Here is a 72,089-nt window from a genome sequence, read left to right on the forward strand (position 1 = left end):
AAAATGTACCCAATTTTAGATTGTGAATATGTCGCAGTCAAGTAGCAAAATAAAAGTAATTTACTCGTAACTAAAATGTAATTCTCAATTTTTGATTATTTATCTGAATAATAAAGTATATTTTTATAATTTAAAAATTTTTAATTTGTTTCAAATTATTTAAAGAACTGGTTTAATTAACTTTTGTTATTGGTCTGAGTGGTCACTGATACATTAACAAATTACGGTTTACAGAATTTACTTAGAATAATTATTTATATGATTGGGGATTGATTAGGAATAATTGTAAAGGAGCGCTTCGTCTTTCAAAAAATTATCAAAGATCGAAAAAAACATTTATTCTTATATTACTTTTTTTTTTCCTGCAAAATATAAATTCAATACACAAAATTATAAAAAAAAAAAAAATATTTACACAATTTAATAAATGATTGTGTAATTTATAGTTCCATATCCCTTTTTGGTCCAGGTACGATACATAACCCTTTTTCACCTCCTTATAATTCCATTCCTAATTTATTCGTTTATTTTAGAGTATTTATCTATTTTAATTTTTAAAAAATAAAAAATTATCAAAAATACCTATAAAACTTACGAATGCAGATAAAAGTACTCATAAATTAAGAAAATTAATGATATATCCATTGAAAATGGATTCCGTATGACAAAAGTATTTAAATTCTAATTTTTTTTTATTTTTTAATAAAATTTTCAAACTACCTACTCCACCTTCAATCTCAACTCACCTTTTTAACTTTTCATAACCCAACCTACATTTAAAATCCTTGCCATGAAACCCGAAACTACTCCTACAACGTACAAAATGAACTTTTATGGTGGAAGTTCTGGATAGTAACGCAACACGAGACTGTAGCGCCAAGATTAACAAAAAAATCAATCAATACTAATGAAGAATCAGAGAAAGAAGCGTAAAGCAACAGTTTTTAATCATTTCAGTTGTTTTCTTCTTCTTTTTTTTTTCTTAATTTGGGGACTTTCTTTGTGTGAAGGGATGTGGTGAAAAAAAATGAAAAATAGTTCACCATACTGAATTTATCTGCCAGGAACCGGTCGAAGTCCTCTACCACCAATGATTTTGGCCTGGTCTATTGTAGGAATAGTTATGGACTCCATGGTAAGAGTTTTAAAGGTGCACGTTGGATTATGGAAGGTTGGAAAAATGAGTTGAGGTTGATTGTGGGGTAATTTGAAAATTTTATTAAAAACTTAACAAAAAAATTAACTTTGGATACTTTTGTCGTACGGAACCCATCTTTTATGGGTACAACGTTAATTTCCTTAATTTATGGACATTTTTGTCGGCGTTCGTAAACTTCATGGGTACTTTTGGTATTTTTCCTTTAAAAAATTTTGGACCAGACACTTTAGTACTCGACTAAAATTAATTATTCAATTGGTCTTTAACAATTAACTCCATTAGTCACTTAGGTCCTTTGTTCCGTCAACTCTAATGGAAGATAAAATAGTCCCTAAAAACTCTAACCGGAGACAAAATGGTCCCTGACCTCCTCTGTTCAGAAACGACAATATTCTTCCCCAATTTTCATCATATCTCGCATAACACTAATAGTCTAACACTGTAACTTCAAGGCTTCAAGCTACACAATGCACACTCTGCAACTTCAATGTTCACAAGAAGAAAAATTTTCAACTTGTTCTCAACCAATTCATACTCAGGAAACTAAAGACTATGTCTCTCAAGTACTTGTCGTCGTCAATGGATCCCATGAATCTAGACAGCAAGTATGATTTGTTAAGACCCGTCATCGTCGCTGCCATCTCCCTCCTCCTCTACCCTATCATTTCCATGACCACATTGTCCACCACTCGGATTGCTTCTTTTAGCTTCTTCTCCGAACCAATGTTCAGTAATTGCTTCAGTTTCCATATGTGCGGCAACGACGACATTGCTCATTGTACTAATAGCTTGGATGCGTGGTCAAAACTGTTTGCCAACTTGGACTCCGGAAAAGAAAGAATGAAGCACTCGGGGTCCATTTCAAATGAGAATTTGCATATGATATCGAAAGAGAATCTTCTTATGATGTCCTAATGTCCAACAATCTATATTGCTTGCCGGAGAGTGGAGAAAGGCGTGCCCTTGGAGTAGTTGTGGAACTTGGTCTTGAGGATGTGGTGGATATTGTCGGAGTTGGAGGTGATACTGTTATCGAGGACGTGGAGGTGGATGCTTCTGGTGGGTGAAATGAAGAGGAGGTGGGTGTACCAGCCACAAAGATTTAGGAAGTGTGTGGTCCATGACATGTTGAAGTAGGTGCGACACGCGTGGTAGTTACTGATACGTACTTCAAATGTTCGTGGTATGAAGAGTTCAAGTGTTATTTAGAAGATATTAATTTACATTTTTAAAATATTTTAATTTAATTTGATATATTTTGATTTTATTTATTTAATTACTAAATTAGGCTTTATGTTTATGGGTTTTAGAATTTTCTTTGTTTTAATCTAATAAGAGGTCTATAAATACCTCTTTAACTATTGTAGTCGTAATACAGAATTATTTAGAAGTTTGAAAATCCCTTTTACATTGTCTTCGACTTCTTTTCAAAATTTCAATTCACATAATCCATTTTAGGTACACCTCAAAACAATAATATATATCAAAAGATTAATGATATTTTATTATTCTATTTAATTTTTTTTATATTTAAATACTAAATAAAAATACATAAATGGTTCTAATATCATGAAATTTTAAATTTTAATTAAATTTATATTATTGTATATTACTGAACCTATACATATTAATTCTTCGATTATTAAAAAAAAATGTGATTCATGTAAAATTAATAATTTATATAGCGTCTAAAGGAATATAAGTACAAAATAACTATAAAAATGATAGTAACACGGCTCTTTAATTTTGATGAAAGTTAGTTGTTAAAATTTAATTTTTCTATTGATGTGAAAAGATAACGGGGGACAAATACTCTCAATTAATCAAATCAATAGACAATTATTGACCCTTGAGTAAGAAGCTAAGAATAAATCGAAGGATTGCATGTTTCAAGTTTCAAGTTTCTAACAATCTTTTTCTTAATTTTCCCTCTCTCTTGTATGTGTAAGCTTAAGGGGGTTTCATTTAATTTATGAGAGCAAAGGGAATATATATGGGGCCATCATGTTTGACTAAACAACCGCACCTGTTTTCTTTGCCTTAAGAGAGGGAAAATGCAGCGTTGAAGCAATACACACACTCTTTACTCTTCCTTTCACTCAGATCATAAATCCATTCAATTCTTGGATCCAGAGGGATAGGGTAATTTAATAATATTCTGGATAAATATTTTTTTTTTTGGTTTTTGAATATTTATTAAAAAAATAATTTTTAACAATTTAAAAATTTATAATTAATTTTTAATTATTCAAGTAATTGATATAAGTGATATTTATTATTAGTTTAAATTATAAATAACTTCTAATATATCAGCAGGTCAATATTTACAACGGTTATTTAAATTTATTATTTAAATGATGATTAGGTACTTATTAAAAAATTTTAAATTGTAAAGAATTATTTTGTCTTTCGAATAAATAATCAAAAATCGAAAAGGACAACTAGTCTAATATTATAGAAATTGATGTGCTATATGTATGAATCTTTCAAATAGTTAAAATACAGATCGAATATGAGTATTTTTAAAATATTTATTTAGAAATATCAAACTTTAGTTTAGAAATTTTCCATTTGTTTCAAAATATATATCACTTTAAAATATTGGTATATCACTTGAAATTTTGGTATGTAGTAAAGAATCGTATGAGGAAAATGCTTATTATGAAAAATAAGAAGATCTAATTAATAATGAATATTAAATTAAAATTAACATTAAGTGATTTACATTTTTTTTAAAGTGATTCATGTGACTATTTTTTTTATAAGAATTTTCAAATCATATATAATCCTATGGACCACTATAACCATAAGACAACATGATTTAAAACTTTGGCAAAGGAACACTAATTAAGACGACAACATAATTTAAAACTAGTAGTTTGTGTAGTAGTTCACCTCCGTGTTTTAGAACGACTAAAAATTAATAACTATTATTTAATTATGTAATTATAGTTTAGTTATTATAATTTTTTCTTTATTTAAATTTTACAAGTATTTAGATTAAACTATTTTTTTTATAATCATTTTGGAAAAAAAAAAAGGAAAACATCCTAGCTAATTACTGTAATTAGTAATAGTTAATGATACATCAAGTCTTGTGATTCAACGATCTTCCCCTATCTGCCCCTCCTAATTATTTCTTTTTGTATATATCCTTTTATTGATTAAACTAACAATACTTTTCTAGATTATTGATTTTATCTTTTTCTACGAGTATAAAATAGTCCCCTTACCAGGAAGTTTCATACATTAATTTCCTCTCATTCTCTTCTCTCTGAATTTAACTCAAAAAAGTTATCTTGTTGTACTTCTTTGTCCAAACACAAGTCAATATTAATGCTAAGAACTCATAAAAAAAAACACATTTTAATTATAAGATTGCTTCCGTTATGGCTTGTGGCCACAATAATAATGGTGATACTGACCAATCCAACCTACCTTACTATTAATCAAACGATTTAATTTTCTTATCTTATCTTCATTCTTGAGCTTCTCGTGTATATTTAGATGTAAATTAATTATTAATAACGTATACCCAAGAAATATGTCAATTAAGCTATCATCACAAAAAAAAAATTAAAATTAAATTATTATAGAAAAACATCTCTTAATCAACTATATAACAGATTAACTTTTTCCTGAATTTACTGCATGAATATGTAATAGGAAAAAACTATCTAAATAATATGGGAGATATAATAACTAATCTGACTTTATATATTATTAATTTTTTTTAAAAAATTCTAAACAGCATCTAACAATTAAAATAACAAGATATTTAATAAAAAAATTATCTTTTTTATTTTTTTATCTTTATTTTTGTGAAACTAGTTAATTATTTTGTTAATATTTTGTTATATTAATAAAATAAGTCTACTTGTAATATTAAATTGTTGATTTATCTGATAAAAATCAATTAGAATTGACAATTTTTTTTTGTTCGAAATTCTATTGCCTTTTAAAAATAATTGTTCGGATTGTTTATTTTTTGTTATTTTTTTAAATATATTAGCTAAATTTACTATGGAACACTAAAAAATATATTAGTAATTAATCTATTATATAAATATTTTTTGAAGAGAAATTATTCGCAAAGAAACTAATTAATCTTATAAAATTAAATATTAAAAATCAAAATAAATATATTTTTGTTGAAAGTTTTATTATTTTTCAAAAAAATTATCAAAAATAAAGACGAATATTTTTTTTTGTAAGTAATAAATTAAAAAAAAATGTTAAAAGACTAACAGAATTTGTGATGTATAACCATTAATTAATCATTATTAATATTTTTAATGGTATGAGATGACATCTAATAATATAAAATTATTTATTTTTTTTTAGTTAAGTACCGAACAAATTTCAATAAAAATACTCATCTCCTAAACTTTCTCTAAACTAAATTTAAAACCATAAGTGATGTGGAATTTGCCTAACACAGTATGAACTGGACAAGCACAAGTGTCAAACTTTACGGCACAAGGTTTTGTTGATATTAGAAAAATGAGTACCTGTCTCTTTGTTTCTATCTTTGAATACGAAGCAGTGTTACTCTTTTATAACAATATCATAACATGTGCCTAATAGTAGCTCTCAGGCTTAGACCGGCCGTGACGGTGAGATAATTAACAAGGTTGGCGGACCCTGCAAAGTCACCATTTCTAAATATACAAAATTTTTCATACGTTTCTCAAACGTCAGTATTTAACTGATTTCAACACTTGATTAATATATATTATATTTTTTTATAATTAAGATCAACCATTAAAAATTTTAAAATATTAATATTTTAAAAATATTTAAATATCTTTTCAAAATATATGCTTTGAGGCTCTGTTAAGAAAAGAAAAATATATGTATTGTTACATATTTACTAATATATTCAAATAAGTTTAAATTTCAGTTACGTATGTGTGGAAAATATATATTTATCTTCATTAATAATATAAATGTGTTCTCAATTAAGTGACTAACTACACATTTGCGAATGCCAACAATTTGATCGCGTAATATAGTAGTTAAGAATTAACATCATTCTCTTTTTAGTATTTTAGTAAAAAATATTATGTATCTATCAAATAATTAATCATTAAATTAGATATTATATTTTGTATAAAAATATACGTGTTATTTTATTAATTTTAATATATATTTAATGAATAAAATTTTATATTTAAATAAAATACTTAATCAAATTTAGCAAAATTATTATAATCGTTGCTCAAATTACGTATCTTTTCCTTTTTTATTTTCTTTTCCTTCTCCTCCTCTTTTTTTTTCTTTTTCTTCTTCCTATCTTTCTCCTTTTTCAAAATACTTAACTAAATTTAACTAAGTTATTATAACCACTTTTCAAATCACACATTTTTTCTTTTTTTTTTTTATTTTTTTTCTTTTTTCTCCTCCTACTTTTTCTCATTCTCTTATTCTTACTAATATTTCAGTTACTATTTTTTCTTTCCCTTCTTTCTTCTCTTTTTTTTTTCTTTCATTGTCGTCCTCATCACCACCATCACTACCTTTTTCTCCTCTTTTTTTTCTTTGTTTTTTTATTTGATTTCTTATTTTCTTTCGTTTTCATCCTCTTCCTTCTCCAACATCATCATCATCATGTTATCATTATATCGTCATCGTCATCATCGTTATCGTCATCTTTATCTTCTTTCTCGTTATCATCGTTATTATTATCGTTATCATTGAATTTTTGTCATATTAATGACATCTAATCCAAAATTAATTTGGATGTGTGCTTTGTTCATAATTCAGTCTTGTTTGTATGCTTGTTTTCAAATTGAGTTTGCGTGTCGCAATCATTAAGTAATTTTGGTATAAAAACTAAGAAATTTATGTGTATTTGTTAAGGAAGGGGTTTAACCCTTCCTTCTTCAAGGTGAGGGAGAATATTATCTACAACCCGACCAAAAACACACAATTTATCCGATTATTCCTGCACATTAACTTATTAATGAGATGTCGCAATACTAAAGTGTTAATCATTCCATAACTAGCTAATTGTGTTAGGCCATGACAAATTATTCTAGGTCTTGCAACTGCTTTTTCTTCTTTTTCATCATCATCTTCTTTTTTTTTCTTATTCATCTTCTCCTTCTTGTTTTACCTTCTCAAGTTTTTTCTTATTTTACTCTCTTAATAAGAATAAAAATAATGAACCTACATTCATTTAACTAAAAATAAATAAATAAATAAATAAAAAAAGAAGAAAAGAAATATAGTATTAAAGAAGATATTTTTGTACTTTTGTAGCAAATTAAAATTTTTGTGTAAAAACTAAAAAATTTATGTGTATTTGTTAAAAATTTTAATGTATTTTTATTTTGATAAGTTCTGCATAATTCAAAATGCTTTCTCTTCCTCCTCCTCATATTCTGCTGCTTCTTCTTCATCTTCTTCTTATTATTTCATTTTTTCATAATTCTTCTTGTTTCACTCTTTTAAGAGGAATTAAAAAAAAAAGAAAAATCAATGCTACAAAATTACTAAAAAGAAAAGAAGGAAAAGAAAAAACGCAGCAACAACAGTAGTAATAAAAGAACGACGATAAAAAAAAAAACACGTAAAAAATACATTTTTATGTTATATTAATAAATTTATATTATGTACAAAAATATTTATATGTTATATCAATAAATTTTTAGGCTATCTAACAAAAATTTATATATAGGAGAAGGGTGAAAAAAAAGAAATGTGTGAATGCATGTATGTGTGTATGTTTTTTGTTTTACTAGACTTATGTCTATTTAATTAAAAATTATTTGTGCGGACATTATCACCGCATAATATAGTTGTTTTTTAATTCAATTATCAAGGAAGAAAAAATATCCATATCTGGAAACAAGATTATAATATAATTCTTCAAATTAAATTAGTCAATTTCATGACAATAATAGAATCAATTGATCGATGAAAAAGAAATAATTTAATATCTAAATCTATAAAACTAAATTTTATATTTAATTAAACTATAGATCTTAATTTGAACGGTGCATTTATACACATTATATGTAGACAATAAAAGAAAAGGAAAACATTTCTAATAATAATAAAATTGTACTTAAGGATTCTGACGTTAAGTTGTCACCCTCCTCACAACTCTTGCTAATGAAACCCCCAATATGACACCTAATACTTTACTTTGTTTATGACCCCATAGTCAAGCCGGCCAATAACCTCTCTAAAATTTCCCCCTCTAATTTAATTAATTAAGTGGATCCAAGTTAATTGTATTTTGACAAGATATAATAATATAATTTAGTGAATAGATGTGTATGAACCAATTGCCGCCTAACACATAATGCACTGTTGAAACCTATGAAAAGTATGCACATGACAATATATGAGGATAAATAAATAACAAGGTTTGATAAAGTTATGGCATCTTTGAATATTTTTAATTTGTTTTTGTGTATGTATGTTAATTAAAGGTTAATTATTTTTTGGAATATATAAATTAATTAAAGCAACAATGGGTGTTGGTGTTTCAGTGGTTTTAGGGCTAACAAAGCATACATTAATGTGTGTGTCTAATTGAGGAATATATAAATTAATTAGTGTTTCAGTGAACTCTAATTCATTTTCAAAAGATAAGAAACTTTTTAAAGTAGTTATTGCTTGAAGCAGTTGAATTTAAAGTCGGAAAAGTCTCAAGAACCTGTAGATCAGATTCCAATAAATTTTAGCCAGTATTTAATTTTTAACATTATATTACATTTGGTTTTTTTTTTAGATTTATGTAACACTACTGTTTAAAGCTAGCCTAGCAAATGAACCAGGTAGTTGATAATTTATTATTTGATCTCTTAGCTAAAAACTTGGAAAATTAATATTTTTGAAAAAAAAATAACTTAAAAATGATAGTCATGATGAATCATTCTTTTGAAAATTGGATTCTTTTGTTGTTAGTGATCTAGATGCAGTAATTAAATTTTTTAAAGAGATCATTTTTAATTAGCTTTTATATGTTTTGATTAATATAGTAACAAAATATTTTATTTTTCTAATATTTTTCAAAGTTTAATTAGTATTCTTGAGATATTGACCAGATACTTTCTTAAAATTATAAATTTGTATCATATAGCCTTTTTTTAATTATTTATAGAAGAAGACATAACTATATAATACCTAGAAGGAGTCTAGGAAATTAAAGAAATTAATTAGTCTATTTTAACCTTTTGTAAGGTGTCTTAATCTTTTTAAAATGAAGAAGTTTGAAATTAAACTAAGTCATGTAAAAATATATAACTGAAGAATGCTAGGAACCAACAACTTTTATAATTTATAATTATCAATGATATTTTTAATAATATAAAATTTTATCTAAAAATATAAAATTATTTATTTTTTTTAATTAGTTACATGCTTATTAAAATTTAATAAAATTGCTGCTACTTAATTTTTTCCTATAATAAACAAAAGGATGATATTTCTTATTTTAGGGAGAGAGACACAACACAAGACAAATCTTCATATTGTAACAATATGTGCTGATTACATTACTAATATACCATTGATTGTGATTGTGATTGATAATTGATGAGCATTTGAAAAATGGAGAGTGAGTTCTCCAATCATGTGTCTCCAACACTAGAGTTGAGGAACTAATAATAAAAAAAATATCATGATCATCATGACTTGACTTAACTTTTGAATGGTGTATTTTGTTGCTGAAGATATCACACACTCTAAATTCATAAAATTGGTAATTGCATGGTGTCATGTGTTCATTGCAAGTCATTGTTCAATGCTTACTCATTTCCCACTTGAATGTGAAGTGGGCATGGTATCTATTTGGCTCCATGACCAGCCAATTAATTGTATATCTCACTCATTTTAGAAGCTCATCATTTTTTTATTGGCAACTTCTTTTTTGTCCTTAACAAATAAGATTTTATTTTTATTTACCAAGTGCCACGGATTTTTTTTTTCTTATTTAGGACCAAATCTGTTACTATCTATTTAACCAATTCGTGACTTAGAATCTAGCACTATACATCATCAAATAATCTTAGCCCTATCAAAAGAAGAGATTTTGGGAAGCTGATGTCAATTTTATTTTGATAAATTCTTATATGATTTTATCGTATATTTTTTATTAGATGAGTAATTATGTTACTTAGTTATAATTATCAATGTGTTTATCATAAAAAATCACGATAGAAAATTTTGAATTGAAAGATATAGTAAAAAGTTTGAAATTTTCTTTAACTTTATATATAGTTTTTTAAAAGGAAGTCACTCACATAAAGACGTCTAAAACGTTTTTTTTTAAAAGATATTTTTAGTAATTAAAATTTAATACATATAATTAATTAAATTGTGTTATTTTTGTCGAAATTAGGTCAAATCAATTAATTTGACCGAAAAAATAGTAAATCAAATCTTGAACTGATCTAAATTAATATTATTTTTTATAAAAAATGACTACAATATCTTTATTATAATAAATAATTAAAATACTCCTATTATATATATTAATTTTAAAAATCTTAAATTCTATTCTTTTACTTCTCTGCCGTTATAAAGTTAGGATTTAGAGTTTTCAAAATTAATATATATATATATATAAAATAGGAGTATATATTTTAGTCATTTTTTATAATAAAAGTATTGTAGTAATTTTCTATAAAAAATAATATTAACTTAGATCAATTCAAGATTTGATTCATTATTTTTTTGGTCAAATTAATTTGTTTGGCCTAATTTTGACAAAAATAACATGATTTAATTGATTATATATGTGTTAAATTTTAATTACTAAAAAATATTTTAAAAAAAAGACGTTTTAGACGTCTTTATCTAAGTGGCTCCCTTTTTAAAAATACTCTATGCACATAAAAAATTAACTATTAAATCAATTATTATATATGTTTGTATATATATATATATATATATATATATTAATTTATATATTTTTTAACTAAATAATTAATCATTAGAATAATTAAACATGCTACAATAAAATAATTAAAATTATAATAGACAAATAATCAAATTTATTTATAATAGTATAATAATTTTTTAATAAGATATCAATTATCAAATATATACTTCGATAGATAGCTAATTGATATTATTTTTTAATATATACGTAGTATGATTACAATTGTTTGGTTATATGACGACAGTAAAATTTGAGTAATACCTCATGCACATTAAATATATGGTTTAAAAAGTTTTGGCTCTTATAAAATATTTTTTTATTCTCATAATTTTTTTTAGTTTTATTTAATTTTTTTTTTAATTTTTTGGCTTAGATAGCTGTTGATGTGGCAATTCTACTTGTGATGTGATAATGTGTGCCACATCAGCATTTAACCTAGTATGTCATTATTTAAAAAAAATTAAAGCAAAAAACTAAAATAGAGACTTTTAAATTTTATTGGAATAAAACCGAAAGAAAAATTTATAGAAATGAAAATAAAAATATCTTATACAAATGGAAATTTATTTAGGTGTATGTAGATATTTTCACTTTTCTTTTTTGTTTTTGATATTTCCATTCTGATGAGAAGGAACTCGATGCATACATTGGCTAACTGTGTGATACAAGTAAAAAAGATAAAACGGTTTTTGTGTATCTTTGTTTATTGTTTTTTTGGAAAAAGTTATTAAAAAAATTTTTAATACTAAAATTATTAAGAAGGACCAAAATTTTTTTATAATATTTAAAAAGACGAACTAAATTTTTTTATAAAAAAATAAATATATCTTTAATTATTTTTTATTTATTTTTTATAATTTTTAAGTTGATAAATTTTATTTTTCTTAAAATTTTAGTAATTTTTATTAATTATTTATTTATTTTTATTTATTTTTTTATTTTTGTGATTTTTACCTAACGAAAAAAAAGGACAAAAAATCATAAAAGTAAAAAATAAATAAATAAATAATAATAATTACTAAAATTTTAGAAAAAAATAAAAAATATTAATATAAAAATTATAATAAATAAATAAATAAATAGTTAAGAATTAATATTTTAATAATTAAATTTTTCTAATGATTTTTTAGAGTAATTTTTTAAAATTAATTAACTAATTAATCCCAAGTGAATATATATTCATATATATCTATATAATGTTAAAGATGAAATAGCATATATTAAAGATTATAAAAAGTAAATAAAAAATAATTAAAGATATATTTATCTCCTTATAAAAAGATTTGGTTATTCTTTTTAAATATTATAAAAAGATTTGATCTTTCTTAATAATGTTGGTATTAAAATTTTTTTTTAATAATTAAATATTTTCTTTTAGAATAATTTTTTTTATATTTAAATATTTGATATATGTTTATTGTTTTATTTAAATATGACTAATTTTTTAAATATTGCAAAAACACAAAATAAATGATTCTTTCAAACAAACAAGTTTTATTTCTATATTTTAGTAAGTATCAAATTCAAAAGAAATAGTTAAAAGATATAGACTTTCATCTATCTAGGCCAACTTGCTTTGGTAATTTATTTCCATACCTATCACAATGAATAATGATAGCTAGAAAACGTTTCTTATTTTACATTTAATTAAACCTTCAATAATAAATTCATATAATTTATTAATTTTGCATAACAGAATAAGTTTGAAAAAGGGATCCCTCCACAATCCTAATATAATGATTATCCTTTAAAATTATTTAAACCAATTCATAAAAGCACTGAGTTTGTCTTATTAGCATTTGGTCCCCTTTGACAGACAAACCCTCTTTTTTTCAATACAAACAAGTAAATCAGAATTTGATTCCCCTTTTTTTAATTGCTTTTCAAGATTTTATTTAAAGTGTGGAAAGGAAAAAGGAAAAAAGGAAAGAAAAAAATAAAAAATCTAAACCACTCACTCAAGTGGACTGTGGATATGAGATTACATTATATTACCAATCAGCAACTTTGGATAATGAAATTAAACATTATTATTATTATTATTATTATTATTATTTTGGAATCCCACAACTACAAAGTGCTCCTGTACTTCACTTTAATTTGTTTTGGGAACCGAACTGATTCACATTCATGATCAAAGTGATTAAAAATTAATGAATGGATATTATGATATTAATTAGTGATTATGTGTGGAGTGGCTGAAGATATTGTGGATTAATTAATTAAATCTAATGGTGCATGGAAATTATTGACCGTTGAATCTAATATAGTAATGGTCACAAAGCATATATTGCACTTTGCTTTGGAATGCAAGATACCTTTAAAAAATTGAATAATAGAAACCCACTGTCTACAGTGCCATTAAATAGTCACCAATATGGATTGTTGGTGTTGCCAGCTTTTAAGTAATTTATCACACTCTCATATGGTTCTCTAACAAGCAAGCTAAATTAAATTGCACAAAATTACAACTTTTATTTTATTTTGGTCTAAATAATATTATTATTTTATTAAATTTTATTTATGTTATTAGTACTTTATCGCATCTTATAAAATATTTTAATTTTTTACAAAAATGTTTAACTTAAAGTGTTTTATGTATTTCATGGTTAATGATAAAATATTAAAAATAAATAAAAATTATTACATTAATAGTACATAATATATTATTATTATTATTATTAATCAACCAAATCATTATTGCTAATTTATATATATACTTATAATAATTGTTAAATGATATTTTGATTTAGTTGACTCAAGATTAGATCTTTTTAATATTAAAAGAATATATATTTTAAAAATAGAAGAAAAAAAATATTATTTAAACATTTTACAAAGAAAGAAAATGTCATTGTTTTTTCTCAAGAATATTATTACAAGTTAGGAATGCGTGTTGATCTTTCAACACAATAATATGGTCAACCGGAAAAAAACTTTAAATTAGTGTGTAAATATTAATATAACAATTTAAGCGGCATTAATTCAAAATTGTAAGTACTAAGTAAAATAAATTCATAAAAGCTGGAGTATGCTTTAATATTCTAATGATTTGGTCTTTAACTCTTCTGTGTACTAGTGACATAGTACGATGCACAATATATATATATATAAGATGTTTTAACAATATATATTTTCTTAACTATAATAATTAATACCTCCTCTTTTGAATTTCCATTCAATTAAAGTAGTTACTTTTTCGTTTAAATTTCGTAAGGCTCACTCTAAGTCTATAATGGTCAATATCAGTTTAGCAAAGCAAAACCTTCAATTAAATCTTCCAGGTATATAGCAACCTCAAACATGTTTTACCCTCCTCAAAAGTAATTTACAAAATTATGGTACACTTATTTACATTATTTAAAGTTTTTCATTAAAAAACTTATAAAGCAAGAAATAATATAGGTATACACGGTACACTCTTAGAGATAAAATATGTCAAAATTATATTCCTCTTTTAGAGAACAACAATACACAAAATCAAATTAAAGTAAAAGAAAATCTTGATTTTTTTTTTCTTGCTTGGAGAATTTTGCATTGCCTATGTATTTTTATTTATTGATAGATATTAGTCATCTAAATCTATTAATGGTGAAAATAATTATGGAGGTGGTGAGGGAATAATAAAAAATAATTTTTAACTATATATACATGCATACTGTAGACAATAATTTATAATAAAAATAATTAAAAAAATAGAACAACATACATCATTTAATTTGGATCCATGTAGTCAAATATACTTACAAGACCTAGTCACTAGTTTATAAATAACAAAACTTGATTATTACACATAATTTAATAAAAAAAAAGAAGAAGAATAGAAGACTTAAACTTTGAACTTTTGCACAAATAACATCATCTTTAATCTTACAATCTTATTTTATGGTTTTGCTAAGTCATTTTATTTATTTATTTATTTATCTTTGGTGAGGTGAGCAGGTTGAATACTTCACTTCTAAACATGGATTGATAACGGAGTATTAGGTGAAAGATGATTGGCACGTGAAAGACACGCGCTTAGTGAAAAGAGGACAATCTAGGAATGGGATGGATGGGGTTGTCATCCCCAATCCCATCACATACAATGCCTTTGGAGAGGGCTCTGAAGTCAATGCCACCACTTTATTTTAACAAAATTAATAATATTATGCCTCATTTTCAGGCTAATTTTTTTTATATAAAAAAAATATTAGTATTTTTTTATAAAATCAAATTATTTAGTATAATTATATGTGAATAGATTTTATAAGTGAAGAGCCTATTTAAAGTACAATTGTAACATATAAGATGTGTGTTAAATATTTGTCATTATTCTGATAACACACAGAATACATGTTAGACATGTGTTATTATCCTGATAATACGTGTGTTAAATATTTTTTTGTATTTTATAATATTGTAATATATTTTAAATATTAATATTCAACTAAAACACTATATTTATCTCCATATTAAAAATAATTTCTATGATTCTTAATTTTTTAATTTTGATATTGCTCTTCCCATCATGTTTTTCAAGCATTATTGCAATTTAGTGTGTTTTACGGTGATGTAAACTTCTCTAATTTAATTCTTAAATTTGTTACTTTTGATTTTAAATTTTTTAAATATATAAATTTAACCTTTATATTTGTCATTTTAGTATTTATAATTTTTTAATATGTTAGTTGGACCTTTTGATTTATTTTATAACAACATAAAAAATTTACTTTAACACAAATTGAATTTTTCAATTTGTATAACATAAAATTTGATCGTTGGATTTTTTTAATAAATTTTAATACTCTCTAAAGTCTGAAGATTCGATTTATTAATTAAAATTAAAAAAATAAAATTTATATTAAAAAAATACATCAATTAACCGTTACACTAGATTACATAAAAATTTTCTATTTCTAAAAGAGTCATTCTCATTTTTTCACTTTTAATTTATTTGGAGGGTGTAATAGACAAAATGGTGTAATTTTGTGATTTTCTTGTATATGGTGTATATGAGAATATTTTGGGAGCAAATTTCTTTTCAATAATACCTTTAGTATTTTCTATTTTTTTAAAAAGTGAATTCATCCTAACAAATTCGGCTTTTAAAATATATAAAAAAAAAAAAAACCATTTTTCTCTAATAAAGTCAATTCTTAAAAATTAAAAAAAAAAAATTGAATTCGCCTCCATCACCAAATTTTGGATTTTGACTTTTTGTTTTCTTTCATAATATTTTCAAAAAACACTAATAATCTCTATTTTTTGTTAAGTAAATAAAAGTGAACATTTTTATTCTTTCAATGAATTTAATGTAAAATTTAATATTTAAGAACACCTTCTAAGTATTTTTAAAAGGTGTTCTTAAAATATTAGTAATTTCTTATCAAATTTATAAGTACTATTTTTTTTTAAAAAAAAAAAACACTTCATTTTACATTTTCATTAAAGTTATATAACAAATAAGTTTAAATAAATGATATGTATCTTTATAATTTGACCCATTATATTGATAGACATGTGTTATTTGTATTTTTTATAACTAAAAGTGAATATAAAAAAATAAAATAAGAGGTTAAATATTAGAATAAAAAATGACACCAGAATTGATAAAATATATGAAAAATAATTGCTGAAAAAAATATTGATAACTCTGTCAGTGGTGTGGTACAGATGCTCATTGCCAAAAAAATTCTGAATTCTAATTTCAACAAAATCCTTTGTTTTTGTGTTCTTTATAAAGCCTCAAAACCCTTTGAGGGGCATTTCTTTTCTCTTCATCAACCCAACCAAACCTCACAAAGCCCCACTAAAACAACATAGTAACATTTGTATTTATTCAGTTTTCAAGGAGAGGAGAGTTTTTTTTTTTAATATATAGAAAAGGGTACTCAAATACTATAAGAAAAAAGAGAAAGCAAAAAAAAAAAAAAAAAAAAAAGACAATAGTATAAAGAAAGAAGAGAAGGCACATCACAACAAAACAACCACACAAGCACAATAAAAAGCAACCCTCTTTCTTTCCCTCAAACCAACGCCTTGTTTTTCACCCTTTTCCAATTTTCCATCCCATAGTTTAGACCTTAGAGTCCTAATTTTTCCAATCTCCATTCCAAACCAAACCCCCAACCTTTTCCTCTCTTACTTTTGCAGGTTAGATGTTTGATTAAAGTTCCAAACCAAAAAGACAGAAAAAACACACCCCCATCAATGGAAATCACTTCAAGGCTTCATCATCATCAAGATCATAGGGAGAATAATCATAATCATGGTCATAATCATAATCACCCATCTCCTATGAACTCACCAAGAAGCAATGTCAGCAACTGCATAAGCAGCAGCAACAGCAACAACAACAACAACAATGGCATCCAAATCTCAACACCACCATTAACACCAAAAACAATTATCCCCAGATCTGACACAAACCCTTATCCAACAACTTTTGTTCAAGCTGACACCACAAACTTCAAGCAAGTGGTTCAGATGCTAACAGGTTCATCAGAAACAACAACAAGAACAACGGCGGCACCACCACCACCATCACCATCATCATCAGCAGCAAAGCAACAGCTTCAAGATCCATTGTTGCCACCATCTTCATCAAGGAACTTCAACATCCCTCCAATCAAGACAGGACCAAACAAGAAGCAGCAACAAGGGTTCAAGCTCTATGAGAGGAGGAACAGCAGCCTCAAGAACAGCCTCATGATCAATACCCTCATGCCAAATTTTGCACTTGCACACCATAACAATTCTCCAGGATTCTCACCCAGGAACAAGCCTGAGATCCTCTCACCAAGCTTGCTTGATTTCCCTTCCCTTGCTCTTAGCCCTGTCACACCATTGAATGATGATGACCCTTTTGACAAGTCCTCACCTTCACTTGGAAATTCATCAGAGGAAGAAAAAGCCATAGCTGAAAAGGGTTTCTATTTGCATCCTTCTCCCATGAATACTCCTAGAGGTTCAGAGCCACAGCTTTTGCCTCTTTTCCCTTTGACATCACCTAGAGTTTCAGAGTCTTCACCTTCCTGAAGAGGAAAATATGATGAAGATGAAGGAAAAAAAAAAGAAGAGATTGTGTTTGTACAACGCTATAACTTGTGCTGTTGTTGTTGTTGTTGATTATGATGATGATGGTGATGATGACGATTTAGATAGAGAGAGAGAGAGGATCAAGAAAATTGATCACATGGTGATTTGGAAATTTGAATGATTTTTTTCAACAAGGTAGAGAGCTTGGTCTAATTGTAAAATTGTTCTTCTTCCTTACCATGAAATGGCAAGGCCCTTCTTTCTTTATTGCAATCTTTTTCTTTTTCTTTTCTACCTTCTTCCATAAGTGAAAAACAAAAATAATTGTATTGTCCACTGAAAATTTTTATTTTTATCATTTTTTCTCTTAATTTTATTCCATGGAGAGGTTTTCATGGAATTTTGTTTAACCTCCCCCACCCCACTCCAAAGGATTATGCTTTAAATTCAATCAATTATGGTTTCACATGTGTGATTCCAGTTTTAAATCATCAAGTCATCAACCACCACAGTGGAATTGTGTTCAGAGGTTGAACAGAATCCAAAGAAGGCAAATAGAGGACAAGGAAATAAGGATGATGCAGCTAAGGAGGGACACATTTTACTAAGGACATAGCAGAATCCTATGTTGTCATCACAGAAAAGCTGCACCAAGAGGAAAGTGAGTATGTCAATTTTACCAAGAGGGTTGAGTCTTCAGATTTAGAGGGTCCCTCTTCTTGATTTTGCCAATTTCATATATTCTGATCAATTTCTCTGGCGACTCTCACACCCCAGATATGATAATGTGTCTTATTTTGGTCTTTGTCTAAATTTTCCTTTTTCTGATTTATTTTGATATTTTCTGACTACTATTGGAAGAGAAACATTTTGTATGATTGTATCAACTATCAATTTTATAGTTCCCTTCTAGATTAAGAATTAAGGCAAGGACCTTTCTCTTTGTTTTCTAAATGCTGAAAATTTAAGCAGAATCTCAGTACTCAAGTTGTACTGCTTTCACAATAATCTTAGACTTAGGACCTATTCATGTGATGATCATAAAAACTGTGTTTTGAATAGGACCTATTATTATTGTGTATGTGATGATGGGAAAAATTGAATTTTGCATTGGACCCATGTATTTGCAATGATCATAGGGTAGGACCTATATATGTGTTGAATTGTTGATCATAAAAGTTTTTTTTTTTTTTTGGTAGACAAATTGTCCTTAAACCATGCCACTATTTGATCAGTTAAAAATCTCTTTTTGCTTAGTGATGCTTTATGGACCAAAATTCTAAGAATAGACAATTTCAAAGCACTCAAGAAAGAAAATTCCAATGGTGTGAAACATGAGAGAGGAAACAAGGACAAAGATAATTAAAGAGTGTAGGGTTAAAAAGCAGAAGATTAAGTAGGTTAGTTACTGGTCTGAATGATTGTTATTCACATCTGACATTAAAGATTCAAAGTTCTGAGTTGTAGTTGTGATACAATCAATGTTTTAACAGTGGCAAGAAACTAAGTACCCCCTTCCCCCAAATAAATGTTAGTAGAAAAAGAGAAGAGATTCACAATATCTATGGTATGGCTAATGGTCTTGTTTAAGAAAACTTAATTGATTTGTGCACTTCAATTTAAGGGTAAAAAGGTAAAAAATTGAAGTATTAGAATAAGAAGTATATAAAAAATTTAAAATAGTAAATAGTATATTGTATGAAAAGTTTAGTGTGTAAAAAATATTTTCTTAATAGAATATTAGTAATTTGCAATATATTCTCCGAGTTACCATGGGTTGAAAAACTACTAAAAGAAACTGTAATAATTGTACCGGAGGATAGTGTTATGTTATAATTGCACCCAATAATGCTACCTTTTTCTTTTTCTTTTCTTTTTCTATTCCTTCTCCTTTTCTTGTTTTGAGATATGTTCACAAATTTGGTTTTGAAGAGTTTTAGAAGAAAATTTTATAAAATTTAAATTTAATTCACCTTTTTTTTTATCTTTAATAAATTATTATATTACTACTATCTTTTTATGCCTAATAGTTTAATAAAGCATAAAATTATAAAATATATAATTATAACTATACTATATATACACTGAAAATTGACAATCAAATCAGTCATCTATATAAAATATATATTAAAAATAAATTAAATAATATATATTTATACATAAATTTATATTAGCTAATTTAGTGATTAATTTTCTGTTTGTAAATAGCATTTTTTATATTAAACCTTCAAACCCCCCCCCCCCTTCTTTTTTTTTACCTATTTTTTTACCTATTTTAAACTAATAACGAGATTTTTTTTTTTCATTTTGATTCTCCCACTCTAAAATCGTCTTTTTCTTTTTTTTCTCGCAAGTCTCAAGATACAACCTTGTTTGATTTAAAATATGATGGATAGTAAGAGGTACTTAGGGGAAAGCATTGAAGGGTTGACAAAATGACAAAGAGAGGAGATAAGATAGTGAAAGTAGAACTTTTGTTAGAATATGATCATGCTAAGAGAAAGTAAGGCATATGTGAGTGAGAGTAATAAAAGCATAGAAAATGTGAAGACCACTCTTAATCTCTTTTACTCTCCTTTTTAGACTTTGTTTTGTCATTTAGGTGCATCTAGCTTGGACCTAATTGCTGGTGCATTGAACAATAAAACCGCCAACATTTTCTTTTTTCCTCCTTTAATAAAATAAAATCCTCCCAGTTTTTATGCAAATTTCAAACATCGTATCTGAAACCACTATTTTTGTTGACAAAGATAGCAACTAAGTTAGGTGGTTTGAAAAAGTACCAAATTGCTAAGACCACTATAGTATAAAGCACAAAGAATGCCTGCTATTAACTTCAAAAACCTTATCATTATTCAAGCAAGATGGTTCCTTAATTTTATTTCATGAGCATCACATTTTAGATTCGAAAATTTATTGTCTATCGTCTCAATCTCTGGCATTTTTAGTAATAATTAATCTCTAGATCCAAGTCATTTAACTAATTAAGTAGCTTTAACCTTCACCTCCACGCGTCATTACCACTAACAAATTTTTGACTTAACGCACGAATATATAATTGCGTTTTTCATGCGGATTTTGTTTTCATTTTCAAATTTTTTGTGCGTTTTCTGCGTTCTCTTCCATCTCTGCATTCTCTGCATTCTCTTTTTTCTCTATGTTTTCTTTGTTCTCTTCGTTCAAGATCAATGTTTTTTTATTTTATTTGAAAATATAGATCAAATTTTTGAAATCAAGCAGTGAAATCAGCTTTAAACAGGTGTTTTTTTGAAAATAATGAATGATTCAAGTTCATACTGTCAATTGAACTAGAGCAAATTAGATTATTATTTTTAATCAAATCAAGTGGCTGAGATGTAGTTCGAATCTAGTTAATGTAGTTTGTTAGTAGTTTATAATTCTGTAGTTGAATAATTTTGTTTTTATTTGTGAAAATCGTTGTTTACGATTGATGGTTTGAATTTGAATGTAATGTAGGAGTTCTAAATCTGAATTATTATTTTGATGAATCTGTTTCGTTCCTAGTTTCTGTGTATTTGGAGATATATATTGGTTTATTTTGAAAATGCTTTCGGTGTATTTTTAAGTTTAGACTGTCAATTGAACCAGGACGAATTGTATTTTTATTTTGAATCGAATCAAGTGGTTGAGGTGTGGTTTGAATCTAGTTAATGTAGTTTGTTAGTATTATGATTCCGTAATTGAATAATTTTGTTTTTGTATGTGAAAATTGTTCTTCATGGTTGATGGTTTGAATTTGAATGTAATGTAGGAGTTCTGAATCTAAATTATTACTTTGATGAATCTGTTTCGTTGTCAATTTCGATGTATTTGGAGTTATAAATTGTTTTATTTTGGAAATGCTTTCGGTGTATTTTCAATTTCTATGTGATGTTGATGAGCAGCTCGTGCCAAAGGTAGGGATGACTTTTAACATGCTTGAAGAAGTTAAAAAATTCTACAAAAATTATTCTAAACTTGCAGGTTTTTCTACGAAAATTCAGAACACAAATAAGAGGAAAAATAAAATTAAGAACCAATTAATTACATGAAGCAGAGAGGGGAAATGAAAATCGAACATATCTCCAATTTAGAAGACAAATCCCTCAGCTGGATTAAATTGTCCTGCAAAAATTTATATACATATATTGAAGGACGTTGGTGTTTGGATCATTTCGAAGGTTCACATTTGTGTTCTCCAAATCAAGCAAAGATGCTTAAACAACACAGGGAATTAAGCATGTCTGTACGCCGTACAATTTAGAATAATGATGAAATTGGAATCAGACCATGGAAAATATATCAATCATTTGTCGTAGCAGCAGGGAGTTATCGTGAATTAAGTTTTATTAAAAATGATGTGAGAAATTACATTACGAGAGAAGTGTGTAATGTTTCGAAACTAGAGGATGTAAAAGAATTTAAAAAATACTTATTAAGAATGAAAGATAAGAATTAGAATTTTTTTTGGAGCTTGAACTTGAGGTTGATCAGTTAATTAAGATGGCTTTTTGGGCGGATGCAAGAAGCAGGGCTGCTTGTGAGTATTTTGGAGATGTTATTTTATTCGATACCACTTACAATACTAACAAGTATTGTTCTGGTTTATGTGCTTTTTGAAACTACTTTCACTGTATATGATATCTTTTTCATGATTTGTTTCTGTGTTGTTGCCATCAGGTATAATTTGGTTTTCGATTTTTTTGTTGGTGTGAATCACTACGGTCATTCAACGCTTCTAGGATATGATTTGATGAAAAACGAGGATATTCAATCATTCAAATAGTTATTTAAATGTTGACTACGTTGTATGGAAAAAAATACTCCAAAAGGCATGTTTACCAATCAATGTGCATTGATGCAAAAAGCTATTGAGGCTTGTATACCCACAACAGTTCATAGATGGTGTATTTAGCATATCATGAAGAAGATTCTACAAAAATTAAATGGTTACAAGCGACACGAAGAAATCGAACACGAGATAAGTCATGTTGTTTAGAACTCTTTTACAAAGAAAGCATTTGATAGGAATTGAAATGTTTTTCTGATGAAGTATGGTGTTGGTGACAGTAAGTAGTTTTTAGGTAATTGTGTCTTTATTAGGATTAACTGGTGTTGTTACTTTTAGTGTCTAGATATTTATGTGTTTTGCTTGTGTAGTAAAGGTGTCAACCTGTATAAATTTTGGTGAATTTGGTTGTGATTTAGGTATTTTCTCATTTTTTAGATCTTTTCAAAGATCGTCATTTATGGATCCCAATTTATCTCGATCATCACTTTTGGGCCTAGATGAGAAGTACACAAAGGAGCAAGAGCACGCATGCTTTTTTTAATTCGGTTTAATTACTCTGCAGGCCCTTATAGTTTCACCGAATTTTCAATTAGGTCCTAATACTTTTTTTTTCTTTTCAATTGGGTCCCTGTACATTATTTTTTTTTCAATTTAGTCCCTGTTAACGTTAAACGTAAAAAAATGTTAGTGAATTGTGAAATTACTTATATACCCTTAGGGACCCAATTGAAAAGAAAAAAAAGTATAGAGACCTAATTGAAAATTCGATGAAACTATAAATATTCAATGAAAGATATTCCTATAATCCTTTTTATTTTGTCACTATCATTCTTTTGCTTATTTATATACAAATTGTACCAAAAATAGTTTTTCTTTTTTATTTTTTTACTTTCAAAATACCTTATTTTTAAAGAACATAAAGAAAAAAAAAAGAATGGATAAAATGAAACAGAAATAGTAGTAATAAGTATATATAAAATTCAATTTCCATTATTCAAGTATTTATTATGATCATATAATATTTTATATTTGTGTGGATTCATAAAATATAATTTGTGTCTTTATCATATCATGGTACACCATAAAAAACCACAAGGTTATATAATTTGTGTTATTGAAATTTAAAATCTAAAAATAAAAACCATAGAAAACATAATTTCAGTGTAATACAGGTAATCTATAAATCAGTTCTTGTGTTGCAGCCTCCCACTCCCACTCTCTAAACCAACATAGGATCAAAAATAAAGAGTAGACTTGAGTTCATCAAGTGTCCCAACAAGAGAGTCCACTAAAAGCTTCAATCAAAGCATACTTGAGTTTATCAAGTGTCCCAACAAGATAGTCCACCAAAAACTTCAATCAAAGCATGGTAGCCTGTAGCCTGCTTTTGAAACAAAGAAAGTCGGAGCAAGATCATCTTTGTGAGGTCTATTTAACTCTTTAGGGGTTCTCCGGTCACCACCATATACACTTCCATGGTTGAAAACAATCACTACCATAGGTAACTGGTATCTAGATTGAAAAGAAGATAAGACATATAAGGCAATACATATTTTCTCAAGTATCGAAAAAAGATAAGACATATAAGGCAACAGTCCAGAATTTTCACTCCACATCCCTGGATTAAACCATTACAAACAGCATTAATAGTCACCGACTCTTATAATTTAGTTTCCAAAAAAAAAGACTCTTGCAAACAATCATAATTTACCTTTACCACTATTCAGTACTCAGTACTCACTAGTAACTAGTAAAAAAAATTTCCTAGAACTTGGAATTTTGGGTTGTCGTATAGTAATTACACCAGCTTATGTAATCCTATCTATCACAGAACTACTAGCTATGGATAGAAACATAAAAGAGTTCATGGAAGATCCTAGTTCAAAACAATTGCAGTAAAAATTTCTGCTAGCATTTTACGATTTGTGGTTAGACCTTAATTTGTTTCTATAAACATTTATTTGAGATGCGTGAATCAATAGAATCAATCATCATATTCTCAATTTCATACACTTTCTCATACTGGTTGTTACTTAACAATGTTGAGACTAAAATAAGAACCATTCCACTATATGACAGATGAAAATATAACTAAAGATAAGGGCATCAATAAGTATGGGTTCAGCAGTATATACCTCAACTTCAATGGTACTAAATCTGAATCCAAAATCCCCTTCAACTGCAACAATAAGTCAATCGGGACAAGCCACTACAGTAGCAATGCAATAACCGAGGACAACCCCTATGGTCCCCCAAGTCCCTGCATCCAACCTAGTCCTGTGCTCTGTCTGAACCAACACAGCCCTACCTACATCCATGGTGTTTGCACCCTCGGACACCACTACCGGAGCCGGGCTTCCGACTCCAAAAATTGCATCTCTTATGATCCTCATTGGTGTTAAGAAATTGAATGGCACAACATCCTTAGCAATCTGAGCCTCCATCTTTGGCGCATTATCCTTAGACTTCTTCAATATAGCTTCTCTCAAGGGTGGTTCCTGGTCAAACAAAAAGATCATCCTTAATATCCTTATTCAGAGTCTCTACAACCGTTTTTGCATTACCAACCAAATCCAAATAGGGTTTCCTTAGCTCAATCTCTTCCTCACTAATATATATATATATATATATATATATATATATATATTGTAAACCTTAAACCATTACATAGAAAAAAATTCAGAAATCAATTCAAAAAATAGGTATTCAACCACTGCTATATTTTTTGTAATCCAACTCAAAAACCATTATCTCAAAAAAAAATTATCATATGCTTAAATATGTTTCATCAACTTTGAAAAACAAACAAAAAATTTAACTCGTTACCTGTTTTGGCATATTGACTTCAGGCAGCGAGGTGCGGCCCGGCAAGGGAACGCCACGAAACCCACGGACGAACAACGTGGAGCAGAGCAGAGCAGAGCAGACGGACGAACAGTACATAGCATATCAGAAGCGATGGAAGACCACCAACCGACGTACGCTCACACCACCACGAACGATGATGCAGATGGATGATGAACCCAACGAACGGAGGAGAAACGCCAAGAACTTACTGTTCCCTATTTTGCCGTGAGAGGGGAAAAGAAGATAAAGAGATTCGTGAAGTGAGGAAGAAAAAGGAAAAAAGAAGAACAAAGAAAGAAAGAAGATGAAGTGCGTATTTGGCTTGGTGGGTAACAGGTTAACGATCGTGGTGGCGGACATGTCGGCGGTTCACAGCATCCTTGTGCACAACTCCAACAAAGACAGAGAAAGTTAGGGCTGGCAAGGGATCTCTCATTTTGGAGATCAAGGGCTGTTTTGGTATTTTAAAAAAATAGAGAGGTGTTTAATTAGTTATTCTAAATTAATTATGAGAATATTCTATTTTTAACAGAATATTCTGTTATTTTAAACGGTTTTGTCATGGCAGGGACTAAATTGAAAAAAAATTAACACCTAGGGACCAATTGAAAAGAAAAAAGTATAGGGACCTAACAAAAAATTCGGTGAAACTATAGGGACATGCAAAGTAATTAAACCATAAATTTATTACGCACAACATCTCACTTATACAATTTGTCAAACAGTATGATAATTGCCTAAGAAGTAGAGAGTAGAGAGAGAGGATTAGATGCTGCAGATTTTCATACTATCATACCGTATGCAATAAAATCATCAATAGAAGCTCAATTTCAGCATGTGTGTGCTCACGAGAAGTTCAAGGAAGTTCAAGCATAATTTAGAGAAAAGGTGAATTGGATCACAAGATCAACACATTTCGCTCTATGTTTTACGATATATGAAGTTGTAAAATAGGTTTTGAACTCAATATTTTGTAACACCCTAACATTCAAATCCTTATGCTCGAGTCATAAGTCAATGATACTAAGGTGGTACGACTCAAGGTGGAGTTGTAATACATATAACTTGAAGAAAGTATTAAACTAGAAGCCTAAAAAGAGTAAAAGGAAATCATGAGCGCAAACACATACGTATCGGGAATATAGCGCGTTCGTGAAACAAAGTAAAATTAAAAATTAAAAACTTAAAGACAGAATAGAGTAATGACAACGTGTATATATATATAGCCACTAGACACGATCTGCGAAGTTTAGGTCGGTTAGGGTTACAGAATTGAAAATAGTTGATAACAAATCCTAACTCTTCCAAAGATACATCAAAGCCTCTATAGGCAAAGTTTCAAAAGAAATATATACATACATCATTAAATATTTTCCAAAATAAGAGGAGAGATACTAAACAAAGTACAAAGTAGAGTTAAAATAAACTTTTCCATCTTTCAAATAAACTCCAACTCACTGAAAAGCACTAAGACCTGCATCTGAAAAACAAAAGATATATACGGAATGAAAACTCCCAACCCATGGATTTCCAGTACGGTAAAAGTGCCAAAAGAGATACAATATAAGGTAATAGGAAACTCACTAAGCAATCTGAAACTTCATACATTAACATTTCCATCTTAGGTTCTCACTAATCTGTAATCAGGCAACTCTCCTAGGAAATGCTAGTCTAATTCACCTTTACTAAAGTTTTCACAATCATTCCTCTCAAAGTTTTCCATCATCCTCCAAACTCCAAATAGAATAGCCCTTAGCATCAATCAACACCAGCATAAGAGACCTCTCAGATAGGCAAAAACAAGCAAAGCAAATAAATAATGCACAAGTAGATTCAAGTAAGACATTTAGCACATAGATATTTAATTATGCACAATTAAACAAGCCAAGACAAGAAATAACAAGCCCAAACAATTCAATCAAATGCAAATGATGTATGCATGCTCTATGGCTGATGATATCATCTGTTGGTTATACCGGACATATGTCTGGTAGCGAACCCTGGACAGGAATACCACAACATGCATCAAGTGGGACCAAACTCAGAGCAAGGGGGACAACCTCAACCCTTTCCTCTTACCCAGGTGGTGTTACAATTCTCAACTCGAAACAAGTGTAATAAAACTCAACCCTTGTATCTTACCCGGTGTCTCGAACCTTTACCTAGAGCAAGTGGAAAATGCCACTGCATCTTATCCGGTGTCTCAGATCTTTACCCGGAACAAGTGGACAATGCCACTGCATGTTATTCGGTGGTATATCTCAATCAGATTTAATTTTTATTTTCAAATCCATTTTTAATATAGTTTTAATTTATTTAAAAATCATAATTAAAATAAATCCTCATCATCCATCATTCTCATAGCCAACCTCATCATTCTCAATTAAATCTAACTATCATTATTCCTCATTATCACACTCATCTTCATCACACATCCCATTTCATTTGATCCATCTCTCTTCAGTTCACTTTCTCGACTCATTATGTATCATTTCTGACTCCTCTACCCTCCATTACACCGCCTCTAGGCTCATAACGGGGTTTATAGCGGGTTAGAAGGCTCGAAGAATGGTTAAAAACACAAAAATATATTTTCTGCAAAACTGGGTAGTCATGCGTATGCATGCCACCTCTCGTATACACATGATGTTAAAAATTTGGAAAGTTGCGTACGCGGACCACCTCCTGCATATGTGAGAGTGTTTAACATAAAAAGTTTCTGCGTACGCATGCCAATGATGCATACACATGACGTTAAAAATGCCATGTTCGCGTATGTGAGACAATGCCATGTACACAAGAATACTGGGCAGAGCCAGATACTCGCGTCGCGTTACACCTCCGCGTATGCATGCATATAAGAATCCAGAAAAAGCTGATATGCTGCAGAAATGCAGTTTTTTTTACCAAAACTTAAATGCGCATAACTTTTTCGTTAAAAATTATTTTTCAACTATTCTTGAACCGTTGGAAAGATCAATAAATAGTTTTTAATGCCCGCCGAAGTTGGCTTAAAATTAGTTTTTAACCCAAAACAGAATTTTGAACTTTCTAAGAGGTTCTCAAGCCAAAATCAATTTCGACATCAATATAGCACCTACCAACTATCCAAATTTACTCATTTATCCTCAACCAAAGTTCAAGACTACTTAATTTACACATTACAACCGTAAATAATCATTTTCACATCTCCAATCTTCAATTCCTCTATTCTAACAATTCAATACCAAATTTCACACGCTCAATCACATAATTACCATCTCAAGCTCATGCATCAACATTCAATACATTTACCAACTTACCAAATATACCTTTCACGGTCTTCGGCCCAAATTCATGGTCTCTGGCCCAACATTCACGAATTCAATCAACTCAATATTTCAATAATTCATCAATTCATAATTTCAATCACCAATTCATATCACATTCTCATAACTCATAATAACCAATCACCAAATCAAAATCAAATTCAACACTACATAAATTACCACATCTTAATTCCATCCAATCACACAATTCAATCCTCTTCCAAGGAAAATTTGAGTTTGTGCATGTTAGTTGTGCTAATATATGATTTACTTTTTGTATTTGAACCTTTTAGATGGTGAATCAATGGTGTAGTCAAATTTGATCCATTATCATGAGACATGAACATATTATGAATTATCATTTTAGAGATTCAAGAGAATAAGATAGATTTCTCAGTGTTTGTTTGAAGGAATTTTGGTGTTTTGTGATACAGTTTCAGTGTAATTTATGTAATATATTTTTTAATGAAAATGAGGTTTACTTTTATATTTTCTTGTTTTGTTCCATTTTACCATGTTACTGTTTGTTTTGAGATTAGGTTCTTCAATTTTTTCAAGAAATTTGTTTGTTTTAAATATATAGTACACAAACAATTCAATAGCTAAGCAGTATAGAAATTCAACCTACACAATATTTATATCTTCTGATAAAAATTTGCGAAAAAAATTGTAAGCGTTCTCAGTGTTTATTTGAAGAGTTTTCGATGTAGCAATTCTGTATATTTAGAAATTATTCTTCTTTTTCTGCATTTTTGTGAACCTGGATTCATTCAGATTAACAAGATTTCAAGACAGTACATACAGGTTCATAGAAGTCTAATTTTGCTAAAAAAATTTACAAAAAGGTTGGATTGAATATTTACAAAGATATAAATTATGTGTTTATTTTAACTATACATTACACAGACAATTCAGTAGACAACGAGTATAGAAATTCTTAAAAATTTATAGCATTCAAACTATCTACTATCAATATCTCCTGATGTAAATTTACAGTAAGGACTTAATAATGCAGCAGATGAAATCATGAAGGTTTTCCTCCGGCAAACACCATCATTTGTGAAATCATGAACCCCTAAAAACAAAAAAAACAAATATAAGAAACTCTATATTTAACACCTAATTACACCGAAATAAATAAATGATAATGTCACACAAACAAGTACCAGTGCACTTTATGTCAAACCGAAGTGTACCGAATGTATATAATGATAACAACAAATAGAAACAAGAGAATTTATACAGGAAACAGAAATATGTATCACATAAACAACTTACAACAAATTTATTAATTTTTGTTCTTCCATCTGAAGGAGAAGTTTTGTGATATAGGTCAAGGACATGAAATTTTTTTTTGAACATCTGCAATCCATAGCCACCAATGGTCCGCATAGCAAACTGGGACAAATATCTAAAGTTTGGCCAGAGAGAAAAATATTTTAGTCTAATTAGAAACTAATGAAATAATTATTTAAGAGGCTTTAGAAATAAAAAATTACAAATGGATGGGATGCAAGTTTTTTCATAGTCCTCATAATCTTCAATCTGAAAGGGCTTGTTAGTTTTTGGATCAAGGAAGTTGCCCTTATCTTTTGCCAACACTGTATTCTGCAAAATTTGAATAACACTAAAAGAAACAGTTTTAGCACACCATATATTTTACAAATACACAAAAAGTTCAATGGTACTAGAGCTTACCACAATATCAGAGGAGACAGTATATGAGTTTTTCAATTCAATTTTCTTCCTGTTCAAAATGAGACAAACTGCGAAGACCACCTATGAAAACAAAAAACCCAAACTTATTAGATATATGGTACAATAACTCATAAAAGATCACTAATGTTAATCTATAATTACTAAATTTTCAATATATGATTCATCTTTTAAAGATGCAAAGTGCATTCTGGTTGCCTCCAGTTGAGATTCATGGTTCAGCCTAAATATCGTCTCTCACTCATTAGTGCTGTCATCTTGATAAGTCTTGATATTTGTGACCCAGTGATAGCATTTCTCCTTAAGATCGTGTGGTATTTTCTTTTGCTTCACCGAAGTTTTGAACTTGTCAAGGAAGCTCAGAGTAGGTTGTACCTTTTCTGGTAAGAGACTTTGCTCCTTAGCATATTTCAATGTTGCTGCAATCCCAGTATTCATCACTCAATCAACTGTTCCAACTCTGTTGGGATCTCTTGAGATTTTTCCATATTAGCTGGTGGTTCCTTCTCTTGGGTAACTGTAGCTTCATCGCTTGATTGACTAAACCCAAGACTAAATGATGGTGCACCAAAGTCATCCTTCAATGCAGCATTAGCAACCATCATTAAGGCTTGAGCGGGTAGATGGTTGCATGATGACACATAAAATAGTTTAAAAATGACAGAAAATATTAAAAAAGAATTTAATTAAGTAGAACTTACACGTTAGAAGGAGCTACATGCTGAGTTTGCTTTTGGAGAGCTTCCTCATGAGCTTCTTGTTGAGGTTGTTCTTCCGTCCTCTGTGGGAGACTTCGCAATAGGTTGTTGAGGTTATGGAAGACTGCAGGATTACACAAAAAAAATTATGCAGAAAAACTATTAGAAAAAGAATTTAATTAATATAACAATACCAAGTGCACCTCAATTCACATGAAATACACCGAAAGACAAACCAAATATACCGCTATTATTTCTTGATTACATCATACAATGTCAGTTCAAGAAGATATGCAACTGAATCAAACATGCACAAAATGATATCAGAATCACTACAACAACATTTTGTTGCCTACTTACAATAAAAAAGGACAACAATACTAAGTGCACCTCAAATCACATACAATACACCGAAACTATTAGAAAAGGAATTTAATTAATAATTACGCATTAATAGGTTCTTCTTCCATATATTCCTCTGTGGGAGACTTTGCACTAGGATGTTGAGTTTGTGGAGGGCTTGAGATAGGCGTTTCTGAAAAAGGAGCAAATACTTGAAGTAAAACTTTAATGAAGACAAACAATGGAGAAGTTAATATGCAGTAAGCATTCAGGTGAAAATGATTAACTCAATGATTAGAATATTGAAAGTGAATTGAAAAACTCACATATCTAGTGGTTCAGATTGAGAATGAGTTTATTTTTGAAGAACAATCATTTGTTCTTTAGGATCATTTTCAAAAGTTGTGCTACTGATCCTTTCCTTCAATTTGATTTCTTTTTCTATTATTGGTTCCTAAACAGGGTTTGGTTCATGCACTGTTTCATCTTGTTCTTTAAACCTGTAATGCACCGAAATCATCTCACCACTACACTCCAAGCATTTAATAAAAATATAACTTCTGTTGTATAAGAACTTATATAGTTGCAATTTTTTTCTTGCCTTTTTTTCTTGAATAAAATCTTAAAGGGTTTTTTCTTCTAAAAAAATATATGAAATCAGAAGCAGATTATGGTAGCACAAGAAATAAAGAAATGATAAGAGAAACAAAAATTACATGTTATCACTTGATTGATTTACAGAGCTCTGATAGCGTGTTTGTGTTTGAAACATAGGATCATTTTCACTCGACAAATTTACGTGTGGCTTTCTAAGGACAAAATAAACATTATTTAGTAAAACTAGAGTAATTACATCAAGTTTTAGAAAATTTTAACAAAGAAAGAAATTTAGATATTGAATCTTACTTTTGCGAAGAATCATAGTGAGCTTCTGTGGAGTGGAGCCCACTTTCTAGAATATCTCTAGTGTTTTCCTACATCTTGAAAAAGCAAACAATCATCATGCAAAAAATACAATAAAAAATACAAAAAATTAACACATACTTTTGTGCAGGCTTATAATTTATTTTCTTCACTCTTGCTTTTGTTATTTGTTGCATTTCTTTACTTATGACAATACATGCGAAAAATTCTGTTAATAAATAAAATTTAAATGAAAAAAACAAAACATAGCATTACAATGATAGTTTCTGAATCTTACTTATCATCAGATTTAGTTTCTTTTTGGGAAGATAAATCCACAACAACATCCACTTTTTGGATTTCATCATAAAAAGGCAAACAATCACCAGGCAAATAAACACAATAAAATTGACAAAATAAACCAAAAATTGACGCATACTTTTTTGCAGACTTGTCATTTTTTTTAGTCTTCTTTTTGTTATTTTCTCCATTTCTTCACTTCTGATAATACATGCAAAAAATTCTGTTTATAAAAAAAATTTTGATGAAAAAACAAAACATAGGATTACAATGATAGTTTATGAATCTTACTCATCATCAGATTCAATCTCTGTTTGGGAAGATGAATCTTCAATAACGCGCTTCTTTTTTTTGGATTCCATCCTAAAAAAATACAAACACACGAGGTAAATAAATGGAATAAATATTTACAAAAGGCGTCTAAAAGTAATATTTCCTTCTTTGCCATTCTCTAAGGTTATTTTTTTCTCTTCGATGTCTTGTGTGATTCATGTTCAGAATCAGACTCATACTCAGAAACACTTTCACTTTTCGAACATGAGTGCGATATAACAGTCTTCTTCTTGTGTGACTTCTTTTGTTCTTTCTTTTTTTGCTTCTTTTTTCCCTTCTTTTTTTCTTTTGATTGGTCTTTCATCTGTGCTCTTTTCACGATGCCCTAAAACAAAAAAAAAATATTAGTTAGCATAATATATTTAAAACAAATACACTAAAATTGAAGAAAAGATTTCTGTTGAGTTACCATTTTATTCTTTATCCCAGCTTCTATTTTTTCAACTAGCTTTTTCTTAGTCCAATGTTGAACCCAAAGTGATCCAGAAATTGTATCCACCGACTTATTCTTTTTTGTGAATTCACGAAAATATACAATCATCAAAGTAAAGAGGCAGCCATCAATTGTAGTTTTTTTTTTTTTTAATCAATTTGTGCCCTCTGATGTCCTTGATAAGGAAGTTGAGCACATGAGCATGCCAATTCCATTCTTGTATTGTGTCCACATGAAGAATGGACAATATGTGAACATAAGAAATTTTATTTATTGTTGTCGGCAACAAAAACCACTTCTGAATAAAGAGAACGAATGTCCTCTTGAATTTCAGCTGATTTTTTTTTGCCATCAACACTCATGTCCATCATAGAGTTTGTCAATTGTGACAAAGTCCAGCCTTTGAAGTTTTCAATAACTTTCTTTTGCTCCTCACTGATTCATTTATTTTTAATTTTGTTTGGATAGTGCTCTCTTACAACAGCAGTAAAAATATTTCAATAATACATAAATAATTTAAAAAATATCAAAATTTGATTTATAGAATAAATTATAAAATAAATTTTTACCAGATACATTCAAGCTAAGGGCATCTCCTATTTTTTTATGGGTGATCTCAATTACATCGTAACGCATGTGCAGTGTGTTATCGTATAAATCAAATGAATATGTCATTTTTTTGAGGAGCTTATGCGGCATATTTAAGGTAGGAATATACGTCGTAGCACCAAATCCCAATTTTTCGACAATAGGTTTCTTATCATTGCCTATATTATGGAATATATTATGAATGGATCTTGTGGAGCATCTCAAATCATGAGTTTTCTGTAAATAAATGAGAATCATGTTACATAACTATATTTATACAAAAAAAAAATTGAGTCGTTTTGATATATATATATATATATATATATATATATATATATATATATATATATATGCTTACATTATATTTTGGTGCTTCCTTTTTTGCAGTGCTCTTCTTAACAATTTTTTTATTGTCATTTTTTCTGTAAAGAATAAAAATGAGGTTAATAAGTGATAACAATACCAAGTACACCTCAATTCACATGAAATACAAAACAAATACACTGCTGTTATCTCTTTGATTGCATCACATAATGTCTGTTCAAAACACATGCAACTCAATCAAACATGCACAAAATGACACCAGAAGCACTACAACAAGTTTCTATGGGCTAGTTATAACAAATGCATGAACAAAATCTCTAAAAAATAGACAAAAATACATGCAAATCATTCAAACATGAAAAATAAAAATCAAAAGCACTATAACAACATTATGTTGCCTAGTTATAACAAAAAGAGGACAACAATACCAAATATACCTCAATTCATATAAAATACACTGAAATATAATCCAAATATGCCACTATTATTTCTTGATTGCATCACCCAATGTCAGTTCAAAAACACATGCAACTCTATCAAACATGCACAAAATGACACCATAAATACTATAACAAATTTCTATGGGCTAGTTACAACAAATGCATGAACAAAATTCCTCAAAAATAAAAAAAAAACACATGCAAATCACTCTAACATGCAAAAAAATATCAGAAGCACTACAACAACATTATGTTTCCTAGTACAAAAAAAAGAGAACAACAACACCAAGTACACTTCAATTTACATGAATACACCGAAAGTTGTTACTGATTATTACACACATACTCAGTTCGAAACATGCAAACACTCAAACATGCACAAAAACACATTCAAATCTCTTAAATACTTGCAAATATAGGTTAAACTATACGAGAAACACTACGTAATATTTTTATACCGACCTAACACAGTTATAACCAAATGAACAATATAGTGAGAACAGTAATATATACTTTAACGCAAGAACACAAAATGAATCTACTAAATAAATAAAAATATGACTATTTAGTATTTCGCGATCGAAAATGAGAAATAAAAAGTGAAAAAATTGGACGATTAGTGAACAGTACCTTCAATAATCTTTCGTCTTCTGTTTCTGTGTTTCTTGGTGAAGATTTCAAACGTAGCTTTGAGAATTCCTTGAGTTTTCGCGACGATTTTGAGATATTTTTGAGAAATTGAGTGTCGTTTTAATTTTGATTGTTGCAGTTTTGATCAAGGGAGAAGAAGCGTTTTTCATATTAACGTTTACGGTATTAAACAGTTGTTGCGAAAGTGGGTATTTACACGTTCTCTAATTTGAGGTTGGTTTTTGTTGAATTTAGGCTATTGGTTAGGTTTAATTACCAAAAATACTTATATGTGTAGCATAACTATTTTAATAAGAGTTCAACTATAGAACTAATAATTTTTAATCAATATCAGTTAATCTTTTTTATTATCAAATTTTAAATCTAAATTCTAACTCTAAACCTTAAATCCTTTGAAAAATGAAGGTTAAAAAAAATAATTTTATAATAAAAATTAATTAATATTAATTAATTAAAAATTAATTCTTATACTTATTCTTTTAAGAGAAAATTCCACTCCCTTCCCCTGCGAGACGCTAAAATGATGCTCCCCTCCCCTCTATTTTATAAATTTACATTCTCCTCCCTTCTAACTTTTAAAAAACCTCCAATTTAATTTATTTTAAATTTTTGTGTTAACTAATATTAACTTTATCTATTTTTTAAGAAAAAAATATTTTTTTAAAAAAAATACTCATTAACAAAAATTTTATTTTTTATCATTAAATTTTACTTACTAAAATACCCTTTTAATAAATTATTTTTTTATTGATTAAATTGTATTTTTATTAAAATAATTTTAAGAAAATTAATAATTAAATTATTTTTTTAAGATACCTGCATTTCAATAATTTTTTAATTATTAAATTATGATTTTACCAAAATTTTTATTAACAATTATTTTTATATTTTACTATTAATTTTTTATACCAATATATATTATTTTAACATTAAATAAAAAAATTTTACCACTGTTAATATATATAACAATTAATATATATCAAAAAATTAATAATAAAATATAAAAAAATTGTTAACAAAAATTTTGGTAAAATTATAATTTAATAATTAAAAAATTATTGAAAAGTATTTTAGAAAAAAAATTATATAATTATTAAATTTTTAAAAAAATACAATTTAATCAATAAAAGAATAATTTATTAAAGAATATTTTAATAAGTAAAATTTAATGATAAAAAATAAAATTTTTACTAATGGGTATTTTTTTAAAAAATAATTTATTTTTTCTTAAAAAATGGATAAAGTTAATTTTAGTTAACACAAAAAGTTTAAAATGGATTAAAAAATAGGTTTTTTAAAAGTTAGAAGGGAGGAGAATGTACATTTATAAAATAGAAGGAAGGAGAGTGTCATTTTAGCATCTCGCAGGGGAGGAGAGTGTAATTTTCTCTTCTTTTAATAAATATAGTCTCTTATTTTAGGAGCGATTCTTAAGAAAATAAAATTACATTCTTGTGGGAAAATATAACTGTTGCCAAACAATACGAAAAGGATTGGAATCTCTAAAGCACCAAATGAATCTCAAAGAAGAAAAACAAAACACCTATTTTTTTCCTTTTTTTATTTCATTGCCAGCTATTTTCCGCACGTAATATGAATTTTCATATAACATGCCTAATTTCAAGTAACATTCAACCCAATTACTCATCTTTATTTGTCTGTGTTAAATATGTCATGCATTTGTGTTGTTTAAGCACAAATAAAATGATCTGGACATATAGCATGACAGTAAAAAAAAATGCTTTGAACATTCCAGTCAAATTATGATCACGGTTGAAATAAGTACAAATTTCAGTTATAACTTATAAATAAATATTGAATCCACAGATTAATTTGAGATATAATATACATCTATTATCAATTGATACTAAAATCATTTAATTTTAAAATAAATTTGTTTATTCAAAATTATAATATCAAAACATTTTAAAGGTTAAAGAACAACAACCTAATAGCCTCCTTTAAGATCATTGACAACATCATATGGAATGGGAGTGACAGTCTCTAAAGTGGCAGCTTCAACCATGAATCCAGGTTTAGGTCCCTCAGGCTGCCTCTTGGTACTGATTTGTTGTCCATTAGCCTTTGCCTCAGTCTTGAGTTTGTCATTGTTGATCTTCCTGAGGCGGAACTCTTCGGTGCACCTGGAAGGCATAACATGCTCCACACGCACATGAATTCTCTTCCTGATTATTCTGTTCCCCACCTGACTCACACACAAACATTTAGATAATTAATTCATACATCAGAAACTATTTACAAACAAATTCTTTTATTCCTACAAGAAGTAAGCACAACTTTTTACTTTTTAATATATTTGACAAAATTTTAATAATAAAAATTAAAAAAAAAATTAAAAATTATAATTTAAATTTTTACTTAAAAAACATATTTTTAACATAATAACTAAATAAAAAATATTTTTATATTATTACTTTTAAACATAATTATTAAGTAAAAAATATTTTTGTATCAAATATACAATTATCAAATTATTTTTATTTTTTTTAAAATTTTTTTAAAAAATCATTTAAAAAGATGTAAAATCTCATTCAAACAAACCCCGACTTACATCGTAAGTATCAAATTTAAAAAGACTTACAAATAGTTAATTGAATTAAAGAATACTAAACATGTATAACCTAATTTGTGTCGGCATGCAATTGACCATTAACAACAAGCAATTAAATTATGATTTCCAGATATTAAAACCCTAATGTCCAAAACAGACATACAAATTACAACGAAATAAACAACAAAAATCATAGTGAGAATATCACAAATACAAGAATCAGATCCAAAAATGTTACCTGCTTGTTGACCTCAACACCAATGGCGCGCTTCGTGACGTTCCAGACACGACCAGTGCGACCATGGTAGAACTTGTGAGGCATACCCTTGTGGACAGCGCCATTGACTTTGATGTCAACATAGTCACCGATGTGGTAGGTCCTGAGGTAAGTAGTGAGGGCAATAGTACCCTTCTTCCTAAATGGACGAGAGAACAAATCTCTGGTGCGTGACCTCAAACCATGACCGGCCGGCATTTTACCTTACTTAAAGCACACCACAATCTAGGATTTTTTTCTACTTAAGAATATAACGACTTCACTATAAATGTTTATAGAGGTTTTTTCTGCATTTTTTTGGGCCATGAATCTTCTTATGCTCCTAATTTTATGGGCTGGAATATGATGTGACTTTTTTTATATGAAATAACTATTTGCCTCTTTAAAAAGGTTAAATTTTTTTTCTTCTTCAAAATTATTTGTCTACGTGCTTTATTATTATTAAAATTTATTAATTACCATTCATCCTTAAAATACATAATAAAATTATTATTAATAAAAGACTTTAAAATTTATTTAATAAATATAAAATAAATATATTTAAAATTTATATTTTTTATATTTTTAATATTTTTTTAATTTATACTCATAATATATATCTTTCATAAATAAACTATTATTATTATTATTATTATTATTATTATTATTATTATTATTGGGCCATGTAATGTCGGAAAGATGTGAGAAGATTATAATAAACACGATAAATAATAGTAATAAACCATATAAATTTAAAGGACAATTTACATAAATAAATTGTTTGTCCCTCAAATTTATGTAATTGCATTGTTTAAAAAATGAAGACGCAAATACATTGTTTCATATATTTATAGAAACCGTTGCTGCCAGTAGCGGTTTATCAAAACACGTAATCCACTATAGCCAGCAGCGGTTTACATGCGAATGGAGGAACACAAAAACCGCTAGAGGCTGTAGCGGTTTCTGTTTGTTGATGCTTGGCCTACTGGCAGTAGCGATTTATGTATATTGGGACATGTACGTAAACCGCTAGAGGCAGCAGCGGTTTACGTTAATTAGAAAAAATATTTGTTTATGCTAAATTAAGTTACAAAAAGATTGAGAGAAAGAAAACGAGTATATATTTTTTGCAATCATATGATTTATATGGATAAAAAATGAAGTAATTTTTAAAGAAAAAGGGTATGCTTTAGTGAATTTTTTACTAAAAATAAATTATATTATCATTCATGAGTTTTAAAAGGGATGAAGATAAAAAAAAATTTAATCTTAGTTTATATATTTTAGTACTCTGTGAGTACTCACTCTTTGATTTGCTATTTAATCTCATTTTAATAATAAATACAAATAAAAAATTATTACATGCATATTTATATTTTTTATTTTATTCATCAAAATTATGATGCTATCACTATTATTTATCCAATTAATCAACTGTAAAATACAAATATTTTTATTTTTTGGTATAAGACAACAAAGTTGCACAAATAAAAAAAAATCATTTGGCTAGAACCTCAAATGTAAATCAGCAGCAAAGAACACAACCCATTTTTCAAACTCTCCAATCTCCTTTGTATGGTTGATATAAATAAAAGAGAATGAAGTGATTTTTAAAGAGAAAAATATATGATTTAGTAAACTTTTGGCTAAAAATAAATTATTTTATTATTTATAAATTTTAAAAGAGATGAGAATAAAAAAAATTAGTCTTGGTTTATATAATTCAATACTTTGAAGACTGTATTTTTTTATTTGTAATTTGGTCTCACTTCTAATAATAAATACAAATAAAAAATTTATTACATGCATATTTATATTTTTTAAATTATATTGTGAAATGATAAATTAAATTTTTTATTTATAATATTATTTAAATAGTATATACCATTAATTAAATTTTTTATTTATAATATTATTTTCTCTCAATCTTTTTGTAACTTAATTTAGCATAAACAAATATTTTTTCTAATCAACGTAAACCGCTGCTGCCTCTAGCAGTTTACGTACATGTCCCAATACACAGTAGCGGTTTATGGTCAAGCATCAACAAACAAAAACCGCGACAGCCTCTAACGGTTTCTGTATTCCCCCATTCGCATGTAAACCGCTACTGCCTATAGCGGATTACGTGTTTTGATAAACCGCTACTGACAGTAGCGGTTTCTATAGATATATGAAATAATGTATTTGCGTCTTCATTTTTGAAACAATGCAATTGCGTAAATTTAAAGGACAAACAATTTATTTATGTAAATTGCCCAAATTTAAATGTGATTTTTTTTTTACCAAAGATAGGAGACTCGAACCCGCAACCTCTTAATTGAGTATGGGGAGTCTATGCCATTTGAGCTATTACTCATTGGCAAAAAAATTTGGAAGATAGGAGACTCAAACCCACAACCTCTTAATTGAGTATGGGGAGTCTATGCCATTTGAGCTATTACTCATTGGCAAAAAATTTGGAAAGATAGGAGACTCGAACCTGCAACCTCTTAATTGAGTATAGAGAGTCTATGCAGGTTCGAGTCTTCTATCTTTCCAAATTTTGCCAATGAGTAATAGCTCAAATGGCATAGACTCCCCATACTCAATTAAGAGGTTGCGGGTTTGAGTCTCCTATCTTCCAAATTTAAGTCAATGAATAATAGCTCAAATGGCATAAACTCCCCATACTCAATTAAGAGGTTGCGGGTTCGAGTCTTCTATCTTCCAAATTTTAAGAGAATTACATTTTAGTTACCAGTAAATTTAAATGTGATTTATACATAAACATTTTTACAAACATGCATTTGACATATTCAAATAAAACAATATAGTTTTTAGGTTTAGATAGCATGTCTAGTTAAAAATACAATGCAAAATGCAAAGAAATAAATTAAAGAGAAAATTCCACTTCCTTCTCTTATGAGATGCTAAAATGACACTCCATTTTCTTCTATTTTATAAATGTACATTCTCCTCCCTTCTAACTTTTAAAAAATCTCATTTTTAATTCATTTTAAATTTTTTATGTTAACTAATATTAACTTTATCTATTTTTTTAAAAAAAAAAATTTTTTTGAAAAAATACCCATTAACAAAATTTTTTTTATTATTAAATTTTGCTTACTAAAATACCCTTTTAATAAATTATTTTTTTATTGATTAAATTGTATTTTTATTAAAATACTTTTAAAAAAATTAATAATTAAATTATTTTTCTAAGATACATACCCTTCAATAATTTTTTAATTATTAAATTATAATTTTACCAAAATTTTTGTTAACAATTATTTTTCTATTTTATTATTAATTTTTTAATATCAATATATATTATTTTAACATTAAATAAAAAAATCTTACCACTGTTAATATATATAACAATTAATATATATTGATATTTAAAAATAATCTTACTAAAATTTTTTATATAATGTTAAAATAATATATATAGATATCGAAAAATTAATTGTAAAATATAAAAAAATTGTTAACCAAAATTTTGGTAAAATTGTAATTTAATAATTAAAAAATTATTGAAGGGTATTTTAGAAAAAAAATTATATAATTATTAAATTTTTTAAAAAGTATGATTTAATTAATAGAAAAATAATTTATTTTCTCTTAAACAATGGATAAAGTTAACATTAGTTAACACAAAAAATTTAAAATAGATGGAAGAGGAGGTTTTTTAAAGTTAGAAGGGAGGGGAATGTACATTTATAAAATAGAGGAGAGGAGAGTGTCATTTTAGCATCTCGCAGAGGAGGGGAGTGTAATCCTATAATTATCCAATATTGACATTGTTAACATAAAAGAATTATTACAATAGAACATTTGGATTAAAATTTGGGTAATAATATTTGAATGAAAAAACAAACAAATGAAATGAGTATAATAATTAGTAAGTAAAAATAAGAAAATTTTTTTAAAACTATGAAAAAATACGGTCTAATTTTGAAATTATAGAACAAATTTAGAAATTGCTGTACTTTACAAACTAACCCTTCAGTTTAAATTTTAAATTCATCTAAAAGTAAAAAAATATACATCTATTATCTAGCAGAAAAAATAATGTGGGAGCTATTGCGGGGTTAACAATAATCGGAGGTTCAAAAGCAATATCAAAGACACACGTTGAGTAGTGGGTAAGGTTTGGGGATAGGAATACAAGATTCTTTCATATTCAAATTCGTGTGAAGGAAGTATAATAAGATTCATGGCCTTTTTCTCAAGGATGGAGTGTGGGAAACTGTTCCAGAGATTCTGAGTCGAAAAGCATAGTCTTTCTACTAAAGCTTATTCTATCATTTGGATGATGTTGATTTAGGTTGCCTTAGTGATGTGACTCTTCCTTCTCTGAATAAGAAAACTTGCAATGATCTTATGACACTAGTTACTATGGAGGAAGTCAGAACAGTTGTTTTTCACATGAACTCTTTTAAAGCTCCGGGTCCTAATGGGTTTCAAGCTTTCTTCTTCAAGGAATATTGGAAGATCATTGGTCTTGATATTTGGAAGATGGTTAAGCAAGCATTCTCCGGTGTTACTCTTAATCCGAGAATGATGGAGACTTTACTGGTTCTTATTCCAAAGGTTGAATCACCGGTATCTATGAAAGATTTCAGGCCGATTAGTCTCTGCAATGTAGTTCACAAGATCATCACGAAGGTCCTTGTTAATAGGCTCCGTCCTCATCTTGCAGAGATTGTTGGCCCGCTTCATGGAGGATTTATTCCAGGACGAAAAAATCCTAACAACATCATTATTGCTCAAGAAGTTCTCTACTTTATGAAGAAGACTAAATCAAAGAAAGTCACACTGGCCTTTAAGATTGATCTGGAGAAAGCTTATGACAGAGTTGACTAGAGGTTTTTAGCCCATACCCTTAAGAGCTTTGGTTTTTCCAGCCCTACAATTAATTTCATTATGAATTGTGTCACTGCTCCTTTCTTATCTATTTTTTGGAATTGGAATCATCTGAATGGCTTTACTCCTAGCCGGGGTCTTAGACAAGGAGACCCTATGTCACCTTATTTTTTTGTGTTATGTATGGAGAGATTGACATGCTTTATTTGTCATCAGGTTGATTTGGGTTTGTGGAAAACAGTTGCTGTTTCTAGAGGGGGACCAAGAATATCTCATTTAATGTTTGCGGATGACTTGCTTCTATTCTGTAAAGCTATAAAGAGACAAATGCAAAATGTGATGTTGGTTTTAGAGAATTTTTGCAAAGCATTTGGAATGAAGATTATTGTGGAGAAGTCTAAAGCGCTTTGCTCTAAGAATGTCTCTGCAACAAGGAAAGATGTTTTCACTGGGGTATCCTCTATCAAATTTGTCCAAGACTTGGGCAAGTATCTTGGAGTTACCCTTCACCATTCTAGGGTGACCCGTTCAGCTTTCAATGGTGTCATGGATAAGATTCGAGGTAGACTAGCAAGCTAGAAAGGGATTTTACTCAATTGGGCTGGTAGACTCTGCTTGGTTAATTTTGTTGCAGCTGCTATTCCCACGTACCAGATGCAGGTCTCCATTTTTTTCAAAGGAATTATTAGTAAATTGGAGTCTATGATGAGGAATTTTCTTTGGAAAGGACAAGTTGATGGAAGAGGATTGAATCTTGTTAGTTGGAATGTACTGGTTACTCCAAAAAAATATGGAGGTTTGGGATTAGAGATCCTTATTGTGTGAATATTGCTCTTCTTGAGAAACTAGTTTGGACTTTTTTTCAGCAGCCAAACAAGTTATGGGTCCAATTGTTGGATGCCAAATACCGATCATCTCTATATGACAGTTTTAGTTGTCTTAAGAATAAGGGCTCTCCCATTTGGAGGAGTCTTTGCAAGGCTTGGGAAGTGTTGAAGGATGGGTTTGCTTGGTGTATTGGGATTTGAACCAGAATTTTTGGTTTTCTAGCTGGAGGAGAGAAGGACAATTATCTAATGATATATGTTTACATTTCTGATTTGAATCTCCGGATACAAGATATTTGGTTGGTTGGTAGGTGGCATTTGGATACTCTTTATTCTCCTTTATCTCAAAATATGAAAGGTAATATTCTTTCTTACAATCCAGATGTGTAAGCAGGTCCGGAAGTGGGTTGGTATTGGTTTGGGTCTGCTGCCAAAGTCTATGACTCACACAATGGTTACTTGTGGTTATGTAAGCAGTTCTTTGGTTGGGAGGAGCGGGAGAATTGGCTTTGGCTTTGTCGCCAGTTTGTTCCGGAAAAGCACAAGTTTTTGGCTTGGCTGTGTCTTAAGGAGGCTCTTTCTACTGCAAGTTTTCGCTTCAGAAGATGGATGTTGTCATCGGATAGGTGCCCAAGATGTCTTTCTAGCCAGGAATCAGTTATAAATTATATTTGAGATTGTCCAAAAGCTCAGCTTGTATGGCATAGGTTGGAGATTTCTTGTCATCCTTTGGATTTGAAGAACTGGTTCTTGTATCATAGCAGAGAGCATCCGTTCAGGTTCTTTTCGAGACTTTGGTGGATATGGCGAGCAAGGAATAATGACATCTTTAATCCTCATGAAACTTGGCCTCCGGAAAAAGTAATTTGTCTGGCATTAACTTCAGAAAATGAGCTTAGGAGTATTTTTGAATTACAACGTGTGTCCCTTCCCTCTATTCTAAATGGTTTTTGAAATCCCCATCCATTGGTACTTTCAAGATTAATTGTGATGCTAGTTATCCTGGTTCAGGTGATAGTGTTAGTTTTGCTTGTGTTATTAGACATTGTAATGGGAGTTGGCAAAGGGGGTGTTTGGGAATGACTGAGAGTGATAGTATTCTTCAAAGAGAATTATTTGCTATTTGGAGAGGATATCTCTTAGCCTGGGATGTTGGTCAACGAGATGTTATTTGTGAGACGGATTGTGTGGAAACGTTTAATCTTGTTGTTAATCACCAAGATGGTTTTGGGTTTATTGATCCTTTGGTGCTCAAAATAAGAAATATCATGCATTAGAATTGGTGTGTTGACTTTCGTTTGATTATGAGAGATGCAAATACGGTGGCAGACACTATGGCAAAGATGGCGATGAAGTTACAACTTTCTCATGTGGAGCTTCCTTTACCTTGGGAGGAGTTTAAGAGTAGTCTTAAATGGGACTGTCCCTCTATTTAAGCAGTTCCTTTATTTTGTTTGTTTTGTTTTTCTTTGTTTAGTTTATTTAAGTCACCAAAAAAAAAAAGACACATGTTGAGCTGCGAGAAGAGAGAGTAAGGAATTCCAAACTCCCACGTGTCAGCTAGAGGTTCTCTCCCAATATAAATTTATCTTATAACAATAAACTAGCAAGAGGCCCGCGCTCTTGGGGATTGAGTTTATGAAATTAATAACAATCATATGAGATGAACATGATAATGATATGTTTGTCATATATATTTATTGATCTTAAAATTATGATAATAATGATGTAATTAATAATTTTAAATCATGTATTAATTAAACATGTTTAATTAATATCAATACATGGAAAGAAAATGAAGATTAGTTAAAACAAAACTCTACATTTTCCATACTAGAAATTGATAGTTGTGCTGCAATAAATTAAAAATACCAAGTGAGTTTGCAAATTAATAATGTGTACACTAGATAGATACAATGTTAAGGATAAAGATTGGTCAAATTTTAAAAACAAAATATTGAGACATAAATAAGTAAGAGATAATTAAAGAAAGAAGTTAGAAGAATTAGGAATATCATCCTTATGAATTGTGTGCGACACAATATGCTGAAGTCAAATATTTCTGAAAACTTCATGATAAACGACATTGTTGGTTTCAATGTAATTGTTTGAATCGTCATGAGAAATAACAATCTTTAATCCATATTTGTTAGTAACTCTTAAGACTGTAATATATAGTTAGTCATGTGTGAATACTTGCTGTTTAAGAAGTAGCCCAACATAATCCGATGATTGTTCTTAACTTTTATTTATAGTCATGACATATGAGAGCATCAAATAAAATTGCCTTCGTTGAAGCTTAAATGAAAATTTTGTATCCAAAGGAGTTAATGTCATCCTAGGTATGAAAACCTTTTCAACTTCTGCTTCCATACCTTTATTGCCAAGCCTTGTGATAACTAATCTAGTACCATTACAAAGGCTTGCTGAATAATCATTATTTCCAATAAGCATCACAAGACACCCATGCTTGAAGCAAAGCTCATGATTTGGAAGTTTGGGAGATTTAATAGTTGCCGAAAATTCTGGAGTGTTAATAAACGTCAATTTTGTGGTTTATCTTAGTGCTTAATTTGGGAGATTTTATCAACTTTTCTCATATTTATTCAATGAAATAGCATGATTTTGTAATTCTCCCTAATTTTGTGCTTAAGAGTGAAAACATACTTTTTGGGCCTTTAAATAGCTAAATTTAATTTACTTTAATTCCGTTCTATGCCTTGATGTATTTGTTGAGTGATTTCAGATTCATAAGGCAAGTATTGGATGGAAGAAGTGAAGAGAAAAGCATGCAAATTGGAGAATTCATGGAAAAACAAGGATTTGGAGTGCATATAGCGACGCGCACGCGTGAAGAGGTGCATCGTCGAAGGCGACGTCGTACGCGTGACATGACGCGTACGCGTGACAAGAAAAAGCTAGACGACACGTACGCGTGACCCACGCGTACGCGTCACATCCACACTACAAGAAAAACACCCATTCAAGTACACTTGAAAAGTGTAGCCAAAAGTGAAAAAACTGATGCCTTAGGCTACGGCTACGCTTTCTGGGCTACGGCTACGCTTTTTAGAGAGATTCCTATTCGGCCGTTGCCTATTCTCAAAGGCTACGCTTTTCTGTACTAAGGGCTACGGTTTTGGCGTTTGGGAATAGGGTGTGCTTTTCAAGTGATGCTATCCAGGACCAAAGACTACGCTTTTCAGCTTCTATTTTTACCAGAATAGGTTACGCTTTTCAATGCTACTACATCACCTGTAAAGCGTAGCCACATTGTATTCCATGGCTACTTTTTATAAGTGTAGCCTTAGGTCCCTCGTTTTTTTTTTGTATACTATAGCTACTGTATATAAGTGTGGCCTTAGGTCTCGTTTTTTTTTTATTTTTTTTGTATACTATAGCTACTGTATATAAGTGTAGCCTTAGGTCTCGTTTTTTTTTCTGTATATATATATATATATATATATATATAATAATAATAATAATAATAATAATAATAATAATAATTATTATTATTAATACAACATAATAGTTAATATGATTACATGTATAATAATTCTGCATTTTTATTTAAATGAGTTAAATATTATAAAATAAAAATAAATACATAATTATACTAAATAATTTCTTTAAATAATAAAAATTATCTCAAACTAAAATATATTTATAATAATGATTCAAAAGTACTAGAAGGAAGTTAATTGTGAAAATTCATACATCTCACACTAAAGTAAGCATAGCCATATCAAAATAACCATAATATCACTTAGAATTTACTACTAATACTCTACAAAAAAAAATATATCCTAGATACATAAGTATCTTCTAATAAAAGTCATTAGTCAACCATACATGTAAAGATTCTAAACAGTACTCTATCTTAGCCAATAAACCACAATAATAATCAGCTTAATCTTCATTGTTACCCTGCATAATTATATAGAAAAGTAGTTAGAAAAATATTCATAATGACATTCGTAATTATAAAAATTAAATGGAATTCTTGTTATATCAAGATTTTAGTATACAAAAATTATAAAAGTTTTTTTTTTCAGTGCAGCAAGAACGTTTGAGAAACAAAAGGTAAGAATTTAAAGTTTCTGACTAACATGCATGGTGAGATTAGAAAACAGTAATGTTATTCTGTTCAAATCAAAAGCAACATTTCACAAGATTTTCCCACTTGAGCTTGCAATGAAAGGAACACGTAGACATAGTAAACCAAGAAAGCATATACAAAAAAAAAAAAAATAACATGGTCACGGCAAAAGAGGTGAATTCAAGAAATTATGTATTATCTTGTTTCATTCAAACCATGAAAATCTGCAAGTGTTTCTTTCTTCCATTTCCTTTAACACAATTCTGATATGTCCCTATAGCACTATTCATGCACTAATTAACCATACTTTCACACTTAAATTAGATATAGGGACAAATTCATATGTACCAAGTGCACAAAATCAGAAATACAACAACCAGAATTGCATAAACAAATTTTAGCCATAGCAATACAACTTCGGTGTTAATAAAGCCAACAAACATATGATTTTCAGCCATAGCAATTAATGTAAATGCAAGCAAAAAACTATGGAATAAGGAACAGATAAGGACATACCACATCTAAGTTCAGAAAATGAGTTGATCCATGGCCGCTATTTGCATCAATCGGAGACTGTTGGGCATATTGTAATAAAGCTTCTAGTTCTTCTGGCCTCATTCCAGGTTCAGATCGCTGCAGTATTAACTTGACCATATTTCGCAACCCATGAATCTCTTCCTCTTGTTTTTGCTGTTTGGCCTCCATGTGTCCAAGTTTATCCTTCAGACTGGACACTTCCTCTTTGTGTTGATTCTTGATTTCATTAATTTCAGCATGTTTTTTAAAATCACTTTTTGTCACAGATCTTCTATACAACCTTACCTGACCTGGTTGTTCTTTCCCGAATAAGGCCTCAAATGCTTCCTCTTCTGTTTCACCAGCAGCTTGGCGGTGTTGGAAGTCTTCCTACATAAAAGAAACATTTAAAATTGAATTAGTTACCATATCCTAAATTTGAAATGTAATTATGAATGATTCAATGAACTATTACAACAGCAGTCTGTGTTTCCTCATCCACTTCTTTCCTCTTCCGACTTGTTCGGGTAGTAATAAACATCTCAAACCTTTTTGGTTCCTCGTTTGTTTCCTTTGTCGCTCGCTACAAAACAAGATCTTACTTTGGTTTCTTTCTTCAATTTATGCAAATATAAATCCTAATAAATATAAATCTGCTCTTTCATATTAAAGAATTTTACCATAGCCACTCGTACTCTTCCAAAATTGATTGGCCCCATGCGATGTGGAAACTTCTGTTTTTCCTTGTGTTGCTTGTTTCTTTGACTTATTGACTGGAAGTGAATAAAAAGTTAGCATACAATTACTAACACGTGCAGCATAATGAGTTGGGCAAATCTACTAGCAAGGCTGCATTATTAAGCTAAAGCATTGAAAAATATGTCACATTCACTCGTTAAATATTATCTCTGCCTTTAAAAATTAGATAAATAAAAAAACTAGTGTAGCTAAGACGATAACAAAGAATATCATATAAGATTCTCGTGAAACTAGTGACGAAAATTGGATAAAATCTTAGACTTCAAACAAACAAGTTCACAAAATATTCGTGGTAATAGCGCAAATTGAAATCACTAAGCAAGAAATGCAAATGAACTTCATCAGATTAGCAACCAGAGATGAACAATTAGAAGATTCAAGCATCAGATCTATTCATCTATCTCGACAAAAGATGAAGCTTCATCAAAAAGCAACGCGAATTACGAGCACAAACCGAAATAAGCATGTGTAGTTCAACTTCCAAAACGACATCGCAGAGCCATAAAACGACAGCAGTCAAAAGCACAGAAAACAAAAACCGATAAAAAAATAAAGCATGGATAAAATTCAGATCTATAACCATCATAGTCCATTTAGTAAAACAGACAACAACCATTTTGGCAGCTATAAAATGCTAAACAGCAAAGAAACTAAAGAGAAGAAAGGTGAAAGAGCTGAACCACATGTTAGAAACAAAGCGTACACATGAAAATTCAACATATATAGTCTTTTACCTAGATTAGAGGATGACTCCAATAATAGATCAATTTTATGAATCCACTTTCTGGTACTTGTGGGGGTCGATTTTTCACCATATCTTCAATAGTATCATAGGGAACAAAGTGCTTCTGCTTAATCTTTCCTTTGAACCGCTTCCAAGCATCTCGAATCGCTTGAATTACCCACTTTTCTCCACTGTCTGGGAGGATAAACTTGGTCTGCATGATTATAAGTAGTTTTTATATGCTCTTGTGCTGAATAAAAAAATCGAAGTCAATAATTACCGAGTGTCTTACGTTAACATAGTCCCACATGAACTTTTTAGCTTTAGGAGAAACAGCATGCCAACTAGTGTACTAAAGACTAACGAATCTTTTATTTCTACCAGTAGTGCCAACAAAACTAGTTAAATTAGAAACACTTTGGTCGGTTGGTCCTACGGGCTGTCCAATATCAAGGTGACTTCTTCCCGCTGTTCCATAATCCTCGCATAAATCTCCTTGCAAGTTGTTTTTCCATGGGTTTTCTTCTTCTTTGGCTCTCCTAGTTTCATTCGTTAGAAAAGAGATTAAGGACTAATTAGTGATGCCAATTGAAAAAAGAAGCATTACAATTTACAAGAGAAGATAGAAAAATAGCAAAACAGTACCTTCTTCATCATCAATGTCCTCCATCACATGTTGATAATAGTCTTCATCAAGTGCCATGCTTTCTTCCCCGTCCTCACTTAGTTCAGTGCTTGGTCCTTCAATTTCCACGTTTATCCCATTTTCCTTTAAGAATTCATCAATTGTTGTAGCCTTTACTCCTGGCATCTTCTTACCCTTTATTGATATTCCTTGCTCCAACATTGCACTTTCATTTTGTGGGGTAGTTTCAGGAGTAGGCAAAGTTGTGTCATCTTGCCCTGTTTGAGTCTCTTCATCTATGAGTTGAATATTCTGCTGCTGCCCTTGGTTGATTGTGAGTTGAGTAGAACTTGGACAACTTCGCTCTTGGCTTACACTTGTTGGCACATTGCGGTTCCTTTTACGAATTGCTTCGAGCTTCTTTGTAAGTTCATCTGCCTCCATGTTTGTAGGCTTAGACTTCTTCAAGCCTTGTATTGATTTTCTACCCTGCACTCCATTCTTGACTTTCTCAGTAGTAGGCATAGTCAATAGCTCCTTTCTTTTTTTATTTTCTAGCTGTTGTGAAGGAATGTTTGGCTGTACTTCCAAGGTGGTAGGTGTGGAATTAGTCCTTTTGATAATAGAATCGAATGTGCTTTGCAAATGACTAAAAATCCAGCTTCTTTGACATGGATTTCTGCCCTTTGGTTGCACGCATCTCCAATTGACTTTCTGGTTCATCCACCCTTCGCTCAGATTTCTCCTTGTCATTAGCAGCTACAGCTTCCATTTTATATTTCTTGTGTTCAATTACAATCCTTTGTCTCTTAGCCTCAAATTATCTAAGCAAATTCTTACTTGATGTAGATTTAAGATCAATAAATTCCTTATTCCTACACAAATAAATTAGTTAAGTAGAGTCAATATACCCATCAAAATCAATATAAGAAAAATGTAAGAGACTGACAAATTAACAAAAAAAATAAGTATTACTTACAAATAAAAAGGTGAAGAAAACTTAAGTATACATATGTACATATTAAGCAATAAATTGCTTAGGATGACCCATCAGAATCAGAATCTCCAATGAAGTCTGCCTCATATTCTTGGGCAGAAGTCACTTGGGGAACCGTTTCAATAACCGTGGGTCGTAAATCAGTCATCTCCAGAATAAGTTCACCATCATCAGCTGGTATGGCAGGGCTCGTTATACGCTCATGTTGTTCACTATAGTGTGTTTGACGGGCCTCAAACTTAGATTTGTCGTTTATTTTAAATAAGTCTCTTGGGACTGTTTCCATAACATAATGTTTGTTATGTTCATATGGATCTTGCACATAAAAACACTAATGTGCTTGAGATGCTAGTATGAAAGGTTCATTTTGGAAGCATTTCTTATGGAAGTGAAAAAATGTAAGACCATACCTATCTCTCCCAGCATCATACCACTCACACCAAAATAAGACAACCTTAAAACGTCCAAAATAGTCTAACTCTACTATCTCAAACAACCTACCATAATAAGCTACAGTGTCTTGGATTGGACTTTTATCTTTAGCACTTGCAAAGCTTGAAGTTAAAGCAGCTAATATGACACCACTGTTTTGTGTTTTTCTCCTTGCCTCACGCTCCATAGTGTGAAACCTGTATCCATTAGTTATATATCCAGAAAATCTTCTTGCAATAGAGCTTGGACCTCGAGATAATTCTTTTAGCCAAAAAGGCACATTTGGATCCCTCGCACGAGTTTCAAACCACTGCGAATGTTTTGTTGTGAACTTTTGCTTTTCTCCATTTCGTTCCCCGCTGATTGTTAACCTCTTCCTCATGCTCTCTATAATTAATAATAGTTAGGTTTGATCTAAAAAATATGAGTGAACTTGATCAGAATAAAAATAAGTTTGATTAAGTTACCTAACATAATCTGCGACTTCTTCACAATTGTGTAATACATACACCTGGGCTTGAGCACTTGATATGTCATCTAAATTAATTGGTTCTCCATTTCCCACACCTAATGAATGACCTTTGTTAGAAAACAACTTTAATGGCACAACTTCATCTTCATTAGGATCATCATCATTCCGAGGCCGCTTATTAAGTCTTGTTTTCACACCTCCATGCAAGTATCTTGAGCAGAAAGTTAAGCACTCTTCAGTCAGATATGCCTCTGCAATAGAACCTTCGGGGCGACTTTTGTTGTGAACATGACTTTAATGTACACATGTACCTTTCTGGAGGATACATCCAACGAAACTGCACTGGACCACCCAATCTCACCTCATTTGCTAAATGAATGGGAAGATGAACCATTATGTCAAAAAAACTAGGGGGAAAGATCCTCTCAAGGTGGCATAATGTTTCCACAATCTCTAACTCCAGTAGATCTATCTCTTCCAGTGTGATGAACTTTTTGCATAAGCGACGAAAAAAGAAACTTAGTCGAATCAACGGAATGGCCACATGATCAGGAAGGATGCTTTTAATCGGTATTGGTAGTAAATAGTGAAGCATAAAGTGAGCATCGTAGGTCTTATACCCAGAAACTTTTCTTTCTCCTAGATGTACACAGCGTGATATATTCGAAGCACTACCATCATGTAACTTTGTTGTCTTCAAAACACCACAAAAAACTGACTTCTCTACAGCAGTCATAGAAAAGCATGCCTTTGCCAACTTTGTTCTCTTGCCATTATTCACTTCCTTTGGTTGAAGATTTTTCCAGATACCCAAATCTTTTAAGTCATATCGAGCATTCAAATGGTCCTTTGTTTTGCCTGGGATATCTAAGAGAGTTTCAATTACACTGTCAAGTATGTTCTTCTCTATGTGCATGACATCTAAGTTGTGATGCAGTGGGTTCTTGCGCCAGTAAGGCAATTCAAAGAAAATTGATCTTTTTTTCCAATTCCATGGAAAACTATTTGATGTACTTTGCTTCTTCCCAAAGACATTCTCAACATTTTGTAGCATCTCAAAAATTTCAGTTCCTTCTATAATAGGTGGAAGGGGTCTTAATTCCAGCTTCCCATTAAAAGACCTTGTATTGGTTCTCCATGGATGATCCATGGGTAAAAAGACACGATGGTCCATATAAACTGTCTTCCGACTATATTTTAGTTGTAAGCTAAAGAAATTTTTGTTGCAACAAGGGCAAGCCAATTTTTCCTTTGTACTCCACCCAGATAACATAGCATAAGCAGGAAAATCGTTGATTGTCCACAAAAGAGCTGCCCGCATTTGAAAGGTCTCATTCTTTGACGCATCATAAGTTTTGACCCCTGTTTCCCACAACAACTTCAAGTCTTCTATCAACGATTGTAGATACACATCAATGTCTTTACCAGGTGATTGTGGCCCAGGAATAAGCAAAGAAAGCATACAATATTTGGGTTTCATGCACATCCACGGAGGCAAGTTGTATACCATCAACATCACAGGTCACGTGCTCCATGAAATGTTCATACTATGAAATGGGTTGAACCCATCACTTGACAAGCCTAGTCTAATATTGCGTGATTCTTTTGCAAATTCTTCATCCATTTCATCAAGGTTCTTCCATGCCAAGCCATCAGCAGGATGCTTTAACGTCCTATCTTTTACGCGCTCCTCATCATGCCACCTCATACTAGCTGCCGTCTTTGAGCATATAAATAGTCTCTGAAGTCTTGGAATTATAGGAAAGTATCTCAGAGTCTTTGCAAGAATAGGACGACCTTTCTTGTCAGGTTGGTTCTCACTATTATCACTAGAATTTTTAGTATATCGAGAAGTTCCACACACACGACATTGTTTTTCATCATTTAGTTCTTTTCTATACAGGAGGCAATCATTAGGACAAGCATCAATTTTTTTATAATCCAGACCTAAATCTCTTATCATAGCCTTTGTCTTATGGAAAGATGAAGGTATGTTAATGTCAGGCATTACCTCTTTTAATAGCTCAAGAAGTGAAGTGAAGGAGGCATTGCTCCAACCGTGCAAACACTTTAACAAGTACAGACGGATGGTAAAAGATAATTTAGAAAATTTCTTGCAACCCGGGTATAACTCTTGACTTGCCCCATCTATTAAATTGTAAAACTTTTTAGCCTCTTCATTTTGACCTACAGTAATACCCTCAGCATGAGATACATCTCCAAATGCATCATTAAGCAGTCCTTCGATGTCATTGTGTGCACCTTCTTCATCATCCGTGTCATCGTCAACCGCCATCGGGATTGTCCATTTCCCATGATTAATCCATGTTCTATATCCCTTAACAAATCTGTCGGCTATTAAATGGTCAAATACCACATCTCTTCTATACCAATTAATGTTACAACGCCTCTTACAAGGACATTGAATTTGTCGTCCGTCCGGTTCTCCCTCGGAGTATGCAAAGTCTAAAAAACTAATAACACCATTGATATATTCTTCGCTATACCTCGGTAGATCCATCCAATCCTTTGGCATATCACAAAACCTAATCGATAATTATTAAATTTTTTAGGAGGAAAATTTATAAGGAGTCACAAAGTGAAGATAACAAGAATAGAGGAGGAAGGGTGTTATTCGCTATAAAGGGTCACAGAAATTAATTTTCATGAATTAAAATTTAAAAAACGAAACTGAATCATAGGTAAAATCTGAGAAAGCAAACACAAAGTACTAAAAAAATGACTAAAAGGAAAATTAAATAATTTACAATATGTATACACCTAAGAACTCAATTAAAATAGTCTAACAAAAAAACATAAACCATTTCATTCATGAGATGAGATTCACAACCTATGGAAATTGACTATTCATAGGTTTGGCATATAATGTCAATAGTCCAAAAAACAATCAGCTTTTTTTTTTGGTATACAAAACAATCAGCTTATTGATAAACATATGAAAAACTGTGATCATCAAAATAAGGCCTAAATAGTCAGAAACACAGGTATAGAAAATGACCTAAATATAAGTTAATAAAACAAGACAGATGCACAAAATTTACAATGTATGCTCATTATTCAAATAAGGCTATAATGGGCAGCATCAAATTCCACCTCATCACTCAAATAACCAACATCCTTTCATTAAGTAGGCCACATATAGAATAGGACAGTTACCATTCTACCAATATACATATATATTGAGAGTAATATGAAAGAAATTTCATGGACAAAAAATGGAACAAGATTTCTTTCAAAGCACAACTAAGTTATATTTGGTTGCACAATGGAAAATATAATTGATTAATTCTAGTCAAACTCAAATGAATACATAATAATACCCGGATCAAATAGAAATTTCTATCAAACACAACAGAATCTTATGCAATATAAGGCACAAAGGATGCTGCTAGGCTCATTATACTACCTTCATAGGGTGACTGAGTAGGGCCAAGGATCATCACATTGAAATATCGCATGTTGTCTTCCGAAGGCAAAGCACTAATTCCAGGTGTTGCATCACCAGATCAAAACAAATGAGCCAACAGTTATAAACTTTAGCAGAACATAACAACAAATAATTATATAAAACCTTGAACAGATCACTATCACTAAGGTAACGTTCAACTCACACCATCATAAAAAATTAAACAAGTACTACCAATTTAATAGGGTAAGAGCTTTCAAATCACTACACACAAGAGGGAAAACTTCAAATTATGCATGCAACCACGATAATGGAGCTGAGAAATGAGAAGTTACCTGGCTCACTGAGCAAACGCTGCATTTTCTGTTGAGATCAAAGATCCAGAGAGAGAGTGATCAAAACAATCCACAAAAATCCAATAACTAAAATCTTAAGGGAAAAAATGAAGAAGAATCCGAACTAAAATTCGATTCAAGCTAAGATCAGAAGGAAAAAAAGGCTTTTGTAATTGAAACCCCAATTCACCATTGAACACTTTCAAAGTTTCATAATTATTTTTTCTTTTTGTGGTCATCATCACTGAAGTTGAGCTACGTAAGGTGAAAAAGGAAGGGATTTGATCTTAGCCCATTCAAGCATATCTCCCTTTCAGGGCTAAGTTGAGCTACGTAATGAGAAAATAGACAAGCTGTATATTAAATTATAGTTCACAAACCCTAAAATACCACACATCTTCATCAAAAATAGCATGCATGTATCAAATCATAGTTCACAAACCCATATTTCACAGATTAAAACCCCCAAATTAAAATCCCTAAAATCGGAACCCTACTCCTCTGGAATTTCAGAACCAAATAGAAAATCAATACATACCTATTCAATGATGTGAGCACAGAGAAGACAATGATGAGAAGCACAGAGATGACGATGGTGAAGGCGGTGCAGCGACGATTACTGGAGAAGAGCAATGGTTAGTGCAGTGGTGACAATGGCAAAGGTGATGACTGTCGATGGTGAACGGAGAGCGGTGACTGGCAATGAGTGGTGAGTGGTGAGCTGGTCAGTACAGCGATGTGATGAGTGGTGAGTGGTGACTGGGTGGCGACAGTCAACAGCGACGGTGAGAAGGCGAAGGTGATGATGAGTGTCGTAGGTGATGAGTGTTGAAGGTGAGAATGGCGAAGGTGAGGGTTGTTGAGCAAGAAAGGGTTGGCAAAGGTGAGCTGAGGTTGGGCGCGTATTGAAGGTGAGAGGGTTAAGTTGTGCAGGTAAATTGAAGGTGAGAGGGTTACGTTGGAGGGAATTGAAAGGAGAATAAAAATTTCTCTAAGTGTTAGAATTTGTCCCTACATACATGAGGCATCACTTTTGAAGCGCACGCAAAACATAATAAATAAGTTACTCTTTAAAAGTGTTCCCTTTGATACAAAAAGTGAACCCATAGATATCAACCTACGACTATGCTTTATAAGTGATTTCTATAATACCTAAGGCTACACTTTTTAAATGATGGCACAACTGTGTATTCTTTTCTCTTATAAAAAGGCAACACGGAGAAAAGCGTAGCCTATTCGATGAATAGGTTACACTTTTCAAATGTAGCTTAAAAAAAGTGTGGCTGAATGGGTATTTTTCTTGTAGTGCCAGCACGTGACCTCATTAAAGTGAAAACGTTGGGGGCAATTTCTGAGCTTCCCAAGCCCAAATCCAACTCATTCCTGAGGATATTTCATGCAGAATTCAAACTTGGACAAAGGGGGAGCACTTAGATTAGCTTAGGATCATGTAGGTTAGTTTTCTAGAAAGAGAAGCTCCATCTTCTCTCTAGAATTTGGGTTTTAGGTTAATTGCATCTTAGATCTAAGTTTAATTTCTTATTTTCTTCTAGTTTTCCTCTCAATTCCTTGTTCAATTGCCTTGATCCTCCTAGTTTCTTCTTATTAATCTCTCTTTTATGCCTCTTTTATGTTGATGAACTCTTGTTGGATTTGGATTTCTTTTTAATGCAATGTAATGTTTCTTGTTTAATATTGCTTCTTTTAGTGTTATTGTTGATTCCTTACATTGGGTAGTAGTAGATTTTATCATTCTTTCACTTTTATGATGCTTTCCTTTTATGCCTTCCAAGTGTTTGACAAAATGCTTAGTAGGATGTTAGAGTAGATTTTTTAGCACTCTTGGCTTGGAAAGAGAAATTAGGCAATCTTGAGTCATTAATACCCAATTTAGATTGGTGATCTAGAGTTGTTAGTTAATATTGTTTCCATTGACTCTAATCTCTTGCTAATTCAATTAGTAAGTTGATTATGACTTTTGGATTGAGATTACTAGTCTTATTTGACTTTCTTCCTATGTTGGCGATGATATTGTACTTTCTCCCGATGTTGAAGATGACGAAATAGGATAAATTCTTGTTAATCATTGTATGATAATTAATGACTAGGATAGAAAGCCTATACTCTCAATCCTTGCCATGAATGTCTCTCTTTAGTTATTGTTTTCTTTAGTTTCTTGCTTTACTTTTGTTGTCATTTATTTTCTTGCCCTTTTACCAAATTAAACCCCCATTGTTCCTTCATAGCCAATAATTGATCACTTCATTGTAATTCCTTGTGAGACGACCCGAGGTTTAAATACTTCGGTTACTTTTATTGGGTTGGACTTGTGACAACCAAGATATTAAAATTTGATTTGAACATTACTTGTCAGTTTAGAACTATACTTGCAACGAAGTTATTTCCTCTAACCGAGAAGAATTCTAAGCCGACGGGTTTTACTCTTTCATGTGTGCAATGATGCCAAACTGTCTGCAACTCCTTCTTCAAAGGAAGGTGAATTCGAGTTGAGATAAACTTTTTTTTTTCATTTTCATTCAAAGATAGCATATAATCATTAACCTATTCAACAACATTGATTGTTGGAGCCAAAATAGCACGGCCATGCAAATACCTGAACTCCATGGGATTCTTTAGGTAGTCACTATATATAGCTTCAACGATTGCATGAATTGGGTCATCAAATTTTGTAATTAAGAGTTCAGGTGGTATAGGGACTACACTGTATCCATCTTCTAAATGAGCAAGCTTTCCATCTCCCAAATCAAGGATCCATTGTGCAAATTTTTTTCGTTCTCTGACACTTTCATCTTCTATTGAAGACCTTAATCTCATATTATGAGTTAAAGTTTATAACTTGCATTCATGCCATATATAAGAGGAACTAATCAATGCATTAACAATATCTTATCTAGATCCCTTTTTTATCACTGGAAGAATTTTCCTAAAATCACCACCAAAGATGACTATTTTTTTCCCAAATGGCAACGGTGAACTTGAATGGTTTATGTGCTAAAGTAAGTCTCTGATAGTTCGATATAGTGCTTCAAAGCAAAATTTATTCATCATTGGTGCTTCGTCCCAAATAATCAGTTTCGTTGCCAAAATTAACTCAGCAAATGGGCTTCCTTATTTTATGTTACAGGTGGAATATTCATTAGGAGTCAGGGGGATTGCAAACCTAGAATGAGTTGTTCTTTCTCCAGGAAGCAAGGTAAGAGCGATGCTATTCCACTTGAAGCTACTGTTAAGACAATTTGACCCTTTGATCTAAGAGCAGCTGAGACAGTATTCCAAATGAAAGTCTTTCCTGTACCTCCGTACTCATAAGAAGAAAACTTTACCACAATCTGAATTGATAGCTTGAAGGATTTTGTCATAAACATATTTTTATTCTGTTATCATTTGTGATAAATATTGCTTATGTTGCTTAGCCAACATAACTCGATCATAGCGGAGTTCATCCAATATTAATTTGTTTTGCAAAGAGCCACGTCTCATACTGTGAATGTTATCCATGTTGGAAAATGGCATTGTTGCATATTCTCGAAATATTTTGCCGTTGCTGTTAAGTATTTGTTCAGTCTCTATTAGAGTAAGTTCTAATAATTCATCATCTGATAAAACCAAATTTGCAATTATAATTGAAAATTCCTATTAGAATAATAAAAACACCTTAAGACATTTATTTGTACATTGACACATTTATATTTGTTAAAAAAATTCAACAACCTTGATATGAATATATATGAAGATAATAAATGGTATCTTGTGGACGTTTGATGAAGAAACATGCAGCAAAATAAATATAGATGTTAATGAATAAGTTCAAACCTGGTAAATTAAACATAGTTATATGATTATGTAGTATCCCATCTGATAGTAACGTCCAACACTTCTGCCAAACTACTTCAGGTCGAGTCATTCAATTTGACCACAAAAGAGTTGCGAACAACTTTCTCAAATAATATCCAGAACCCTAGTGACTTGCTTCTTCAATAGCATCAATGTATTCTTGATTATCATCAAGTAAGCCACACACGTAACATGCATCTCTGAATGTCGGGTAAACAACACCATTGAAAGACTGAAGTTCTTCGTAACTTCTTGGCCCTTTAACAATGTTGAGCAATATTCTTAAATAGTATAATTTACCTGCTGATGGAGGACAAAGAATAATCTACCAATAACAGTGTTTCTTTTTCTAGGCTCCCATATTCTAAGGTTGTGTTTCCAAACAAATTCAATTGGGAAATTGTTATAAGTTAATTGTCTAGCTGCCTCATATTCTGCATTTGCTTGAAACCAAGCTACGAACATGGATTCTTTAATTGTTGCTTTCTCAACAGTTCTTTGCAAATTGTCTTGATCTTCAAAGATAATTGGTTGTTCATCGGGCAAGTGAAAGCTTAACCATTCAACTGAGGGTTTTCTACAATGAATATCAAATGCAAATATTGTCCAACCAGATTCACAGGGAGAGATATACCAACAATCATAATACATTTTCACTTCCTCTATAATTGAATTAGAGTTGGAAAGCATTGAACTTGAATAAAAAGAAGCTATAACTCGACCACTTCCCTTGTTAACATACTTAAAATGATACTTGATAAACCACTATTTTATGGTTTATCTTGTACTCAATTGAGTGGTTTTTATCAATTCTTTACACACTTATTCATACAATTTGCATGTTTTATATTTTCCTTCCTGATTTTGTGCTATGATTGAAAACATGTTTCTTTGGTCTTTAAATTGCTAATATTAATCATCTCTTATTACCATTCGATGTCTTGATATGTGTGTTAAGTGTTTTCAGAGATTATAGGACAGGAATGGCTTGGAGGATGGAAAGGAAGCATGCAAAAGTGGAAGGAATACAAGAAGTTGAAGGAACTGCAAAGCTGTCAGCCTGACCCTCTCTCACTAAAACCGTCATAACTTGAGCTACAGAGATCCAAACGACACGGTCTAGTTGTGTTGGAAAGCTAACGCCCGGGGCTTTGATTTGATATATAATATGCCATAGTTGCTCTGACGCTAGGCGACGCGAACGTGTGCTCCACACGGACGCGTTGCAGTGACAAAAATCAGCGTGACAGATTTCTTCTCCAGCGATTTCTGGGCTGTTTTCAACCCAGTTTGCGGCCCAGAAAACATAGATTAGAGGCTATAAAGTGGGAAAATCCATTCATTCATAATCATCAGCTCATAATACACAATTTTAGGTTTTAGATGTAGTTTTTAGAGAGAGAGATTCTCTCCTCTCTCTTAGGATTAGGATTAGGATTTCTCTTAGTTTTAGGATTTAGGATTATTTCTTCTTCATCTCAGGTTCAATATTTCTTTTACTTTATATTTCTCTTTTTCTTTCAGATACTTTAATGCTTTCCTTTAATTACTTTTGTTGCCAGATTGACTTATGAACTCTTTATGTTTAGATTGATTTTCTCTTATTAATGCAATTGAGGTATTTCAGATCTAAGATTCTTATTTAGCTTTTTATATTATTGGCTTTAATTGATTAACTGGAAGCTCTTGAGTTATCAACTATTCGTGGTTGATTATTATGTCGACTAAATTGACTGGAATTCCACTAACTCTAGTCTTTCCTTAGGAGTTGGCTAGGACTTGGGAAATCTAACTAATTAGTTCACTTGACTTTCCCTTGCTTTCGCAGAGGTTAACTAAGTGAGATTAACTTTCATTCTCATAGGAGTAACTAGGATAGGACTTCCGAATTTTCATGCTTTGCCAAGAGTTTATTTATAGTTATTTATTTGTTTTATTTGCCATTTAAATTACTTGTGCTTTACTTTCAAAACCCCCAATTTACAAACTCATAACCAATAATAAGAACATACCTCCCTGTAGTTCCTTGAGAAGACGACCCGAGGTTTAAATACTTCGGTTATCAATTTTAAAAGGGGTTTGTTACTTGTGACAACCAAAACTTTTGTACGAAAGGTTGATTGCTTGGTTTAGAAAATATACTTGCAACGAGAATTTATTCTAAATTCTAAACCATCAATCATCAGTTTCTTCAAAATGGCGCCGTTGCCGGGGAATTACAAACGTGTGCCTTATTATTGGTTATTGTAAATATTTACTTTTTGCTTGTTTATTTGTTTTTATTTTTGTTTTTCTTTTTGCTTTTTCGTAAATTAAGAGGTTATTGATTTTTATTTAGTTATTAAAAATTTTTTCAAAAAAAAAAAATTGTTCTTCGTGTTCATCTTGACCTTCAAGTTGTTCTCAGTTGTTTTCTTCGTTTTGATCTAAAAATTTTAAGTTTGGTGTCATTTTATTGTTTTTCTCTTTCCTCATTTAATTCAAAAATATATTTTCTCTTTATTTTAATTGAATTTTCAAAATTTGCATTCAAAAAATTTTCAGATTTTTATTTTAAAATTTTTATCTTATCTTATCTTAGTTTTAAATTTCAAAATTCAAATATTTTTCAAAAAAATCATACCTTTTTCAAAATCTTATCTTATCTTATTTCAAAAAATCAAATTTCAAATTTCAATATTTAAAATTCCAAAATTCAAAATTCAAATTTCAAATTTTAAATTTAAAAATTTTAAAAATCAAATCTTTTCAAAATTTAAATCTTTTTCAAATCTTTATCTTATATTGTTGACTTTTTAAAAAAATTAAAAAAAAATTTAAAATTTAAAATTCAAATTTTAAATTTCAAAATTCAATTTTCAAAATTTAAAATTCAAAAATCAAAATTCAAAATTTAAAATTCAAATTTCAATTTCAATAACCTTTTAATTTAAATTTGTTTTTATTTTCGTTTTTAATTTTTATTTGTTACTATGAACTCTCACCCCTTTGGCTATGAGTCTGGTTACAATTATGTTGCAGGAAGAGGAAATTATAATGAGAACAGGCATCAAGGTTGGAACAATCAAAGATGGGAGGAGCCACAAGGATTTGATCAACCCTCTTAGCAACAAACCCCTCCAATGCACTATAACCAACAACCATTCTGTGATGCGTACCAAGATGATGACTATGGTGGACCCCCTTGTAATTACCAATAAGCCCCATCATATGCCTATGAACCCTTTCCTCAACATGACTTTGGACCACCATACTCCCATGCCCCTTTCCACCATTCACCTCCATATGACCCTAACTCGTATCCACCATACCAACCACCTTATGAGCAAAATAAACCATACACAGAACCACCCCCATTCCAACACAACTACTCTCATGAACCACCAGTTCAATATACACCATCTCCTTATCATTATCAAGATGAACCACCTTCCTACCATGAACCCTTTCTCCAAAATAATGAACCCTCCTATCCACCCCAACCTCCATTGGAAAACAACGCCCTTAGTGTTATTCTTCAAGGGCAAGAAAAGATGAATAAGAGTGTGCTAAATTTCGCGGCCGCCTTAGGCGAGTTAGTAAATATAATAGCTTCCCGATATCTGAGCACTCAAAGTACTCCCATGGCTACATGTGGAGAATCAAAAGAAGAGCGTAGCATGAAGGAGACACTAGAAACTTCGGTGGATAATGAGGAACATGGCTTTATATTGGAACAAGTGGAGGAAGCCATAATAGTTGCAGAGGAAGAAGTGGTTGAAGATTTAGGAGATGCAGAACCTCCATGGGAAAGTCAAGTTATAGAGCCTCTTTCAAAGACGTTTGAAATTGATGTTGAGGAGGGTGTACAACCTCCAAGGCATAACATGGCTAAGGACTTTGAAGAGGTTAATCAAGAGATGGAGATTCAAGAAGAAGAAGCACAACCTCCTATGCTCTTGGTGAATAATGAAGCAGAGATCGAATTGGAAAAAAGCTACCAAGAGGAAGAAGTTGATATTGAAGAAGCTTGCAAAGAGGTGGAAGTTGTCAAAAAGAGCACAAGGGAGTGGAGCTTGATATCACTTTGCCAAACTTGCTGGAAACTTCTCCACCTAAGCCACCATCATCCTTCACAACATTCAAGTGGGTAAAATTCATATCTCTTAGCTTTCTCATTCCACTTGAATATGGTTTACTTGAGACAGATGGTCAGCTTAGAGCTCTTTGTGGCTTTAAGAGCAAGAGGGAGATGGTTAGTGGTTGGCAACACAATCCTAGGTTCCTTGTGGTTGGAAGCTCGAAATTTAAATGCAGGGGTTGGTGTAAAGCTCAACCGAATAGGTCTAGAAAGCTGTTTGGCCGCTTTAGTGAGAATTCAGATTGCCTGCCACCCGGTTGGAACACTAATGATCAACAAGAAGACGGGTGCAAAAGCAAAGTTTGGGACTCCAGAATTCAGTCTAGAAATCAACACTCTTGGGGCCTTGTCACTTGCTTTAACTTGCTTGAAGGCTTTCTGCGCCTAGTTTGGGATCCCAGAGGATATTGGAATTACAAACATTGGTGGGGATTCAAGGATCAGTACAAGCACAAGCCACCATGACAAGGAGCTCATCAGATGTCCAACTTAAGGACTTTAACTAAAAGTGCTAGGTGGGAGACAACCCACCATAGTATGATCGTTCCTTTTTTCAACTATAACTTTATTTAGTTTTGCTTGTTTTTGAATTTTATTTTATTTCATTGAATCTGGAATTATTCATAACATCTGCATACTACATTCTGCATTTTGCATAAAAAAAAAAATTTGCACGCGACGCGGCAGCGTCGCTGACGCGCCCGCGTCACCAGTGCATTGTGAAGAGAAGAAAAGTAAACAGAAAGTCACGCGAAAGCGTGGCTGGAGGCGTGCCTTTAGCATAAATTGATCCACGCGACCACGTGTACCACGCGTCTGCGTCATGTGCAAAATAGCCTCCCACGCGTCCGCGTCACCCACGCGAACGCGTGGCTCTGTGGAATCGACGTAAATGGGTGTATGGCAGTAAGTTGGGCTGGAATGAGGCTGGACTCGTGCTGGAAGCCCAAGCCGTCCTACGCGAACGCGTCAACCACGTGACCGCATTACCCAAAAATTTGGCAAAAAGAGTTTTGAAACAGAGAGTTGCGCGAACGCGAGGCTGCACTCGCGCCAATCGCACAAATCAGGTCACGCGATCGCGTGACCCACGCGTCCGCGTCATCTGACCTTATCGTGCACCACGCGACCGCGTCACTCACGCGTCCGCGTCACCTGCGTCGCACAACTTATCCAGATTAGTGCCAATTATCTTATCTTTTCTTCTCTACTCCTAATTTCTTCTATCTTCTCTTCTTTCTCTCCCCTTCTTACTTTCTTTTTCTTCATCTTTTTAACTTCTCACCCTTTTTCACTTTCATTCTATTTTATTTAATTTATTTGCATAATTTTATTCATTGCATTTTAATTTTGTGCATATTTTTATTTTCTTTTCTAAATTTATTATTTGTCCATTGGTGTTAAAAATTTTCTTATTCAACTGTTGCATCTTTTCTTGAATCTATTTTGGTGCTTAGTAACTTGTTTTACACTGTGGGATGATATTAATTATCTGCCCATGCCAATCTTTTATGATACTTGCACTCCTCTTGCATTGATATGAACTTACACTGTCTTTCATTACCCACACTTTCTTCCCCATTGTTGTAAATTTTTGCACCCTTGATTTGCCATGTGCTTCTACTATTTTCTCACTTGGATGTTGTAGCTACCATGTAATTGAGATTCCATTATTTGGCATTAACCCACCCAGACTTTATTTATTTTCTTATCTTTATTTCTGGGTTACTGTTCTTCTTTTTTCTCTTCTTTCAGGCTGGCCACCAAAGACGAAAAAAGGGAGAAACTTATAAAAGGGGAGACAAACAAGTCCATCTGCACAATCCTTGAAGAAAAGCATCAGTTGGAACAGCCCGTCCACTTGCACATCTTAGCATGCACCGAGGACGGTACAATCTTTAAGTGTGGAGAGGTCGATACCGATCTCCATGGGTTAGTTATTTTCTTCTCAACACCAATATTTTACTTTATTTGTTAATTCATTATTACATTTGAATATTTGATTACATGTTTATTTGATTTGATTCATTTAGTTACTACTTGGTTAAAGTAATAAACTTCTTTATAGGACTCTATTTTTAAAAATTTCACTAATTTAAATCAAAACTTTTGTGTTAAATTTGTTTGAAGTTGTATTTGGAACGTGGTTTTTGAGCCAAAGAACACACAATCTGTGAGATTTTGAGCTTATTTATATGGTTACATTATTTAACTATAATATTTTATTCTTGTGTGTTTTCTTCTTTATGATTGCAATCTTTGCTTTGTTCCATTCTATATGTCCACTATTTAGTGTATTTACATGCTTACATATGATTGAGGCCATTGTTTAATTTGCTCACTTATCCCAAATTAGCCTACCTTTTACATCACCTTTGTTAGCCCCTTGAGCTTTTAATCCCCTCTTGTTCTATAACCACATCACTAACCTTAAACAGAAAAATAAATTATTTATCCCAATTTGAATCTTTGGTTAGCTTAAGTTAGAGATTGTGCATCAACTAAGTGTGGGAAAATTGTGGGAACATGGGTTAATAAGGGAATGTATCATGTTTTTAATTTATTTGAATTTTGGGAATTTGGGAATCTACTCATGTAAAACCAGAAAAAAATTAAAAATCCATGTGTATTGATAAGTTATGTTTGCTTTTATGATTCAAAAAAGAAATATATATATAATAAAAAATAAAAAAATAAAAAAAAAGAAAAAAATTCAATAAATAAATAAGGGGACAAAATTACCCCAATGCTAAGTTAATAAAAAGATCAATGCACATGTGATAAAAGTAAAGAAATATCAAAAAAATTTTGGTACATGAGTATGGGAATCATACAAAAGTGGAAATTATGGGTAGCTAGGCATAAATTTAAAAGTATATAGAGTATATGTATATTAGGTGAGAGCTTAGGTTAGTTAAAGATTCATATTATAGCTCACTTGGCCATACATGTACCCTTACCTTTACCTCAGCCCCATTACAACCCTAAAAAGACCTCATGATGTTTACATTAGTATGCTAAATATTTGTTGATTGGTTAGATGAAGAACAAGGTTTAGAAAGCATGACTAGGGAAGAGAAGAGTGATTGACCCTAAACACTTGAGAGCTAGAGTGATATACACTACCAGTGAGGGTTCAATGCTTAATTCTATGTTCCCTGCTTTTATGAGCTATCTTCTTACAAGTTTACTTATCTTTTATTGTATAATTTGAATTAGTGAAATCTGATTTATGTTTGTCTTGAAGAGCTTATTTACTTTTAACTAAGTAGGAAAAAGCATTCTGCATGTAGTTGCATTCATATAGATAGGTTGCATTTCATGCATTCTACCATTCCTCTTCATTCCTTTATAGCTTCTCTTGAGCTTAGCATGAGGACATGCTAATGTTTAAGTGTGGGGAGGTTGATAAACCACTATTTTATGGTTTATCTTGTGCTCAATTGAGTGGTTTTTATCAATTCTTTACACACTTATTCATACAATTTGCATGTTTTATATTTTCCTTCATGATTTTGTGCTATGATTGAAAACATGCTTCTTTGGTATTTAAATTGCTAATATTAATCATCTCTTATTACCAATCAATGCCTTGATATGTGTGTTAAGTGTTTTCAGAGATTACAGGGCAGGAATGGCTTGGAGGATGGAAAGAAAGCATGCAAAAGTGGAAGGAATACAAGAAGTTGAAGGAACTGCAAAGCTGTCAGCCTGACCCTCTCGCACTAAAACGGTCATAACTTGAGCTATAGAGGTCTAAATGATGCGGTTCTAGTTGCGTTGGAAAGCTAACGTCTGGGGCTTCAATTTGATATATAATATGTCATAGTTTCTCTGATGCTAGGCGACGCAAATGCGTGCTCCACGCGGATGCGTCGCAGTGACAAAAATCAGCGTGGCAGATTTCTTCTCCAGCGATTTCTGGGCTGTTTTCAACCCAGTTTGCAGCCCAGAAAACACAGATTAGAGGCTATAAAGTGGGAGAATCCATTCATTCATAATCATCAGCTCATAATACACAATTTTAGGTTTTAGATGTAGTTTTTAGAGAGAGAGGTTCTCTCCTCTCTCTTAGGATTAGGATTAAGATTTCTCTTAGTTTTAGGATTTAGGATTATTTCTTCTTCATCTCATGTTCAATATTCCTTTTACTTTATATTTCTCTTTTTCTTTCAGATACTTTAATGCTTTCCTTTAATTACTTATGTTGCCAGATTGACTTATGAGCTCTTTATGTTTAGATTGATTTTCTCTTATTAATGCAATTGAGGTATTTCAGATCTAAGATTCTTATTTAGCTTTTTATGTTATTGGCTTTAATTAATTAACTGGAAGCTCTTGAGTTATCAACTATTCGTGTTTGATTGTTATGTTGACTAAATTGACTGGAATTCCACTAACTCTAGTCTTTCCTTAGGAGTTGGCTAGGACTTGGGAAATCTAACTAATTAGTTCACTTGACTTTCCCTTGCTTTCGCAGAGGTTAACTAAGTGGGATTAACTTTCATTCTCATAGGAGTAACTAGGATAGGACTTCCGAATTTTCATGCTTTCCCATGAGTTTATTTATAGTTATTTATTTATTTTATTTACCATTTAAATTACTTGTGCTTTACTTTCAAAACCCCCAATTTACAAACTCATAACCAATAATAAGAACATACCTCCCTGCAGTTCCTTGAGAAGACGACCCGAGGTTTAAATACTTCGGTTATCAATTTTAAAAGGGGTTTGTTACTTGTGACAACCAAAACTTTTGTACGAAAGGTTAATTGCTTGGTTTAGAAACTATACTTGCAACAAGAATTTATTCTGAATTCTAAACCATCAGTCATCAGTTTCTTCAATACTTTATCGATCTTGACTGATTGCACCAATCAATTTTGATATGAGCATTATATTTCATCAATAAGAACTTATTATGTGGCACAACATACCAATTATCCAAATGAATACCTGAAACTTCAATGGTATGATCAGCATCTCGACGTATATATACTGGATATCCATTTTGATCGATGGTGGTAAACTCTACGAATTTCTTAGGGAAATGTCGGATGCAAACACCATTCTCCATGCAAGGTGAATTTTTATTTGCAACTCCACAGGGTCCATGCATCATTAAAGCTTAACTGCCTGATAGTATTCTGGATCCAGATTTTGATATGAAATTTTTGCTGAGATAATGTTGTCTATGTCCTCAGGACTAAGGAACTTATGCTCTTCCACAAGAAATAGTAGTATATGTGCATGCTATAATCCACGCTTCTGAAACTCAATAGTATATATGAATGCAATAATAGATATGCAATAAGTATGATTGTATTATAATGGATTGAAATAGTAAACATTTTCCTACAAAATGTAGGTTTAGAGTATTACCTTTCTTATGTATCGAAAATTCTATTCTTTTGGATATCTTTGATGAGTAAGTCCAACTTTGTCTTGAATAATCTGCAAATCATGTATATTCTATCTTCAGGTTTTAAGTTATTTTCCTTACAATAACGCTTCAATTCTTCCTATTGGGGGTTACAGGTTACTGTTATAAATAAATCTAGATAACCAATTCGCCTACAAATTGCCATTTCATCTTGGTAGTTCTGAATCATAGATCATGGTCCCCTGTGAATGTTGCAGGTAAAATAATGTGCTTGCCAAGTGAGAACTCCTTAGTTTCACCGTTCAGAATTGCATGTTTCAGACCTTTATAGATTTCAGATCTGAATTGTCTTTGCTTTGAGTATACAAATTTAAGTCTAGAAGCTTCAACCATTGAGAATGCATCAACTAAAAACTATTGAAAAAGTCGTCGAGAATACAACAGAACACCTTCACAACTTGGTCTATGTTGGATTCTAAATGCAAAAGAAAAAACCCTCCATGTTAACATAGGAGGTTTCCTCTTTAAAATTTGTTGCCAATTTGTTTAACGGAATGTCTTCTCTCCAACCATCTTCACAATAAGAAAATAGCAAAGGATGTTGTAATCCTAAATATGATGGGTTAAGTTCTGAAATTCGTTGAAGTCGCCCAAATTTTGTTTCCACAATAATATCTCTTTCTTTTGTATTTGAATCAAAATCTCCAACAACTAAATATGCAACCTCATCAACATACGATATATTATATCGCCTTCTATCTTTGCCCCTTGTTTCCAATAAGCCGTAAACGAACATCAGTTTGTATATTAGTCCTGATAACATCTCGTACCATGCGAAAAGTTTTTGCAAGGACGTTGTGTTGATCCAGCATTTTTATAATATCGGATATGATCTCCAAATCCTATTGGTTGGTTTTATCACCAGAATTGTCAAATAGAAGTTTTTGTTGTGTATAAATTATGTTCACAATTAAAGAAAGCTTAATAAATAGAAGCAAAATTGAATGAATGAAAATTAATACCTAAGAATTGAACTACGATTTTTTATCCCATTTTGTGTGTCGTAGATGTAAAGTTGTGCAAATTTTGATGAACTTTCCTCTTCTGGTAATAAGCTTCCCATTAAATAATAATTTTGACCATGTAATATAGGTATAGGAGGACCCCTAGTGTGGTTAATACATTTATCTATTTTGCCCCCAAATGAAGTAAAAGTAAACATACTTTTGTATGTGTGCGTGTTTTTTTGGAAGTGATTACCCTTTGCATTACGACAAAAAATTAGATCATTAAGTATTTGAGGCGCTTCTTATAGTCTAGGTAATTCGACTTGGCCATGACAACGACACAGAGTGAAAGTTGGAATCCTTGCATTATAGTATTTGTTAATTCGTTCTTGAAACCAAAATCGAGCACCACAATGTTGGCATTTGAAATTTGGATCTCCAAGGTCTAAATAACATGTGAAATGAAAAATGTAGTCACTATGAAATTGTATAAGGCTATTGTGAGAAAAGTAGGAATAATTCTTTTGACTATTAACTTGTAGCATTGATTCTGAATCATTATGAATGTGGTTCTGTTCGTCTGGTTCTCCTGTAATATAATATTATCAAATTTTGTTAGACATTTCAACCCAAAAAGGTAACAAGTTAACTGTTTGTATGTGTGAACCCAAAGAAAGTTTAAAAATTTTCTCACTGTATGATTTAATTAATTCAATTTAAATATGACATAGAGCATGAAAAATACTTAAACAACACATTGCTACCATGATGCTCTTCTTCGTCTGATCCATGTTGTCTCTCAATATTGTAGTGCTCTAGATTGGGCCTTGATAAATGACGCATTCCATGATCTGTTAAAGAAGAATAAGCTAGTTATTATTTGTAAGCCAACTTGTAATAGAGATATGATTGTTGTCAAATATGTATTAGTCTTTATTTTTGTTATTGGTTTCTCAACGAATTAATTGAAGTTATCATATTCAAATGATATGTACTATTAAATAGATAGTTCATGAAAAGAAACAATGACCTAGGTATTTTTAATTTCTTCCTTTACATCAACTTTAGCAAGTGCGTAAAAAT

At 30.7% G+C, this 72,089-nt stretch overlaps 4 protein-coding genes and 1 pseudogene across 4 annotated transcripts; 1 reads left to right on the top strand and 4 right to left on the bottom strand.

The window, feature by feature from the left end:
- Nucleotides 1-16,939: 16,939 nt before the first annotated feature.
- LOC107613732 (VQ motif-containing protein) lies at nucleotides 16,940-19,085 on the top strand. The gene is made up of 2 exons (XM_088497382.1): nucleotides 16,940-18,272; nucleotides 18,559-19,085. The coding sequence occupies exon 1, from the start codon at nucleotides 17,250-17,252 to the stop codon at nucleotides 18,075-18,077; it is 828 nt and encodes a 275-aa protein (XP_088353508.1). The 5' UTR covers nucleotides 16,940-17,249; the 3' UTR covers nucleotides 18,078-18,272; nucleotides 18,559-19,085.
- Nucleotides 19,086-24,224: 5,139 nt separating this feature from the next.
- On the bottom strand, nucleotides 24,225-31,178 carry LOC107610769 (2-hydroxyacyl-CoA lyase-like; annotated as a pseudogene).
- Nucleotides 31,179-37,475: 6,297 nt separating this feature from the next.
- Nucleotides 37,476-38,898, bottom strand: LOC107612089 (large ribosomal subunit protein eL21z/eL21y-like). Its single transcript, XM_016313917.3, has 2 exons — nucleotides 38,563-38,898; nucleotides 37,476-37,958 (listed from the first exon to the last, which is right to left on the bottom strand). The coding sequence occupies exons 1-2, from the start codon at nucleotides 38,797-38,799 to the stop codon at nucleotides 37,701-37,703; spliced, it is 495 nt and encodes a 164-aa protein (XP_016169403.1). The 5' UTR covers nucleotides 38,800-38,898; the 3' UTR covers nucleotides 37,476-37,700.
- A 9,266-nt stretch (nucleotides 38,899-48,164) lies between these two features.
- LOC107610770 (uncharacterized) lies at nucleotides 48,165-49,589 on the bottom strand. The gene is made up of 5 exons (XM_088495468.1): nucleotides 49,551-49,589; nucleotides 49,346-49,453; nucleotides 48,871-49,260; nucleotides 48,570-48,647; nucleotides 48,165-48,182 (listed from the first exon to the last, which is right to left on the bottom strand). Exons 1-5 carry the CDS (start codon nucleotides 49,587-49,589, stop codon nucleotides 48,165-48,167), a joined length of 633 nt encoding a protein of 210 aa, XP_088351594.1.
- A 9,614-nt stretch (nucleotides 49,590-59,203) lies between these two features.
- Nucleotides 59,204-61,147, bottom strand: LOC148547496 (uncharacterized). Its single transcript, XM_088495469.1, has 4 exons — nucleotides 60,797-61,147; nucleotides 60,086-60,295; nucleotides 59,823-59,991; nucleotides 59,204-59,454 (listed from the first exon to the last, which is right to left on the bottom strand). Exons 1-4 carry the CDS (start codon nucleotides 61,145-61,147, stop codon nucleotides 59,204-59,206), a joined length of 981 nt encoding a protein of 326 aa, XP_088351595.1.
- Nucleotides 61,148-72,089: the final 10,942 nt, after the last annotated feature.

The sequence above is a fragment of the Arachis ipaensis genome, chromosome B8 (assembly GCF_059453495.1).
Source record: "Arachis ipaensis isolate K30076 ecotype BB chromosome B8, ASM5945349v1, whole genome shotgun sequence".
Classification (NCBI taxonomy): Eukaryota; Viridiplantae; Streptophyta; class Magnoliopsida; order Fabales; family Fabaceae; genus Arachis; species Arachis ipaensis.

Bases quoted from the DNA above. Each gene is read 5' to 3' on its own strand.
- LOC107613732 (XM_088497382.1), top strand. From the start codon at position 17,250: ATGGAAATCACTTCAAGGCTTCATCATCATCAAGATCATAGGGAGAAT.
- LOC148547496 (XM_088495469.1), bottom strand. From the start codon at position 61,147: ATGTATTATGATTGTTGGTATATCTCTCCCTGTGAATCTGGTTGGACA. The intron at 59,992-60,085 runs GTTATGTTGGCT...CTATCAATTCAG, and splicing joins ATGAACTCCGCTATGATCGA to ATTGTGGTAAAGTTTTCTTC. The intron at 59,455-59,822 runs GTTTGCAATCCC...GGTCTTCAATAG, and splicing joins GAAAGAACAACTCATTCTAG to AAGATGAAAGTGTCAGAGAA.
- LOC107612089 (XM_016313917.3), bottom strand. From the start codon at position 38,799: ATGCCGGCCGGTCATGGTTTGAGGTCACGCACCAGAGATTTGTTCTCT. The intron at 37,959-38,562 runs GTAACATTTTTG...TGTGTGAGTCAG, and splicing joins GTGTTGAGGTCAACAAGCAG to GTGGGGAACAGAATAATCAG.
- LOC107610770 (XM_088495468.1), bottom strand. From the start codon at position 49,589: ATGGGGCCAATCAATTTTGGAAGAGTACGAGTGGCTATG. The intron at 49,454-49,550 runs GTAAAATTCTTT...CTTGTTTTGTAG, and splicing joins GAAGAGTACGAGTGGCTATG to CGAGCGACAAAGGAAACAAA. The intron at 49,261-49,345 runs GTAATAGTTCAT...TCTTTTATGTAG, and splicing joins AGGAAACACAGACTGCTGTT to GAAGACTTCCAACACCGCCA.